At 31.9% G+C, this 70,765-nt stretch overlaps 9 protein-coding genes and 1 pseudogene across 16 annotated transcripts in view; 4 read left to right on the top strand and 6 right to left on the bottom strand.

Annotated features, from left to right (window-relative positions):
- The first annotated feature begins 2,307 nt into the window (after positions 1–2,307).
- Positions 2,308–3,907, top strand: LOC25489820 (two-component response regulator ARR17). The gene is made up of 5 exons (XM_013606042.3): positions 2,308–2,740; positions 2,946–3,031; positions 3,169–3,246; positions 3,363–3,430; positions 3,532–3,907. The coding sequence occupies exons 1-5, from the start codon at positions 2,611–2,613 to the stop codon at positions 3,638–3,640; spliced, it is 471 nt and encodes a 156-aa protein (XP_013461496.1). The 5' UTR covers positions 2,308–2,610; the 3' UTR covers positions 3,641–3,907.
- Positions 3,908–15,447: 11,540 nt separating this feature from the next.
- LOC25489818 (probable WRKY transcription factor 70) lies at positions 15,448–17,665 on the bottom strand. The gene is made up of 3 exons (XM_013606040.3): positions 17,151–17,665; positions 16,941–17,042; positions 15,448–16,156 (listed from the first exon to the last, which is right to left on the bottom strand). The coding sequence occupies exons 1-3, from the start codon at positions 17,486–17,488 to the stop codon at positions 15,664–15,666; spliced, it is 933 nt and encodes a 310-aa protein (XP_013461494.1). The 5' UTR covers positions 17,489–17,665; the 3' UTR covers positions 15,448–15,663.
- Positions 17,666–20,987: 3,322 nt separating this feature from the next.
- LOC112420257 (uncharacterized) lies at positions 20,988–24,278 on the bottom strand (annotated as a pseudogene).
- Positions 24,279–25,960: 1,682 nt separating this feature from the next.
- On the top strand, positions 25,961–28,557 carry LOC25489816 (transcription elongation factor TFIIS). Its single transcript, XM_013606038.3, has 3 exons — positions 25,961–26,143; positions 26,262–26,448; positions 27,352–28,557. The coding sequence occupies exons 2-3, from the start codon at positions 26,278–26,280 to the stop codon at positions 28,288–28,290; spliced, it is 1,110 nt and encodes a 369-aa protein (XP_013461492.1). The 5' UTR covers positions 25,961–26,143; positions 26,262–26,277; the 3' UTR covers positions 28,291–28,557.
- A 4,069-nt stretch (positions 28,558–32,626) lies between these two features.
- Positions 32,627–34,916, top strand: LOC25489815 (probable RNA-binding protein EIF1AD). Of its 4 annotated transcripts, none has more exons than XM_039831700.1 (7): positions 32,627–32,864; positions 32,943–32,948; positions 33,306–33,321; positions 33,604–33,814; positions 33,975–34,101; positions 34,257–34,385; positions 34,533–34,916. In XM_039831700.1, exons 4-7 carry the CDS (start codon positions 33,625–33,627, stop codon positions 34,738–34,740), a joined length of 654 nt encoding a protein of 217 aa, XP_039687634.1. In that variant the 5' UTR covers positions 32,627–32,864; positions 32,943–32,948; positions 33,306–33,321; positions 33,604–33,624; the 3' UTR covers positions 34,741–34,916. The 4 variants fall into 4 exon arrangements, with proteins under 4 accessions (XP_039687634.1, XP_024635110.1, XP_024635109.1 ...); XM_024779342.2 differs by having other exon boundaries at positions 32,943–33,000; positions 33,117–33,321; XM_024779341.2 differs by lacking the exon at positions 33,306–33,321 and having other exon boundaries at positions 32,943–33,000.
- Positions 34,917–35,111: 195 nt separating this feature from the next.
- On the bottom strand, positions 35,112–39,660 carry LOC25489814 (protein ENHANCED DISEASE RESISTANCE 4). Its single transcript, XM_013606036.3, has 3 exons — positions 39,354–39,660; positions 38,663–38,922; positions 35,112–37,849 (listed from the first exon to the last, which is right to left on the bottom strand). The coding sequence occupies exons 2-3, from the start codon at positions 38,781–38,783 to the stop codon at positions 35,355–35,357; spliced, it is 2,616 nt and encodes an 871-aa protein (XP_013461490.1). The 5' UTR covers positions 38,784–38,922; positions 39,354–39,660; the 3' UTR covers positions 35,112–35,354.
- Positions 39,661–42,382: 2,722 nt separating this feature from the next.
- Positions 42,383–43,990, bottom strand: LOC25489813 (protein NETWORKED 4B). The gene has a single exon (XM_013606035.3). It carries the CDS (start codon positions 43,988–43,990, stop codon positions 42,383–42,385), a length of 1,608 nt encoding a protein of 535 aa, XP_013461489.3.
- A 6,654-nt stretch (positions 43,991–50,644) lies between these two features.
- LOC25489811 (filament-like plant protein 1) lies at positions 50,645–54,347 on the bottom strand. Its single transcript, XM_039831699.1, has 3 exons — positions 54,239–54,347; positions 51,443–52,714; positions 50,645–51,108 (listed from the first exon to the last, which is right to left on the bottom strand). Exons 2-3 carry the CDS (start codon positions 52,712–52,714, stop codon positions 50,788–50,790), a joined length of 1,593 nt encoding a protein of 530 aa, XP_039687633.1. The 5' UTR covers positions 54,239–54,347; the 3' UTR covers positions 50,645–50,787.
- A 6,876-nt stretch (positions 54,348–61,223) lies between these two features.
- LOC25489809 (methylesterase 17) lies at positions 61,224–65,281 on the top strand. 3 transcript variants are annotated; one of them, XM_039831698.1, is made up of 5 exons: positions 61,232–61,603; positions 61,733–61,873; positions 63,689–63,823; positions 64,696–65,017; positions 65,051–65,281. In XM_039831698.1, exons 1-4 carry the CDS (start codon positions 61,292–61,294, stop codon positions 64,975–64,977), a joined length of 870 nt encoding a protein of 289 aa, XP_039687632.1. In that variant the 5' UTR covers positions 61,232–61,291; the 3' UTR covers positions 64,978–65,017; positions 65,051–65,281. The 3 variants fall into 3 exon arrangements, with proteins under 3 accessions (XP_013461485.1, XP_039687632.1, XP_013461484.1); XM_013606030.3 differs by having other exon boundaries at positions 64,696–65,281; XM_013606031.3 differs by lacking the exon at positions 63,689–63,823 and having other exon boundaries at positions 61,224–61,603; positions 64,696–65,281.
- Positions 65,282–68,464: 3,183 nt separating this feature from the next.
- LOC25489807 (probable inactive receptor kinase At5g58300) overlaps positions 68,465–70,765 on the bottom strand; it is a 4,294-nt gene continuing 1,993 nt past the window's right edge. For all 3 annotated transcript variants that reach the window (XM_024779248.2, XM_013606028.3, XM_024779247.2), the window contains exons 2-3: positions 69,720–70,765; positions 68,465–69,328 (exon numbers count right to left, since the gene is read on the bottom strand). The exon at positions 69,720–70,765 is cut by the window's right edge and continues 312 nt beyond it. In XM_024779248.2, the coding sequence (XP_024635016.1) occupies positions 68,709–69,328; positions 69,720–70,765 (1,666 nt within the window). In that variant the 3' untranslated portion in view covers positions 68,465–68,708. The remainder of the gene's footprint in view (positions 69,329–69,719) is intronic.

The following is a 70,765-nucleotide window of genomic DNA, read 5'->3' as shown; positions in this document are numbered from 1 at the left end:
TCGAATGATATTTTTGTCCTCGTGAGCTTAGCTCAGTTTGTTGAGACAATAAAATATGCAAGGTATATATATATATATATATATATATATATATATATATATATATATATATATATATATATTCTCTTATTAAAACTCGTGATAAAAAAAGGAGTTTTAGGAAAATGAACTTTTAAATTAATCGAATGATATTTTTGTCCTCGTGAGCTATTTGTTGAGACAATGCATAAAATATGCAAGGTTCGGGGTTCAAACCTCGGCCACTATAAAAAAACGAATGATATTTTTGGAATAATATCATTAAACATAATAGAACTTGTTTGAATTTTCCTATATTTAAAATTTGAAACTTGTTTAAAAATTTAAGTATAAAACTTTTTAAACTTTTACAATATTTATCTAGTTTTAAATTACAATATTTTGTTTGTAAGACTTAACTCAACTACAAATGTCATATTGTTATGTTTAACATCTTCACTGAGTTCAAACTCAAGACCTCACAATTGTATGTTAGAGTTTAAGATGATGTTTGCTACTTTGTTTACGGAAAAATATTATAATATTTTGGAAATTATAGATAAAAAACAATAATGGTCTATTTAGGCAAATATTGTATTTTTCTTAAAAGAATTTATCTTTTGTTTCTTAATTTTTTTCATTAATTTATTGCGATTTTCAATTAAAACACAATTTATATTAAGAAATTTACCACAGTACGTTTTAGCCTCAAAGTAGTTTCTAAACCAGAAAAAATTAAAACCACCAAACAACCCAACTCTCATTGTTGTTTTATTTGGTACAAAAAGCTCTTAGTTTTAATTTTAACTTTAATGCAGCTCATGAGCTAAAAATAGCTGGCCAAACAACCATTTTAATAAGAAAAAAAATCTTCTTTTTTCTTGGTTATAGAAAAAAAATTCATTAGATGTACACTATCATTAAATAAATTTACAATGACATTCAATAAAAAAAAAATGGAATGGGGCAAAATGCTAAATTTGCATGTAAAATTGATATACGGTGCAAACCATTTAAATTTATACTATATATAAAGATAATGCACGTTTTCGTGAACTTAACTCCGTTGGTAAGAACAACGGGGTTCCCACAAAAAAATAAAAAATAAAGATAATGCATGAGTTTGGACGGTCGGTTTTTGGTCATAGTCAAATTCCAAAAAAAAAAAAAGAGTTTGGACGGTCTTTTTTCTTATCTATTTTACCATTCATTTAAGCTATTTTACATTTAACGATATTATTTTAAATTTTAATTAAAAAATTGGATCTTTTTAAAATAGGACCATCCGACGACAACAAGAACAATATTATAACAATATTATATAAACTATATATAAAGGGATATGGATTTTGTGCTAACTATTTTATTATTTCAGTTATACCCTTAATTAAAAGATAAATATGGTTTGTTAGATTTGTTACAATTTAAAAGTCACAAATATTTGAACTTGTAATTTTAATTAAAATCAAAATTTCATATAAAATACCATTTTGTAACACAAAAAAAATGTAAAATATTGTTCATAATTTACACGCGTTAACGTAATAAAAAAAAATGAAAAAACAGATACTTGTCTTTCCACTAGTTATAATAATAATAATAAGTTTCCAGTCAATCCTTTTAAAAAAAACTTTCTTGTCAAAAAAATAATAATAACTTTTTTTCTCGATTATTAGTAAAATAATTTCAATCGTCAAATTATTTATTATTTTTCTTAATTCTTGTAAAAGAAATCCGAAAGAATTCTTAATATATAAAAGACGAATCGTTTTCAATTAATAATTTTAATTTTATAGTTTTCTTTATATGTCTTAACTTATCGGTATTCAAAACAACGAGCGCCTCAAGTTTTGATGAGTGGTTTGTTTGACTAAATAATTATGATATTATGATTCCTTATAAGCGTAAAAGTGTGTGTTTACTATATCCATCAAAGTTCAATTATATAGTTTTATTTCCGTTCAATGATTCTCTTTAAACGTAAAAGTGTAGTGTTTACTATATCCGTCAATGTTTGAACATATAGTTCTTTTCGTTCGAATTCAAACCTAGCTAGGACCTCAAACTTCTTTAGGTTTAGGTCAAACAACTAAACCATATGCAAATGAAATGAGACAAATAGAGGTTTGATGAGGAGAGTGTAGTAGGATTTGGTTATTGAATACATTACAAAGAGTACAGGGGTGGGGACTGAATCAAATCCTTAGATACCCGAAAAGGATCACGAAATATCTGTGACCAGCTGATAAAAACTTTCTCTCTCTCTCTCTCTCTCTCTCTCTCTTTCTCTTTTACCAATCTTTCTATAATTTATTTTTTTCTTTCTATAATTCTTCTTCACTCACCAACCACATCACCTTTGAATTCATTTCCATTTCCTTTTGCTCTTTTTGAGAGTATATATATTGGATAGGACAGGACATCCTTCATGTATCTCTTGTGACTTTCAAGTCTTTGTGTTCATTTATAAGTGTCTGCGTTTTGTTTTTCTTTTTGTCCTCTTCAATTCTCTACATTTAATATTATAGTACCGTCCTCTATTTATTGCAACTACGTTACCACCTTCTTATAACTTGTTCATTGTCATTACTCATGGCTTCTGATTCTTCTTCTTCAAAGTGGGTGATGGAAAATGGTGACATTCCTCATGTTCTGGCTGTTGATGACAATATCATTGATCGCACACTTGTTGAGAAACTTCTGAAGAATTCCTCTTGCAAAGGTACGTACACCTACCTCTCACTCAACCATTTTCTGTTATGTTCTTTTTCACTTTTTCAAACTAACTAGTTTTACACTACACGTATCTCTTCTCTTTATATGCTCATTTACACACATGCTTTTGATGTTTGATGTTTTTTTTTTTTTTGGTCAATATTTTGGTGATTCTGTTTGATTGAATGGGCTTTTTGTTGGATACACTACAGTGACAACTGCTGAAAATGGGCTGAAGGCATTGGAGTATTTGGGCTTGGCAAGTGGTGCTGAACAGAAGAACACTTTGGAGAATGGAGTATGCTTTCTTTTGTGTGCATACATTTTACCAAAATGTTACTAACAAAACATACAATGACACTGAATTTGACATCAAATTTTGATGTTTAAAAATCTTTTCTCACTTGCTAACAAGTGTATTTGTGGTTTTTATAGGGACCCAAAGTGAACTTAATCATCACTGACTACTGCATGCCAGGGATGACTGGCTATGAGTTGCTTAAGAAAATTAAGGTACTTGCTGCAAAATCTTGTATATTAGTATTATTTTTTTTCACGATATACAGTATTGTTGCATTATATATAGGATATAGTAACATTAACCACCCAAAATTGGATATTATTTTCAGCAATCATCAATGAAGGAAGTTCCTGTTGTGATCATGTCATCTGACAATATACCAACAAGGATCAACAAGTAATTATTTGTCTCAAGCACTAGCAATGCCATTTATTTTTGTATCTTGTATATTTGTCTTTTGTTTAACCTACTCAATCATTGTTGTGCTGAAAAAACAGGTGTATGGAAGAAGGGGCTCAGATGTTCTTATCGAAGCCTGTCAAACAATCTGATGTAAAACAACTGATAGGCCAGCTGATGAATTTGGGAAGGCTCCAAAAGAATTGAAGCAAGAAGAAAGCAATGCAAGATATCACCCTTAGGCCTTAATAAGATATGTTTAGGACTAGAAATACATATCATTGTTTTGGGGATGTTATACTCTAGTTTAGGTCAAGTTCTTTTTCCTAGAGTATAATTTAAGTCTTTTTTTTTTTTTTTTTTTTTTTTTAAGTTGTCCTGCTTGACCATGGTGGAAGTTAGTTTTATATGTTACAATCAAGAATACAAAATAAAAGGGTGTTACAATTAAGAAGTTGGTATTTTTTATAGTTAATGCAAATATTTTCCATTTCATTTTATTCTCGAATCTAAATTTCATCACGAATGTTCTGTCTATGCCTCCATAATATATGAATAGTACAATTTTCCAATACCAAAAGAGTAAGAGTTCTATAATGCGCAAGTGAAAGCGAAAGAAGTGTTGTGTCTTGCACAATTTTGTGTTACACCATTGGATCAATAAATCTTATCATTGGATTAAGTAAGATGTGATAGCCCTTATTGATCTAGTGATGTAAAACAAACTATTGCATGATAAACACTATCTTATATGTGCACCATAGACTTATAGGCTGCTTGGTTTGGCGGTCAAAGAAAGATTTTATGTGTTCCAACACCAATTTTCCGAGGTTTTAACAAGCTACCAATAGTAGCTTCTACTCAAACGCAATATTCCCTCGCGAAACAAACATAGCATTAGTCCAAAAAGAGGCGACGATCAACGCAAACACTTTTTAGTTTCACATTTAGGATGACAATTGGACCCAAGCCTGATGAGTATCCGCAAAAAATACCCGCAATGGGCAGGGTAAAACCCCATTTTCAAAGGACCGGGTAATTATCCGCAAATTTAAATGAGTATGGACGTGGGTAAGGGTATTATACTACCCAACCCTGCAACCCACGTATATATATAATATGATAAATAATTTATTTATTTTTTGTGTATAATTAATTAATTTATTTAGCTATTTAAACCTATGCCTAAACCATGTTAAAAAAAGCCTAAACCTAAACCTAAAAACTACTTAATACTGTAACCGCTCCCTCCTATTGCTGTATAATTTTTTAGGGATATCTTGGTTTTTATTTATTTTGCTAAATACATTTTTTTTTAAATCGGCAAAATATTATTACCAACAAGCTCGTACAAGATGCACTAAAAAGCTCGGGAGGAAAAAAAACACAAATACAAGGGGAAATCGATTGCCACAATACACCGGCTCAAACAAAAACGCCTTAAAAAACCACCCGAAAACAAAATAACGCACCATTGGTACTAAAGAAGGCAACCACAGCAATAGCAGTAACGCTGCTAACCCAAAAAAAATCCCCACCAGTAGCAGCTGAACAGAACAGCAACTCTGCTATCATGACAGCAGCCACTACCCAAAGCGCCTAGCAGCAAACAGACCTGCAAGACACAACAGCAGCAACAGCAAAAACCCAGAAAAGGCTCACACGCTGACAAAACACCACAGCACCAATGCAGCAGCTGCAAAAACACCCCTAAAGCACACTGTTCAGCCGCAAATCACACCAAGGCACCACTTCGGATTCCACCTCCACTCGTAGAACAAACAAGGTAGAATTTTCAGCCTAGCTAAACTCCAACTCCACGACAACCTTTTGCTAAATACTACGATGTGTACTATTTTATGAGTTGATTTGAATTTTTTTGACCATAGTTTTATTTCAATTGTGATGTTTTTATTGTCCTTTTACAGTTAAAGTACGGGTAATGGATTCAGGTATGACCACTTAGGTGCCCATAAAATATGGGAAAGGACACTAAAGTTTGTTGCCCACGAGGATACAATTATTTTTTACAAATACGGGTGTGGGATAGGGCGGTGTATACCCTGCCCATAGAGTTACCATTGCCATCCCCATCGATCACATTTCCTTTTATTTTATTTTTTTGACAAGGGAAAAAAAATTCCATTTTAAGGAAAAAAAATCCCATCGATCACATTTCTTGATTCTGAAAACCAGACATGAAATTTCCTTGCATTTGCCTAAGTTGTCCATGGATAGAAGAAAAGTTCCAATACCAAAAGATCTACATTAACAAATGTAGCCATGCTTTTGCATAATACAACACTATCTTGTTTGTGCATCATAGACTGATAAACGCCTTGGTTTGACGGTGAAAGAAGGATTCATGCGTTCCAACACTAATTTGTTGTGGTTTTAACAAGCTACAAACAATAATTTCTTCTCAAAAGTAATATTTCATTACGAAACAAACATACCATTAGTCCCAAAAAGAGATGATGATCGATGCAAATATTTTTCATTTCACATTTCCCAAATCTGAAAACTAGGCATGAAACTTCCTTGCCTTTGCCTCCGTTGTCCATGGATAGAAAAAAATTCCAATACCAAAAGAGATGACTACATTAACAAAACACAATATAGTGGTTCTAAGTAGGTAACTCGGTTAATAAGTTAAACAATATCAAAAAGAGTTATAAAGAGATTCCGAGTTCAATCACCATCTTACTAACATTTACATGTAAGTAGTTTTAATTTTGTAGATGATTTAGAATTTAAACCCTTACAAACATTTGTCTTTTCAAAAATAAATATCATAAAATACTCTTGCAAAGTTGCAAAATTGCAAATTGTTTACACTTTACACAATCATGTGAAGAATATGATCAAAAGAAATGAATAAGAATGCAATGATTATACTATAGTCTATTGATTTCCCTTGTGGAAATCACCAATCGAAGTGTTTTCCGTGGTGGTGATGTCTATGACCATCCAAACCAAACCATTGTACAATAGGGTAACAAGTGACAAACACGAATCTTCCAATACCTTTAAACATGCATGATGCTGCACAAGAACATGGTGAGATTTAGAATACCCTCTCTGTTTAAGGGGTATTTACAAAGATATCAATCAATCAATGTCAAATAAATGAGTCAATTTTTCTATAAAAAAAAATCAAGTTTAATAAGGTAACTTTTAATTTTGGGTTAAATATGTTTTTGGTCCTTATAAATATACCAACTTTTCGTTTTAGTCCCTCTAAAATTTTCCTTCAACTTTTACTCTGTATAAAATTTTCTAATCACTACTTTTGGTCCTTATTTTAAAGTAAACTCATATGTAAAATTCATATTTTTGAATAAAATTTTTCCGAAAAAATTCATAATATTATAAGAATCTCTCCCTAAAAAAATTAGAATTTTTTAACAAAACATGAATTTAATATGAATTTTTTACGGTTAAAAATTCATATTAAATTTGTGTTATGTTAAAAAATTCTAATTTTTTTTGTGAATTTTTTTAAAATATTCTACACATTTTTACACAATTTCATTAAAAAAATACAAAAAAATAATTTAAAAATAGGGACTAAAAGTAGTGACTGAAAATTTTATAGGGACTAAAAATTGAAGGAAAAAATTAGAGGGACTAAAACGAAAAGTTGGTATATTTATAGGGACCAAAAACATATTTAACCCTTTAATTTTTATTTAATTATATTTAGATATACAGTCTTAGTTAATTTACACTATAGGGCTTGTAACAATTAAAATTTCACATCAAATTCAACTCATCATATACGTTCATAAATTTTGTTCCATTCCAAAACCTAAAACACACATAACGTGCAATTTCTTCTTCATTCTTCTTCTTATCTTGATTGTTCAATTCTCTCGTTTCAGAACTGCCGCCGTTTCCAATTATCGTGAGAATCGTTGTCGTCCGTTTGATTTCAGACATCGTGAGATCGCCATTGTTTCCAAAAGCTATATCCACGAATTAATGTTCACCTTATGAAATTCATGTTTGTATTAGCATTATTTATTATTTATTTATTTCATTTTGTCTTCTCTTCCATAGCTTTAATCGACCTCACACCGTGTTCACAATCTCAACTAATGTTAATTTCAGCAACACAAAATACACCAGGAACAAAAACAACATAACAACACAATATAATGATTTGAATAAAACAAATTCCAAAAGTAAATTTAATAATCAATATTGTACCAAAAATAAAATTAATAATCAATGCATTGAAGATCCATTTATCTTAATCAAACGCAAAATATGTGTGATAAAATACAATTTTATATAATCTCAAACAACTCAATCAAACTCAAAACCCAAATAAAAATGGAAGCATCATTGGAATACATACCAAAGTTGAAAGTCATCACTGTCGCATTATAAGTGTGAAACGGTTGCAATCAAGTCATAATAGTAGTGAGAAAGAAACGAAAATGAAAAATCAAATCAAGAAGAAAAATCAAGTCACGTTACATGATGTGATTATGGAAACAACACCGATTCTCACAATGTCTGGAATCAAAAGGACGACAACGATTGTCACGATAATTGGAAACGACGACAATTCTAGAACGAGATAATTGAACAATCAAGATGGGAAGAAGAATCAAGAAGAAATTGCACTTTATGTGTGTTCTAGGTTTTGGAATGGAACAAAATTTATGAACGTATGTGGGGTTTGTTTGGTAAAAATAAGCTATAAGCTAGCTGAAATCTGAAAAACTAGCTTATAACTGATGTCTTATAACTCATAGCTTACAGCTGAAAAGATGGTTTATTAAAATTGAAGTGTTAGGTAAAATTAGCTGTTGAAGTGGCTGATAAGTATAAAATGACATAAAAGGACATGTTTATAGTTTATATATATATATATATATATATATATAGAGGACATATCAAGTGAGAGGACATCTTATAATGAGAGTGAGAGTGCTAAATTATAACCGTTAGATTAAATCTAACGGATTAGATCTTATTCCTTATACTGCACCTTGTCCACAAAATTTATTTATCCTCGCATGTGTGTTTGGCTTCTCACTACCGCTCTCTCTTCTCCCAACATCGCCTTTCTCTTCTTCCCCAACTATTTTGTTTTCTTCTTTATGTCCTAATCAACTGGAAAATTGGCTAAATTATACACAAATATTTATAGATCTAGGGCAAATACCCCACACATCAATATTTTTTTTCCAATTTGAAAGATTCACCCTCTTTTCATACAGCTAATCTCCATCAATTGTTTTCTCGTGGAACGAAATTTAAGAATTGAGATGTAGATTGAAAAAGGGGTTTTAATTTAGAAAACAAGAATCTAGTTCCTAAGTTGAAAAAGGGTTTTAATTGAGAGATATAGATTGAACAGAGATAACAAAAACTATAACAAGAATTTTAAAATATATTATATATTTGCTGGAACAAGATATTTGAATTGATATAGCTTGTTGTGGGAAAGTTCAAAGAAGAATCATAGATAGTCAAACTATGTTAATTATTGTTAACTATGTTTTGGATCCCTATAAATAGTCAAACTTTTGGTTTTAGTCTCCAATAAAATTTCACCGATAATTTTAATCTTTGCTTATTTTTTTTGTACAAAAGAGGGCAAAAGTTCATTGATCTCGACTTTTATGAATCCCAAAAATAAGAGGAAAGTGAAAAAAAATGTAAGCAAGAATATATAAAATTTTACAACGTACCGTAGGCTAATTATAATTAAATATAAAGCATTTCTTTTAAGAAATATATATAAAGCGTTCATTAAAAAATAAAATAAAGCATGAGAGTTTTTTCAAAGGAGAAAACGTGGCATTTGTTTTATTAAAAAATAAGCTATGAACTTGACCGTTATTTTTTAAGCCATGAACATGTTTTATTAAAAAATAATTAAATTAAATTAAATTAAATTTATAGGATCAAAATTGAAATGAAATATAAAAAAACTATACCAGGTATAAGCTCAAAAGTTACTTGAAATAGCTTCTCAAAAAACGTTTTTTACCTAACACATCTTATTATATCAAAACATGCTTATAAGCTAGTCCAAGAAGCTATAAGCTAGCTTATTCGTGTTACCAAACACAGCCATGATGGGTTGAATTTGATGTGAAATTTTAATTGTTACAAGCCCTATAGTGTAAATTAATTAAGATTGTATACCTAAATATAATTAAATAAAAATTAGAAGTTACCTTATTAAACTTGATTTTTTTTATAGAAAAAATTTACTCATTTATTTGACATTTAATGTTACATTTGTATATTACATTTTGATTGATTGATATCTTGAAGAGGTAAATACTCCCTAAACAAGATAGGGGAATGTATAAAAAACCCAAAACTCAAGAACATGAACAACATCTCATTAACTTGTTCTTTCTCTTCACCTTATTGCTACTCCTACGGTTCTGTTGCTCCATTTTATCAACAATATCAAATCAACTGAATTAACAAAAAAAATCCATAAATTCAATATAAGTACTAGAATTAATTAGAATTGAGAATAAAAAACCACTATATCATTGAAACAAGTGGCTTTTTGAAAAAAGAAAGAGTTAGGGATTATATTAAGAATTGAATGTTTAGCAAAGAATATTCGATTTTAGAGGCTTCTACTAAGGATATAGCAAAGCATATTTGGAACGTTTTTTGTGTTGATGAACTAGACTGCCTAACTAATATCTTTCTACATAATTGCGTCTTCGTTTTGTTAATGATTGATTTTGCATTTGAAGTTGCAATCAAACTAGTTGATTCTTGTTGACTATGCCATTTAATTTGACTATGAGTATCAAAATTAGTACCAACTTATTTTTTATTAGTTTGAATTCAAATCTTTTTATTCAGTTCCATCAAGCTAACAAGTAACCAAAATGATTTAAAATTTTGATTACTCTTATTCTAAATCGGGGTGTTACTTATCCAACACCAAATTATTCTATAACAGGGAAGAGGATAATTTTTTTTTGGTTACAGAAAATTTAGGGTGAGAGGATGGTGCCCTAGTCCAAGATAGGGAAGACATTCAAGTTCAAAGAGCACTTACAAAGGTAATTACATTTACCTCCATCTAAAGACACTAGTCGGGCTCGAACTCGAGATCCCTCGAATACAAGATCTATCTTTTTACCACTAAATCAAACCTATAGAGAGGATAATAATATGAATATTTTTTAATTTCATAATAAGAAGGAAGTCAACTTTATTAGCAAAAAAAATAATAAAAAATAACCAAGGTAAAAAACCAATCAAAGAAAACAATATATTCCACAGCCCAGAGTCAAACCCGGTAGTTCTAATAAGATTTTTTTTGTGTCAAGAGTTCAAATAAGAATTTAACTAGCTGTTGATGTGAATTTAGGGATGTCAATGGGTACCTATGGGTACAGATAGTATGATACCCGTCTCCACCCCGTTGAATAAATATGATATTTGTATCCATGAGTATTTATGGATACCCGTGAATTTTTGAATTTATTTATTTTTTTGTACAAAGAATAAAAAAATTTAATTATCAAAAACATCAACTTTTAAACATCTATTCAAAATTTCATCAATCATACATTATCAATAGAAAATTCATGATTCTTACATAATCCATACAAATTCTTGAAGTAAAATAAAAACATCCAAATCAATATCTAAATTTCATATGCATTCCAAATTTCAATAACTTCATTTGACTTCCCAATTCCTAAAATAAAAGGATATATATATATATAAAGATATTTAAGTAATTTACTTAATTTATTATCGGATATGGGTACCTGTGTTCGTATCCATATAATAATGGATAGTCAAATACAAGTTTATTATACTCGTAGATACTCATTTAGCTACCCGCTCTGTGTCCATGACGGATTTTACCCCGGACATCCGTGAACATGAGTATTTTCGCCATCCCTAGATTGATGTTTGATGTTGACAATTTGGGCGTAAATTTATATAAGTGCAAACCAATTTCTATCATGACCTTATTATTACCGATATTGTTAGAATTTTTATTTTCAATAATGGAACTACATTATCCTACATAAACCGGTGGAATTTACTCAAGGGGAATTATTACAGATGGGAATATATCTTATAAAGGAAACCAAATTTCATTGTAGTTAAAGTGAAAGAGATGTAGTGAGCTCGATGTGCAAGTTTGTGCATTTATTCGCATCGTGGTTAATATGATGCAACTCAAGATACATATTTGAAGTGTGGTGAATAGAAGGATGTCTACAAGTACAACAACATGTTGCAGATAAAAAATATTGATATAACTAAATTGAATCATATTCACTGCTACTTTAGATTCATATTCAATTAAAAATATTGATATAACTAGATTGAATCATATGCACTGCCTTTGGATTCATATTCAATTAAAATATGTTGCACATGTTAGGATTGAACAAGTTGAAGGTTTGGAAGAATCATCCACGTTCCAGTTAAAAGAGTATTTGAAGAGATAATTTTACGTATAACGATCGACACAAATTTACCAAATTGATCACGAATCAAACTACCATAAGCCGAGCTTTCATTGCTTGTAAAATATGATCCATCTAAATTGAGTTCGAATCATCTAGGAGGAGGCTGGACCCAGTTATGCTACTGACTTGTATTATGAACGTTATTGTTAACTGAATTCCATAGTTTATCTTCCATATTTGACCAATAAGAAAATATGAGCATGTAAAGTTCCATTCAATCTAAACAAAAATACTGGGATAAGGTGCATACAGCTTCTATTTTATCTTCCTCCCATCATTATTTTATATGCATTTCCTTTTTTTTCAGTATGCCAAACAACTATATTGGTTATTGACATTCAGGATAAGGTGCATACAGCTTGCTTGTAATTTCCAAAGGGTATATAACTTACATGAGTGGAAAGGGTTAGAGGAGTCAAAGTTTAAGTATGTACTTATGTTGGTCAATGATGTCTAAGTGATTTAGCCGGTCAACACTTTTTAATAAAAATATATATATAATTGATGTAAAAACAAAGGTAGTTTCCGAAGCCGGGAGTCGAACCCGGAAATTCAACTTCAGAATTTTCCATGAGAGCTACTTCGGAATTGGTGTCAATCAATTGGCATAAACTAATATTAATGCAAAACAACTAGTATATTTTCAATTATTTTTCCTCTAAATAACAAAATGATAATAATGGTTGAAAATTCACACACAAGTAAACATAGAATAACCTACAAATTTTTAATTTTTTTTCAGTTGAGCTACAATATTGTTTTCACGTTATTGGTCATCATTACTTTATTTATGTGTATTTTTGTGATATGTATATAAATTTTTAAAATGCAACACTTTTCCTCTCCAAAAAAAAATAAATACAACTCTATTAAACTATTATGCATTTTAATAAAAATATTAACTTGTGACAATAATGCAAATACAATATGACCATATCAACAAAGATAGCCTCTCAGAATAAATATATCAACAAATATATCCTCTACGTAAAAATACAGAGATTAATCTAATCTTTAAAGCCGGGTAGAACCATAATTGATGGTAAAATACTCCCACAATATATTTAAGTTTAACATTTTTATTGGGTTATTAAGTTTTAAATTGGTCATTTATGTCACACAACACTTGCAACATTACCTTTTTCCGTCCAACCCTTTGAGAGCCAAACTTAAAAGGATATGACGAAAAATGATAACGTTGCATGCGTTGTGTGACTTAAACGACCAATTTAAAACTTAAAAAACTTAAAGATTAAACCGTTAAAAACATTAAACTTATGACCATCGAAATTCCGAAAATATTTGGCCTATTAGAAAAAGTAGTAAGTGAGAGATAAAAAAAGTAGTTTTTTTTTTTTTTTTTGACAAAAGACAAAAAATAGTTTTTTTTTAGAGGAGGAAAAAAAATAGAGTTATACCGTATCATATCTGTTTGTATAAATTTTGGTTTGAAAATAACACAACTCCATACATTGTACCAAAAAAAAAAAACATAACTATACATAACCATGATTACTTTTCATATTATATATCAACAATGATTTAAAAATCTCTATTTTTAAATGTGCTAGCAGTCAAAATTATTTTGCACAGTACAATTTTGCGAGCCCGTTGATACAATTATATAGTATATATTTGTCTTGGATTCTTAGACATGCCTCATGATTATGCATATCCTGACTAGTTAACAAAAGGAATATTGAACTAGAGAAAATTAAAGAAAATTAATAGTTCCCGCACCACTGTTTGGTAACTCAGAGATGCCACCACATGATGGCTTCAGAAAGAGATCCTTGGCTCCATTGGTTTATTAATCAATCAAACCAAATTGCTTTAAACGCAAAATCTGGATATACTTATAATAATGCATATGAAACCACAAATTGACCCCATCCATATACATGCACCCCCTTGAATATATGGGAGAAGAATGCAATAGTTATTAATCAATAATGTAGATATATAAAACAAAACCACAAACACTGCTTTTGCACATAGATTTTGACAGATTCAAATAATAATTAATGCAAAGCAAAGCTAACGACCATATGCCTAGTGTCTACCATGTATTGTACATTTCTCATTTTTTGTATGCCATACCCTACCTTGATTATGATATTTCTTGGTCGTAAGTTTGTAACTTGTAATTGTAAGGCATCCCCCAGAAATTTAAGTGACTCCAACTACTCATAAGTCATTGAGACTTTTCTCCAGCACATCATTTAATTCATCGGTTGCTCTCTGACCACTTGATTAACAAATTGATAGAACAAGACAAATGTTACCTTTTTTTTATAATTGCTCAAGTATCTGTATCTACTTCAAAAAATAAGTAAATATTAATCACTCTTATAATAAATTATTACTACTTTATAAATTTATTAAGTGGTTTTTTTTTTTTTTTGAGAATTGATTCTTTTTGTTTAGTGTTGTTGATTTGAAATGATTATTTCCTTTACAGGAGTTACTATATGTGCACATATCAGAATTTGTATGATTGCAAAGCTTATCTTTCACCTATTATGTTAATAAGTTATGTTATTTAAATATCAAAATATATTCACTGATCATGTCTATTTATCTATATCTCACTTTTTATTTTATTTTATACAATTTATGCACTTTTTAAAAATTAACCCAATAATAAAATGATAGTTTGTTGTACCTGATATGTTGATAATATTGATTTGAACGCAAACAACAATTGCAACTGCAGAGAACAACAAACCAGATTCTACGAGATAAATTAGAAAGTAAACCTGTAAAATTGAATACGTTAGTATTAACCTGAGGCGTCACGAAGACTGCCATTGGAATTTATCTGCCTCAGAGTGTGCAAATTCCTCAGAATTCAACATGTTCTTCTCGTAGTTATGGAGGTAACAGAACAACAAGAATCACAAATTTATCAGACATATGTTTATCTCAAGAAGTAAAATGGAGGAGAAGGAAACAATTTTTTTTTTTCTTTTTGAGAAAAACCTTCTACAACTAAACGAACTTTGTATCTATCGACCGACCCATCAGAGTTATATTTTCTTTTAAAAATATACTTGCAACCAATAGTTTTTTTTTATTTTTTATCATGAAGGTAAATCGACTAAAATCCAAGTTTTATTTTTAGTAATACAATCAATTTCGGTTTTAATAACTTCTTTCCAAAATTTAGAATCAGAAGAAGAAATATTCCAAAGTTAGGTTGATGATAGTTAACATCAAATTTTGATGTTTGAAGGATATCATTTCGCTTAATCAATTACCCTCTTGCGAGGCATGTCCTTGGACTACACCCCCATAGGCCATAAGGCATATTTCTATCTATCCCACTTGCTCAAATGATCACTCTGTCTCTTAGCTAAACGTTACAATTTGTGTGGACCAAATGATCAAGTTATTGTCTCTGAAATATCACTCTCATCATGCTTTATCACAGTTCCATGTATTCACCCCACCCCCCACGCTCAAAGTTTGGATGATTGGATACATGTCCCACAACCTTTTAGTTTCATTGCATTTTGTGGAGGCCATTAATTTGATCATCATATACAATATCTTGCAAAGATAACAGAAAAGCAAATTGTGCAACATACCTTTATATATGCACACGCCTATTATATGGCAGATAAAACTTACAAATGGTAACTGGTTACTCTAAGTTCATTGTAGAAAAGCTCTTCTCTACATCAAATTGACAGACGTGGAAGATCAAAATACGTACACACTCAATAAGCTAACTAATTAAAGCAAATGACTTTCATCAAAATATATCAAATCATTGCTGAAATCAGAAGAAAACACCCCAAAATCAATTTCAAGATTTTGAGATTCAGTGCAGGAATACACAATATCCTTGGAGAGTTCAAAATCCTTAAAATCAGACCACAAATTAGGATCCAATAAGTTGTCAGTAACATCACTCCTCGGAGTAGTACTGTCGTCGTTGTTGGGATATTCTTGTTTCACAATTGACCTTTCTGAGCTAATAACATGTGAATCTTGTTGATCATAATTTGTTAGAACCTCCTTTGAGTGAGGATTAGAATTCACAAGAATTGAATCCCAATTAGTATCTTCAGAGAATGAGACCATTTGTGGAGTGTGTAGAGTGGATTTGCATGTGTGAAAGCCAATGTATGTAATTTGGTACATTTCTGGATTCTCTTCTATCAATTGTACCTGTTTGGTTGCTTTGCAACCTTGATCATGCTTCCGGGTGCACCTGAAGTAACTCCTGCAAATTATCATTGAAAAGGTTTCTTAGAAGACAAGTTTCTTATACACAAGAAAATACAACACAAGTTAAACACTATATACCAGTTAGCGCGGATTAATTTGTATACTGGTAAAATTTGAGTGTCAAATGAATTGATTAACTAATTAGTAATTAGTGGGTCTCACTATAAAAGAAAACAACTAATTAGTGGGTCTCAATTACCACTTGATAGTATATAATCTCATTTTAAAATCGGTTTCTTAATCGATTTAGTGCATATTTCAAATCACAATGTGTGTGACCCTGTAATTTTGTTGAAACTACAAAGTGTATTTTTACAAAATTGCTTTTACTCACCATGATATGGAAATATGCACTTGGCGGATGTTTGCTTATGCGGGAATACCATTGATTTTGTAAGAGTTGATTTTATAAAACTGATTTAAATTATAAACATCTACCTAAAAGTGAACCTAATCATAAATTTAAGTGTAAAATTCACTTTGGTGAATCAAAAGCTACAAATCATAATCTCAAGTTAGAATTAATTCCAGAGACCAAATCAATTATACACATCTAAAATTGCCTCTAAAATGCTTCTATTTTCTAAATCTGATCATACATCGATTTAGAACCGTTAAAAAAATATTTTTGACTAGCTCAATTATTTTTATGAACTTTTTTTTTATTATGAATTTTAACTTGCTCATATTGTATAAATAGAACGAGTAACTAATAATGTCTTCAATTAAAAAATTAACAAAATCATTAGAAAAAGCAGAGGAAAATAATGATTGATTACCTTGGGAAATTAGAATTGAGGATTTCCTTCTGTCCGTACTTTCTCCAGGAATGAGTGTCACCAATTGTTTTAGAGACTATGGTCCTTGTCTCATCTGTCTTCCTGCATAATAATTAACAATAAAGATTAGTAATTTCTTCTTATCATGTGTGAGAATAGTGCAAAAAAAAAACATGTTTTTTCCTTGTGTCCGTACAAAACAAACAGTACCTTCTTTTGTAGGAACCTCTTCTATCCTTTGTAGTTGGCGACAATCTCTTCTTACTCTCACTTGTATCTTCAGACTTCAAATCATCAGCTTCCACCAATGAACCTGAATCATTCACATCTAAACTACAATCTTCAGTAGAATTCATCACAGAAATAGTCTCAGAGAAAGATCTCAACACATTAGTCACCAATTCCTTAACAGAAGGAGACCCATCAGAACAAACAGGATTCTTAAGCAAAAGTTTTAACTGAGTAGCATATTCTTTACCCTGAAGAAGCTCTTTTATGAGTAGCTTCTTTTTCTTGGCAGAGACAGTTTCAGGTAAAATAACATTCATTTGCTATAATTTAGTGTAGTGGATCAGGATCTGTTTGTGTTGTTGTTGTTGTGGGATTGGGTTAGGATTTGGCAAATATAGTGGTGTGGAAGAAAAGAGTATGTTTTTGCTAGGAAAGTGGGTTGTAAATGGATGGAAAATATTAGGAAGGGAGATATGATGTTGAAATGTGAATAGATGATTCAATTTTTCCACAGATAAATGATAAATATAACGTTGGCTTGGCTTGTAAAGGGAATAGATGACGTTGGGCTATTGATGTAATGCTTACGTTCATTCATATTTTTTTATTTTTTTTTTGTAATAATAAGCAAGCAACTTGTATCTAGATGACAATTAAGTGCTTTTTCTATTATTATTATTATTAGTACATCTAATCTAGATTAAGTTAGTACTAATCCATAAGTGCCGCTGAATTTCGTTGTCATTTCTGACGACAACTTTTTAATTTATTTATATACCTCTAATCAATGCCTAAACGTGGCCACTACCAAACAAGGGTAATTTTACTTACCCAACAACTTAATTATGCAATTACATGTATTCAATTCAACTTTCAACTGAAGTATTCGTGTATTCTGCTAATTACTAATGGCCCACCACCGTGGTGGGAGGCGCAAGTAGTTCACATCATCCACATGGATTGAGAAATTTCATTGCATTTCATATATGTACTTATTATTATTGCAAGTTAAGCATTTCATTCATTCGATCAAGAAATTTCATTGCATTTCATAGTATAAATGTACTTCTTTTATTACCTAATTAATTATTTGCGACTGATTTCAACATCTTTTTCATACATTCTCAATTATGCAACAACTGTGTCCACAATATTATCCAACTTTACCAAGATCCTTCATGCCAATTTGTTATTAATCTTGACAACTCAGGGATCTCTACTAGCCGAAGTGTCCTTAATGCTAGAAAAATTGATTTTTAAAGATGGAAACAACAATTGCTTAAGTTTGTGGAGACACAATCAAAAAATTGTGGACTTCCCTCTTGTGTTGGTAGATCAAAACAACAAGTGTTTGATATTGTTCAAGACTTCACATGGAAGATCCTAAAAATGTTGGAAGAAGAAATTTCTTTCTTCGTGAGGTGAGCATCAAATAACTTGTGGCGTAATCCACCTCTAAAATTATTATGGGTTGTTTCCTTTTACCCGAGGGATTATGTGATCATGCTGAAGTAATGACAGAATTTTGGTGCGGGTTATAACATAGATGAGAAGAAAAAAAAAATACTAGCTCGAATAAACGTTGCAAACCAACAATTATAGGTGATTAGGAGTTTATAAGAATCAAAACTCTAATGGCGTTCTTGCGAAACACGGGTACTAAATTTTATCACACTAATTCTTTACTCTCTAAAGGTTCTTTTGATGTGCATGATAGAATAAAGACAAAATAAAATAATGAATTAGGTAAGATTTTTTTTAGACAAAAGAAAATACCAAATACAAAGAAAACGACAGAGAGACTAGGGTCTAGGTGCATTGACTTGGTCCAGGTATTACCCAAACAAGAATACATCGTGATGCGTATGGGCGCAAAATAAGGTTACGAAAAGATGAAGAGTGAACATCAGTTAGGATTCAAAACTAGTGAATGGATCGACTACCAGTATGGGATCAAACTCCACTTTCCAGCAACTCCTTGAACAAAATAGCGAGCATAAAATCTCTTTTGAGCATTACCAGTCTGAGAACAGTCACAAGGAGTGCAATGTACTAGAGTCTCTACAGATTCATAAGATCAGAGAATCGAAGAGGTAATCCATCAAACACAACAAGTTTTAACTAGACGCGTAAGAACGCAGATCGAGAGATGAGTCAAATACGTTAATCGCCAAATAGACTGTTTTGGGTTAACATAACAAAAAGACCTTTTCAGATTTTTGTAACCGAACCATGGCAAAAAGAGGCCACGAATCTTCAACCATCCAATCCTTAATCTAGAACATAAGCATAAAAACACATACTATAAACCTACAAAAACAAACAACTTGCCAACAACGATGATCCGACAACACACGGACATCACCAGTGACCCAAAAACCCATAACTAAATTTACTGTACAATGAAACCAATACATAACAAAAATCAATCGTAAAATTTGGTGATCCAAACTTTGAATTAAATATGAAGTGAGTTTGAAAGAGAACCACCATAACTACCGTTGTAGGAGCAAAACACGAACAACCCATAACATGGATCTAAAGGTGAGCGTACAACTACTTTAGTAGTCCTGGTTGAGGTATGTGGGTGGTACAATCTTTAGGGAAAACATAAACATTTTTCATATTACATGTTTGAGGTGCAGATGATAAGAAATAAGATAACATTATTTATTAAGTTTTTAGGTTTAAATATATAATATTTTTGTTTTCAAATATGACGGGATAATATATACATACACCTACACATATAAATAAAAAAACTAAAATTAAATAAATTATTAAATTATTTTTTCTTAAAAAAAAAAGTAATTTAATAATCTTATTTTTTTTTAAAAAAAAGATCCATTCACAATATCATTATAATGGAGGGACGAATTTTTCTCCAATTTAATGCTAAAGATTAATTTAATAATTTTTTTTGCTGAAAGTAAATTGATATGTGAGAAAATTATAAATTGATGAATTGTGTCAATTGACCAACTACAATATCACATTGTATAAAAAAGCAAAAAATCCTTGTAAATGAGAGAAGAAAACCATATTTTTTGTCTTTTTGTACATTTGTGATATTGTAATTGACCAATGTCATATCACATTAACACTCCAATTTCATCAAAGTGCTACCTTTTACTTAATATATAGTCAATAAAAATTGATTCAGTAGGTAATAAATAAACTTATATGCAATGTTGTTGATTCAACTTGTGTGAAGATTTTGACAAGTGATTTATAAACGCCTCTATAAATACTCTTTAAACCTTAAGATTTGATTTCTTATCGGATGAAATAAATAGTTTACCTTAACTTTTTATTTGGAAAAAAATTAAAAATAAGGTGTAATTTAACCGTATATAATGGCTAAATTATACTTGGGGTTCTTTAAATTTGAAGTTTGTAATATATTGGTCATTTAAGAAATTTTGGTCATAAGTTTGAAGTTTGTAATATATTGGTCATTTAAGAAATTTTGGTCACACATAAGTCCTTCAAGTTTGTAAAAGTTTTTAATTTAGTACTTTTATTAACCAAAAGGATGATGTTGTAGAAAGACTAAAATTGAAATTTTTTAATGTGTGACCAAAATAACATAAATGATTAATCTGTTACAAATATCAAATATAAAAAACTTATATGTGACCAAAATAATTTAAAACCAATTTATTACAAACTTGAAGACCTCATGTATAATTTAACAGTCTATTACGTATATAATTGGTAAATTTAGATTAAGGTTAAGACCACCGTATGTAAGTCGAGGAATATTCGGAACAGGCGACCGAAATTGAAATAATTATAATAAAATATTTCTAGTACCAAATATTGGAATTAATTAAAGTTGTGTTCCTAGGGTTCTCTTTTGGCATTCGAGATTTGACATTTGGGGAAAATGGCCGGTTTACCTGCGAAGCTTCGTTCTCGATTTTCTGACATCAAAGCCGCCGCCTTCTGGGGCGTCACTGCCGGTACCGGCGCTCTTTACCTCGTACAGGTAACCATCTCTATCTTCCCTCGATAATTCAGATTCTCAATACTCTCTTTACTTTTCAAGTTTCCTTCGTAAGATTATATATGATGTTAAGGATTTGTACCCTCTACCTTCTTTGAATCCTCACATTCGATGGTGTTCTATACTGATCTAAAATTTTGATCTCGATCGTCAATTTTTGTATTTTCGAATCGATATGTTTTATCTGCCTCACTCTTGAAATCCATATTCTGATATAATTTTTTATTTATTTTAAATTTAATGTCTTTTTGACTTTAATTTATTGGAATGATTTCCACCAATATTCAATGAAATTGACCAGTGATGTTTGTTGAATCCACAATCACGTGTTGGAGATTGCCTTTATGGCTTTTAAGTTCCTATCATATCATAAATTTCACCAACGCATAGATCTGTAGGCGCAGCATTGCACATCACATTAGTTTACTATTGACTTTGAGTTATTTTGTTACACTGAATTTTTTTGGGGTGATTGTTTCATATGTGAATTTTACATCATTTAAGATTAGAGATTTCTACAACCATTTTGTGAGAACTTTTGACAACTGTTCTTATCCTCTCTCTTCCTTTTTCTCTTTCTATTGTTTTTGACCAATAAGAAGAGAGAAACACATGGCTGTCACCCTGTGAAGCCCCGATACCTGACACACGATACCGATACGATACCGGTACGAAAATTTTCAAAATTCCTGATACGATACGACCTCGATACGTTATTAAAAAATTAAATTTAAAATTAATAGTATGTGCACAATGTATAAACATAACTAAAAATGAAGATAAACAAACATTCACATTAATGAAAATGATCAAAACAAGTGACAATTACATATTTTTTCCGCACAAATTAGATAGAATATAGCTAAACATCATTAGTACCATCCAAAGAGAACATCTAAGTACTATAAAAAAAAGAACATCTTTGTCTAATGGTGACTACTTAACATCAGTAATTTATATCGAAAACAAACAGCAGAAGAAACATAACATTAGAGAGAAGAGAAACAGAGTAGAATTCAATTAGTGGTAATGGTTAGAAGAGAGAATAGCTATTGCTATGTGGTGACGAGAAACCCTATTTTTTTAGGTTAGAAGAGACAATATGATTTTGATAGCGCTGCCAGACTTGATAGGTGTCGGAGTATAAGTAAGCTGTGTCGGAGTACAAGTTAGTCGTATCCGACATGTATCGGTCATTTTTTTTCCTTCAAAAAATAAATATTAACTGTCCGATACTTCTCCGATACAAGTGTCGGGACGTATTGGGGCGTATCGGTATCGGATACGTGTCGGATACGATACTTCACCATTTTTGGAGTTTCGGGGCTTCAGAGCTGTCACCAAAGTTGTCATTAGATAGATGTACAAATATCATTGCTCTTAAGATTAATGGTGTTTGTTTGATATATTTAATCAATGGCTTGTATAGTGTTGTTTATAAAATTTTGAACTTTCTGGTCTGCTTTATGGTGTACCAAACATGGCTGGCATGAATGTTTAATTTAAGTTTTTTTTGTTTGTGATGCTGATGGAATTCTTTGTTAAAAGTTAGTATACTTCAAGTTTCAACAAAATTTGATTTATATGATCTTTTGATAGATGTTTCGTTGATTAGTTGAATTTGATATTGTCTCTTCCTCGGTGAAAAAATAGGAATACTGTCGAACATATAGACATTACGAGATTCACGTGTTCTCAATCTCATTATTAGTCATTACATGTTTTTGTGCATCCTGGCTTCAAGCACGAGGCTGGAGAGTTAGACCACTAGATAGGGTTTATAAATTAAACGACCCCCAACTATTTGATTCGGATTTTGGTTTTAATGGAGTTATTGTTGTATGTCACAAACGATGACACATATTGTTTTTTAACAACAAAAACAACAAAGACCAGCTCCTTACTTGTAGTCTAGAACTGAAAATTGCAAATCTGAAAAGATAAATTTAGTTATACAGATGCATCGGACCACCATCCTAAACCCTCACTTTTCCTCTCAATTCATGCCTATGTTTCTACCTGGTCCGTCATTGACTATTTCCTATTTCTTGGGTTAACCAAAAAGGCCAAACCCCTGACCATTGCCGGATTGGATCATATGAACTTGGCATTCGGCCCACGTCTGAATGCGCAGCCCATCCTCTTTTTACTCAACATGTACTATTCCTATGTAACGGGAAAACAATCCGAGTTATTGAAAAACATGTACTCGGGGAAAGGAACACACAACCAGGGATAACAGCCAAAGAAACCACCAAGGGCAGTTACCATTCTTATAGCATAAAAGAGGAAGAAAATGGTAGAGAAGAGGTTAAATTACTCATTGCTCAGAAAGAACAACCACTAGTCTCATTGTCGTCGGGGTCTACTAATATTCCACTCTGGAACATTAATTATCCTAAATTCTATTCTCATTTCTCCCCATCTGAACTCGAACTTGCCACTAGTCTTTTTGAGCTCAGCATTCAGGTACTGTTTGGCCCGGACTTGACAACATGAAGACGCCTTTCTATTCCGTCCTCCTTACCCTTATGTGTGTACCCTCTTTTTCCCTTCACTTTCCTTGTAGCATATACCCTCAGTAATAAGGGTCTAGAACTTAACTTTTGTATCAGTATAACCTTACTCAAGGATAAAGCCACACATTGGTAGCTGTAAGGAAAGGACTACAGTAATAGCTCCAAATGTAATATACTCTAAGTTGGATATAAGTCTTCAAATAGATTGCTTTAATGAGAGGTGGAGCTCTTTCAATAGTCTCTGTTTTACTGGTTCTTTTAAGCTTCTTCAATGATCTTGAGGACACTGTCACAAGTTGTGGCTTAATCATCCTTGCTATCTGGGCACATGGCTTTTAATGAATTTCTCTACTTTTGTAATTTGAGTTAGTATGTGTGACATTTTGCTTTTATTAAGTATTCATATATGGTTTCTTGTTATATCTTTAGTGCAGTTCTAAACTTCTAATGCATTGTTTTTTTGTTGCTTAAATCACCAACAGCCATGGGACTTTTTGAGGAAGACCTTCTTCGAGAAGCCAGAGCCTGAGGAAAAATGAATTGAGACTTGAGAAGAATGATTTGAATTTTTGGATCATGTTAATGACGAGTAGCTGAATAACGGTAGAATTATGTTGTTTTCTGCTGAAACATACCTGTTTCTGATATTATGTGGTGGTTTCGGATATTAATTTTAATGCTGTCTACTGGTTGTTTTTACCAGATATTTTGTCATAAATTATTTTACTTGGTCTTCCCATATATCTTGAACGAGGCATAAATTTGTGTCAACTGTAATCCTTCACGGATGATGATAACGCACTGGTATATTTGAGCGATAAAGGACCATAATACTTTTAAATTGTCATCAGATTATAATCAAGCATATGTATGATAATGCAAAGATTAAAATAAATTTACAGCGATAGAGCGAGCATACGAACTAAATCATTATCTGAAATTCTTTTTAAATCGCTAGGAGCTCAAGTAATTTTATTTTTTTTTTGCAGTTGAAATATAAAATATTTTCCCTTTCAAGCACTATTTTGTACAAATTTCACAGATCATCCACTTTGGAAGTACTAGGCTACTTTTGAACTGTAGAGTAGAGGCACATGGCAGACGCCAAGTATCTTTCTAAATTAAAGTTAACACAAAAAATGCGACCAACATAACTGAAAAACCTGATTCTAGATAGAAACCTACTTATGTCCTTCTGGTTATTAGAAGCAACTTTTGTTAAAAATAATTCTTTACTTGATGTGGACGACATTGACTAATTCACCATTACTTCTTTTCTTCTACCAAATCAACAATACTTTCTAATATGAGATAATAAAATTAAAATTTTAATTGTCCGCCTCACTTAACAAGACCTTTATATCCCTAAAAAAAAAAAAAACAAGACCTTTATGAGCAGTTCAATTCCAAGTCTCCGCTAGAAAAAATGTTACAAAGTTTATATATTTTTTACAGACTTTTATACAATATATTATAAATAAAAGGAATAATAAGAAAATAATAATTATAAAGGAGAAATATCAAATTTTGGTCCCAAATCTTCCGTTCATTTATCATAAAAATAAATAAATTTCTCTTTTATTTACGATTTTAATCCTCTTTACCTAATCAAATAAAAATTAAATTTAATCTTAATTTTAAATTTGTATCAAATCAATTTTTTTTGGTAGAGGGTATCAAATCAAATTTGATATAATCTTAATTTAAATTTTACATCAAATGTATTTGTTAAATAAATCTGAAGAAATCAAATCTAAACTATCTCAGTTCAATTTTGAATTAAGAATATTATAATTAATTAAAGATAACAATACTAAATGAAAGAATTGTTAAATATGCAATTTTTTCTTTCCAAAACTTCAAGTTTAATTTTATTTTTTTATAATAGACGGATAGACACATTATTTGATAAAAAAATTCATATAGTTTTTCTCTTTAAAAAAAAAAAAGAAGATGCGTGACATCCAATAAAAGTTTATTATATTTGGTTACAACACCTGACTTTTATAACTACTATATTTTTATTTTATTTACCCTTTAGTATCATGTAAAGACAATATAAACCTAAAATATATTTCCATTAACCTCACAAGTTATTTTACCTCAATACCTTACAGATACTCTATAAAACCAAAAAACTAGTATATAACAATAAAAAATACCCTTGAAAAAAAAAAAAATAGGAAACCCTTTGACGAGTAAAAAGACGTGTGTGAAAAATAAAAAATGGATTTTATTATGATCTGAATTACCGGATCTAGAAAGTTCGATATACCTAGTTTCACACACAACACAACAAACATCTCCAACCGTCTGATCCAGTTAACACACAATGATCCTCCGTTGTTTATATGTATCATCTCTTTCTACCTTCTCTCCTTTTCTTTTGTTTCTCGTCACTACCAACGACACCGCAGCCGCAGAACACAACAAGCACCATTCTCGTGAGTTTCCCACTCTGAATATCAAATCTCTGTTTTTCTTCTTTGTATATATATATATATATTTTTTTTTGTTGCTTTTTCTGTTTTTAACGTTTTTCGTATGATTTTCGTGTAACAGAAAGTGGTTGGGTTCGATGGAGAAGGAGAAAGAGAAAGAGTTGGTCGAATTGTACGAAGCCGCGAAGAAAGCGGCGGATGCTTCCACCTCCACCGATAATAGTCCCAGCGAAGAAACCCGATGCCTCGATGCGCTTGAACAGCTCAAGAATTTTCCGGTCAATTACAAAATTCTCGTCAATACCCAGGTTATTATTTTTCTATTCACATTGCAAAATTAGGTTTCTTTGATTTTCAATAATTTCTTATGTAAATTTTTGTTGTATTATTTTTATTTTCACGTTGCATATTTGATATGTTTTGCATGTTATAGTTGTTAGGGTTCAATTCAAAGGAAGGAAAATATAGATCAGACATGTTAAATTTAGGACAGTGTTTGAGTGATAATTTTATTTGATTTAGATTTTGGAAAATCAACTCTTTATGTTTGGAACTTATTGAAACTGGAACGGTTTTGATTTGATCTAATTTGATTATTGCACATATTTACAAACAAATCCTAATGTATCCTCTCCGTATTTGATAGCAATATTTTTTCAATGCTAGACAATATTTGACCCGTGATAAACTAGTTCATAGTTTATTGGTATGATTGTGGTCTAATTGTGCGCCACACTATACTGTTTTTTTGTTTATTTTGGCTGATGCTCCATTTATGAACCTTGCTTATGGCTTCCTTTTCTTACAAGCATACTCACATTGCCACAATTTCTTGCTGGTGAATCTGTGTATCCTTGCTTAATAGTAGTTTGTTTGCTTTTAATAATCATAGTAGAAGAACATTATCAACATTGAAAAGTATTTTGGCGCTTTGCTTTTATTTTTGTACTTTTTAATCTAAGTTATTAATCTATCTGAGATTGCCAGTTTCAGAGATAAATTGGTAAATGAAAACAAAGTTCAATGAAAAATTGAAGAGATGTCCAAACTAGATAGAAAAAACTGTAGTATTTGGAATTCAGGGAAAAGAAATAAAGATAGTTAAGGGTAGACCAAATTGATCTCAAATCTTTACTTTTTTCATGGCTTTTCCTGTACTTGTTAAGATTTTCATTTTTTTTTTTTTTTAATTTTCCGATGTAATCTTCCAGGTGGGAAAACATCTTAAAACTCTCACCAAGCATCCCAGGGAGAACATTCGGGCTTTTGCTGTTGACTTAATTGCGATATGGAAAGACGTAATTATCAAGGAAACAAGTAAAAATAAGAATGGGGCCTCTGATTCTAAGGTTGAGTCAACGAATGGGGAGAGAGCTAAAGCTGGCAAATTGCAAAAGAGTCCTTCAGTGAAGGTTGAGAAAGGTGAAAGTGCCAAGGTGGAGAAAGTTAATGGGAATGGTTCATCAAAGCTGAGCTCTGGAAATGTAAAGGCACAAAATGTGGATGTTAAAATTGAGAAAACTGATCGTACCTCCAACATCAAAGCGAAGGAGGAAAAACCAGTATCTGCGGCAAAGAAAATTTCATCCAGCGCTGCTGCTCCACCAAAGCTGAAGACTATGATCAAATCTAACGATTCAGCGCGAGACAAAATAAGGGAACTTCTCCGAGATGCTTTAGCGAAGGTCTTTGAAGAGGCAGATGAAGATATGATGGATGAAGTGAATGCATGTGACCCTATTCGTGTGGCAGTGACAGTGGAGTCCGTATTATTTGAAAACTGGGGTCCTTCAAATGGAGCCCAAAAGGTCAAGTATAGGTCCTTAATGTTTAATCTTAAGGATCAGAAGAACCCAGATTTCCGGAGAAAAGTTCTGCTTGGTACTGTTGAGCCACAGCGGCTGGCCGTCATGAGCTCAGCAGAAATGGCTAGTGAGCAAAGGAAGCAAGAGAATGAGAAAATCGAGCAGAAAGCTTTGTTCGACTGTGAGCGCGGACTTCAACCAAAAGCTACTACTGATCAATTTAAGTGTGGTCGGTGTGGACAAAGGAAAACCACCTATTACCAAATGCAAACTCGCAGTGCTGACGAACCTATGACAACCTATGTCACTTGTGTTAACTGCAACAACCGTTGGAAGTTTTGTTAGTGCTGTGGTGATTGGTGACTCTCACAAGAGCTGTTATCAGTCGTTACTGATATATAGTGTATGAACGTGTGATGTCATTGCGGTTCCACACCGCTCTACTGTAGCACCAGAATTTTTCTGTTCAGACTGTTACATTTAGAAACTGTTTAGGACTAAATGTACTTTTTATTCTTTTAGCTTAGAGTTTTAGCGTTTCTGTAGTTTGTTGTTATGTTACAATTTATTTATCTTTTTATAAAATTGCACCAATGTTTTTTTCTCAGGTTTTACCGGTGATTCAGAATGGCATCCAAGTCCAACTTATCTGATGACATAACTAAATTGTTAGGTAGACCACTTACAGTAGCACTGGCCAAAGGCAAGAGCATTAGTTGAGTACCATCAGATCTTGGAACACTCTAGAGCTAGAATCAAATATGTGAGCCCTTGGGTTGTATTATTTAGTAGAGAAAGACACCCACAATTGCGCTTCCCCTTCCTAAACCTGACCATTCATGTGCCGGCTATCCTTTGTATGTTCATCTCAGCTTTCAGTTCTCTCTCCAACTCCAACTCCCACATCCCAAATCTATAATCCCTTCTCCTTCTTTGCTTGTTGTACTGAAGCACATACATAGTTTTGCGGCCAGGAAAACCACTTCATTTTTTTTTTCTTCTGTTGCTTATTTTATTTAACTTCATTTTGAATCTGAATGTCTAAAAATGAATTCAATCTCTGGAGGTGTGTTTTGTTGAAGCATTCTTCAATGTCAGATTTTATCAGTTTTGACACCTTTTGAACATAAACTAACAAAGCTGAGCAAATGGTTAAGAAATTAACATCCAAACCTGTGTCATAACCTAGCTTCTAGATAGATTTCATTTTGAGAACGGAAATTGAAGGCATTTTCATCATTTCAATTGTACCCTTAATCAACTTGTTGGTATCATTAAAAAAAGAATTTAGATTTTTTTTTTTGGGTCATATTATTGATAGTTTAGTTTATTATATAACTTGAAAGCAACAAACATTCAAAATTTCATAAAAAACACGTTTATAATTTTCAAACTTTAACATAATAAAAAGAGCGAAAAGATGGGCACGTGAGTACCCGTCTTTTCACTAATTATATAATAAAAAAATTCATATAGTTTTTCTCTTTAAAAAAAAAAAGACACGTGACATCCAATAAAAGTTTATTATTTGATCAGAACACGTCACTTTAATAACTACCACTCTATCCATTTTAAAATGAATGTCACTTTAGCAAAAAAAAAAAATGTTTTAAAAGGAATGTCACTTTACATTTCCCATACAACATTAATTTTTTTCTTCTAACTTTACCTTCGATAAATACTCCAACTTTTTTCGCACACAATATAAAACAAGTGCAGTTTAGTAAAAATGTTATGTCTAATGATTATTTCATTTGATTCCTTAATCTGTGTGTAATTGCCTAAAACGACACTCATTTTAAAACGGAGGACCTTAAGGTGTATTTATTAACTTTTTAGTTATAACTTGCTAAAACACTCCCACATAAAAACTAATGTGTGTTCTAACAAATCCCTATATATATATATATATATATATATATATATATATATAGGCAATTATCCCCCTGAAATTGTAAGTTTCATCAATTACCTCCCTGAAATTAATAAAACTTCAATTACCCCATGAAATTTCACAACGTTAATCAATTTACCCCCTCCGTCAAATTTTTCTGTTAGTGAAAACATGACGTTTTGCAAATACCCCCCCTGAAGTTTTGCACTTATGTGCAAAATGTCCCCAAAACTTAAAAATTTATATATATTTTTCTTAAAGACAAACAATTAACGATTAAATATTAAAGTTAACTATTAATTTTGTGGTTTGGAAAAACTACATGCATATATACATCAAAATAGGGAAAATGTGTATTTTTAAAGTGAAAATAATGGTTATTTCTAATAGACAAATTATTATTTTTAGGGGTTTATAGACAAGTTAATAATCAGTTTTAAATTTATATTTTCTCCTTCACCATCTTAGTCTTTTAACTCCTCCAACTTCTTCAACAATTTGCTCAAACCATTTAAACTACACAACCCTCAATATTTTCATATGATTTGTTCTTGTTTACACACTTTATAGAAAACTTCATTCTAACTTCTTGTTTGTGCTGCAGGCAAGGACAATCATTCATCGTATACAATCTAGCTCACACCACAATACTATCAGACCGACATATCATATATAACATATTAAGTAATATTCATGTAAAAAAGACACAAATCATCAGCAAATGAAATATGTGATCGGTATGTATAGAGGAACACTTATTGAGAAATGTCAAACACTTAGACATATATTTCTTTACCTTTGAAAATAATCCACAAATCATCCAATTATTGTCACTTTAAAAAATACACATTTTCTCCCATTTTGAAGCCTATTTTGATGTATATATGCATGTAGTTTTCCCAAATTTTAAAATTAATAGTTAGTTTTAATATTTAACTATTAATTGTTTGTTTTTAAGAAAAAAATAAGATAAATTTTTAAGTTTGGGGGGCATTTTGCACATAAATGCAAAACTTCAGGGGGGTATTTGCAAAACGTCATGTTCACTAACAGAAAAATTTGACGAAGGGGGTAAATTGATTAACGTTGTGAAATTTCAGGGGGATAATTGAAGTTTTGTTAATTTCAGAGGGTAATTGACGAAACTTACTATTTCAGGGGTAATTGCCTATTTACTATTTTTTTTTTGGCTTAATGATGTGTTTAGCCCTTGCAATTAGGCGTCATTTAAAAATTAGTCCATGTATTCGCTAATCCTTGCAAACTAGCCTTGCATTCTTTAATCATTTAAAATTTCATCCTTTGACTCGGTTAATCACTGTCAGATCATCAAATTAGCAAAATGGCTTGGGAAAGGATAAAAATACCCCTAATTTCATCTTCTCAAAATATTCCTCTTCTTCAATACATTGACCCAGTTCTTCATTTTCTTCAACTATATGCAAACTAAATACATGGTTGATCGGTAGTGCTTACCATTTCAAAATCTACCACTAGAGATTAATCAATCATAAAGTTCTCCTCCTTGGAGGAATTATAAGATAGTCACGTGACAAACAAAATTGCATTTGGTGACGGTTCCCACCGTGGTAGAAGACGGCGATGGTTGGCGGTGAAGGCAGCGACGATGATGACGACGACGGAGATGGTGGTGACGACGACGGTGAGATCCATGGGCCATGATCTTGTTGTTCATCTTCCATAAAAATGAAAATCTCTTTCTTTCTCTCTTCCCCTTTTTCTCAACTTGATCCCGCCAGCCATTAACGCCCTTGTTATTCTCCTGATCTTGATCCTTACCCTTTAATAACCATATATCTGTTTTACTTTAACCCATCAAAATTTTCATTTTTTTTTGTTGATTCTGAGAAAAAATTGAATCCTTTAGTTAATTCAATTTCAAACATCCCTTTGAATTTTAATGGTGTGAGTATCGGTTTATCATGTGTTGGGAGCTCTGACTTTGGGAAAAACCAAAATTTGTTGAGTTTCGTGAGACAAGGATGGTTGAATATGCAATACGAGGAATTGTGGAATCACCATCGTGATCATTGTTGCCATGTTGTTGTTTCTTCCGACGAGGCCATAGGTCTGGATTTTTAGTTCTTTGTTCTATGAGCTGTTACAGAGGAATTGTTGTAATCAGCTAGAATTCTCATGAAAAATAGGTCTTTTATAAGTTTGCATTGCCAAGGTAGTGATTGTTGGATAAAATAGAAATGGGTAGTAATTTCTGGGTTGAAAGAAAAGGGTGTTGGAAGGGATGAAGATGAGGAGAAGAAGCCAAGGGTATTTTTGTCCGTTCATACAAACTTTTGCTAATTGAGACTGCCACGTCATCAAATTACTGAGGTGGCAGTGATTAAGTGGAGAGAGACGAAATTTTAAATGATTAAATTTTGCAAAGGTAATTTGCCAACATTAAAGATTATAGAGTTTTTTTTTTTTTTCATTTACCCTTTCTACCTTAGGTCCTTTTCTTTTGTTTCTCTTCACTAGAGCTGTCAAAATGGGCCGGCTCGTATGGGCCAGCCCGAAAGCCCGCATAAAACGTAGGGCTTGGGCCTAATAATTGGAGCCCGAATTTTTTCAAGGCTTTTTAGCCCGGCCTAAAAAAGCCCGGAGTCCGTTAGGACTAGCCCGTTCGGGCCACGGGGGCAGCCCGCAAAAAATTAAGAGTGGGTCATTTTTGGTGTGGTGTCTGCTGGGCCTAGACTGGACAACCCAATATTAGGGATCCGGCCCAAATTGAAATAACCCTAACTCACGTATGTGACATCAGCCTCACTCAGTCACTCTCACTCACACTGCACACACACGGTCGGTCACACTCTTTTCTTCTCCACGCCGATTCCGATTCCGATTCCGATTCCGCGATTCCGCCGATTCCGATTCCGCGATTCCTCCGGTTCCGCGATTCACACACGGTTGTATCATCAAATCAAGCAAGCTCACGCGATTCCGATTCCGCGATTCCGATCATCAAGCTCAGGCGATTCCGATTCTGGCAGCTGAAATCACACAGGTTCGTTTTCATCCTTTCTTCGTTTTCTTCGTTTCCTCTTTTCTTCATTACTCATCGTTTTCTTTGTTTCTAATTCAGGCTCAGCAACTCTGCTCAACACCTCTATTTCTTCTTCTTCTTCTTCATCGTTTTGGAGGTTCGTTTCTTCTTCTTCGTTTATCTGTTAAAATGTGAAATTAGGGTTTGAATAGGTTAAATTTGGGATTTTTTAATGAATTGTTCTATTCATCTGCGTTCCCTATGCATTTTTAGAGTGAGAAGAGAGGAATACCTGTTGAAGCAAGTCGGCCGTATTACTCGTCAGTCGCGGGCGGCGTTAGGGGCGATGCTACAAGAGATCGCTAAAAGAAAATGAGTATCAGGGGCTTTTATATGTTTAAGATTCAGAGTGGAGTGTTTGCCGCTGCGGCGTTGTTGGTTGGTAGTGACGAGTAATACGGCCGACTTGCTTCAACAGGTATTCCTCTCTTCTCGCTCTTAAAATGCATAGTGAACCAAATCCAATTACAAAATTAATAATCTGCTTAATTACATTTTTGGTCCTCTAACTATTTAGTCATTTCTGTTAGAGGACCCACATAAATCAATTTTTAGTTAGAGAACCAATCCGATACCAACTAAATAGATAGAGACCAAAAAGGTAATTTAGCCTAATAATAATCTTTTTATGATTTAATTCAATTTCCTTTAGTTTGTTTGTGGTAGCGATACTGACTGAATTGCCATTTGTGATATGTAGGGTTTTGTGATTGTGATAACCATGGGAGGAGGAAGGAAGAATTTGAAAAGGGCAACAGAGGAAAAACATGTTACGCTTCAACATGGACAATGCATCATGCGTGTCGTCTCTCTTCGTGGTTCCAATCTCATTGAGATTATGGATGCACGCGGTGATAAATCACTTGCTATATTTCCTGCTAAGTTTCAGAAAAGCATGTGGATTAAAAGAGGTTTTCTTCTATTTATCTAAATCATTTTCATTTTCTGTTTTCATCCATTATTTTACTCAATCATATTCACAGTCTCCCTAACTGTTTTATTCTTTTTATGACTTTACTTCATTGATGATCCAACACAAGCTGTTTTTTCTTTTTCTTTCTCAATCTGCAGGGAACTTTGTTGTAGTTGATGAAAGTGGGAAGAAAGAGGCTCTTGAATCAGGAAGCAAGGTTGGATGTATTGTTGTTCAAGTTCTTGTCTATGAACAAGTCCGAGCATTACAGAAATCTCCAGAATGGTGTGTTCTTGTTAACAACTTTGATTCACATAGTTTTTCTTCCCATACTTTGTTCATATTCCCTATCATTCAAACTTGGATGTTGTATGGTGGCATATAATGGTATCCACAACATATCAAATTCTCATATTTTTTTAATCATGTTTTATGTATAGGCCTGAAATATTTAAACAGGATTTAAAAGTAATAGCCACCGAGCAACAAGAGACTGAGACGGACATAAGGGATGATGATGAACTACCTGCAATGGAAGACAATACAAACAAGATACAACCTTTTGAGCCGTATGTTGATGCATATTTAGATGGTTTTACTTCACATGCTTTGTTTATATTCTCTATATCAATCAAACTTGGATGTTATATGGTAGCATATAGTGGCATCCACAAGTTATCAAATTCTCATATTTTTAATCATTTTTTTATGTATAGGCCTGAAATATTTAAACATGATTCAAATGAAAGAGCCACCGTGCAACAAGAGAATGAGACAGACACAAGTGATGATGATGATGGACTACCTCCACTGGAAGCCAATACAAACAGGATACAACCTTTTGAGCTGTATGAAGATTTAGAATCCAATTCAGATAATGATGATTATTTTGTTGGCTCCCATAGTTCAACCAACACTATGTAAAGAATGCTCTTGCTTTGAATCCATGTGATGATTCTCTTGAGTATTTAAATGTTTGAACTCTACTTAGAATCGAATTTGAATTAACTTGTCAAATTATAGAACACAATCATTTATTTGAGTAATTCTGTAAGTTTGTTTTTTGTTTGGATAAATCAATGAGAACCACTGACAAGAAACTTAATTTTTACAGACAAAAGTTATTGTTGCCAATGGGTATTATAAAAAAAATGCATTTAGAATGGATGAAAGGACATTTCATTTAACCTAAATGAATACAATAAGACGTGTCTAAATATTTCCCTGAAAAAAATACCTGCGTTATATATTATAAAAAAATTTCAAATGAAATCATCTATACAACAAAAGAATAATTTAACAACAATAATCTTAATTTCTGTACATTACATGTGCACAGGACCTATTCCAGAATCTGGTATATATATACATAAAATGAAAAAAATGTTGCGACTGCTTATGAATACACCTATTCCCCGTTTCAAGATGGAAAATACTACATCAAAATTGATTAAGAACTCCCTCGTTCTCTATCTTTTCAGATTTATTTTGGATTCACCAAACATTTCAGTTCTAAAGTGAATAATGATTCTTTGCCTTCAACAAGATGCCCCTCTTATCACTTTACTTGGTGTAGAATAACCCATGAGTTTATGAAGAGTACCTTTTTGTGGAGGCTTTACCTCCTTTTCTGCTGACAATTTCCTGTTTTCAGACATACTGGAGGAAAATCCAGCTGATTCATCTGTATCCGTTGGAGCCGCGATTGCATTAAAATATCTTGAAGCAACAATATTTGCCTTGAATGTTGAGCTAGGAGAGACGTTTGGGTTAACATATTTACCACCATTCAAGGGATGGATTTGTTGTGTAAGAGAAACAAGGTCTACTTCTGAAGAGAAGCTTCGAGAGACAGAAAGCCCATAATCATCATAATATGAAATGGGTTTTGCAGGTGAATACTGGTAATAGTTGACATGAGATACTGATGGTATATTGCTGCCACTAATCACCTCGCTTCTACGGTGAAGCTCACGAGATGGAAGACCTATAGTATTCGACGAGAAAGGTACTACATGACTTCCATTCTTCAATGAAAACTTGAGTACCTCTGAACATTTACCACATTTCAGCTTGTGACATACTCTTTTATAAAGGAGAAAATCTGCAGGTAGCTGAAGCAGGTTTGAACATTTATGACAAGTGACAAAAGGAGCTCCACCTGCCACTGGCTTGTGATGTCGCTTAGCCAAGTTATGTTTGTCCCTTAAGTATTTCCTCACCACACTAGCCCTATGCCTCTGAAATTCAGAATTTGTTTCACTGAAGCATTGTGGACTTGAAGGGCAACAATTTTGCGCTGGATAGGACCTGTATAAATCTTCATGTTGGAAATGAACACGTGGAGAAGAATCTGCTAAGACACGGGAACAACAATGGTAACAAGAATGATCAACATGGTGTGCACAACTTGTTGCTTCAGCTGAATAAGGTATCCGCAAGTACTTATGCCTTTGGCGGGACGCAATTCCATGATTACATCTTCCGATACATCTAGAGTGATCAAGAGCATTAGAAGACCTTCCCTCATGAAGGTCATGGCTATGGTATTGGTATGCAGAACTACGGATCCCCTTGTAAGATGCACCAGCAGAAACTCTTCCATTTGTTTCCTCACTCATATAGCGAGTCTTGTTGAGTTGATCCTGCAACTTTAGAACCATTCTCATCAGTTTCATTTTTTCCTGGTCAGTGTCCTCACGCGAGTCGTGTGAAAGGAATCTTGAGCCCTCATCATGCACTCCATTTGATGGCCTGCCACTTTCATAGCCTGATCTGTAAGGCATTCTGGATGGAAACTTGTGATCTCTCTTTGTTTCTATCCAACGTGAATAACCATGTTCTGTATTGTCCAACACTTTGTTTTTATTCCTTGTGCTGTCTTTCATGACATGGTTTTTTTCATGTGGCACATGTGACTGATGTTGTGTTCCAAGATCCCCATACGAGGAGCTATTAGCAAGGCCTTTACCTTTTCTGGTCATTCCTTCAGCAACGGTGTAAGCATTCATCAAAGAACCTGCGGTATACAAGCTTCTTGTGGTTGAGGATTTAGACAGTTTTTCTTTTCCAAGAACACCACTAAACTCTGAACTATGATCTCTTAATTCTGTGGTATCTAATGTATCTACAATCTCATTGCTTGCATTTTTTGTTGTAGTACCTTCTGTTGTGTCCACTTCAGATTTGGTATCCTCTATAGCTGATTGGTCATTGTTAGGATCTTCTATATTTAAATCCTCTCCTTCTCCCTCTTGTGGCCACTTTCCATTATTTAATTTTTCTCCTGCTATATTGTTTCCAGTAATTTCCCCTTCAAGTTTTTTACCAACTAGAGCTGATTTATCACTATTGGCATCTTCTCCATCAATTCCAGAATTAAAATCCTCCAGTGGCAAGTTTCCATTATTCAAGTCTTCTACTCCTTGTAAATCACTTCCAATAATTTCCACTTCAGGGTTTGCACCTTCTGTAACCGACTTCTCTTTATTGGCATCTTCTTCATCTGATCCAGAAATTAACACCGCATCTGCTCCCTCCAGCGACAAGTTTCCAAAATTAGTTTCAGTAATTTCCATTTCAGGTTTGTCCCCTATCAGAGCTGATTTGTCATAATTGCCATCTTCATCAGATGAACAAATTAAGCCCTCTTTTGGTCTTTCTAATGAAAAGTCTCCATTATTACTTATCTCCTCAATCTCACAGTGAGTGATGTTATTTGGACCACCTTTGTTGGACACTCTATGCCTTCTGAGTGACAATTTAGGTATATCCAACTCACTTTCCAGTTCTTCTTCGTCTGTGAACTTAAACGGTACTAACTGACCGCCATCGAACTCACCATTTCCATCCAAATAACATTCTCTTGAAGAAGCAGTTGCTTTAGCCTTCAAACTATCTTTCCGGAGAGGAACCTGACGCTTTCTATCGCTATGCTGTTTACCTGCAAAAACAAGATCCGATGCTTTCCCAGGAGCTGCATTGATTTCTGGAACACTAGAATCTGAGTTCGCAACCGAACTTTGTTTCTTAGCTGTATGAAAAGAAAAGGAAATGACATCAGTGTTTCAAAACTCGAAAGAGGTAGATATACAGAATGCAATCAATATTCTTATTTAAAAACTTGGATATTCAAATAAATTCTCATGTAAATGTGGTTGGACAAATGTTCTATTTGGTGTATGGAGTTGACAGAAGACATATACATCATCAAATAGGGAGAAAGACTGAACTATAACAGAAAACATGAATTTGGTTTGGAATATTTCACAATTGAACTATTGCAAGAGTTCATTAAGTGTGACAAACTTATGCTTCACATCATATTTTTGGCAAGTTCTATGGTACACCCAACAATTTGAGTGTATTGGTGCACACCAAATCCTTAAATTAATAGTTAAATGAGTTATTTTTTGTAGGAAAAAATTATTTTCTATCACCTATAATTATAATAACTAAATCTTATTTACCAAAAACGTCAACGCAATAAAATTTGATTTTTCTGAATTCTTATTACTCATAATAGAGAATTTTGAGTATTTTTCACAATAAAATGTAAAAAAATTAGTATGATTTTTATAAAAAATGAAATGATGTTTTTTTTTTTTTTTTTTTTTTTCATATAAAATGATATTTTCTAAAATATATATGTCAACAAACACCTATTTTCTTCATAAAAAATGATAGTTAATTTATAAAAATTGTAAGCGGGAGTACCGGTACACCGTCATTTACGGGTGTATCATAGAAGTCCCCCAGATTTTTTATTTTATTTTTTCTGCATAATTTTGAAACAGGGTAATATTGAAGAGTACAATGGTATACAAAAACAGAAAAGATTTTTCACCTTGAAGGTCAGTACCACATCCACCACACTTGTACACAGAATATCCTTGAGGCTCTGGAAGAAGTTGCCGGCATTTAGGACATTTAACTATCCGAATTTTGGTAACCACTTTACCAGACATATTGCTTCAAATATATATTTAATCAACTATATATATATGGTCCAAATGTTGAGTCTTGGCCCCAAATTTTGCAAGTTATAGATGTCAAAGTCAAATATCAAATTCAGAAAACAAAGCTCTCCCAATATACTTTCACTATCTGCATATAATAAGATCAATAAGAATTAGTATAAGACAACTACTTAGTTAATTATGCAAAGAGGAGAAACAGCATGATGTTCAAAACAAGTGAAAATTGTACAAATAAAACAATTTATAAAAGATATCATATCATAATAATATTTATATTCTAATCTTATTCAAATAAAAGGTAAACTAGCTATATAATGGAAAAAGACAAACAGTAAAAGGACAAACAAAAGTGGAATATCATGCAAACACACAGCACAGACAATCATAGCAGCAGGCGCATATTAACTCGAATATTTTAAATAGTTGTATATGCTAAATTTAATTATGCTCAAATATATAAATAAATGTTATGTAGTATTCTAAAATTTCGGGAACTCAAATATATATATATATATATAAATAAAGAGAGCTAAATAACTTATACAAGACATCATGTACCTTGGTTGGATCGGATTGGTAGTTGAAGGTGTGCAAAATCTCATGAAATGGTTGAATTTAATTGAAGATCATAAAAGTGGAGAGGAAAGAGTAAAGAATGAACAGGGTCTTAGAGCATAGAAGGATGTTATGTTATAATGAAGAGAGGGAGAGGAAATAGAGGAAGTAGGAACATGTTGGGAAAATGAAGAGGAAAGAAACTTTTCTTTGGCGCAAAGAAAAAGACCAAATGACATAGAAATAGCAATAGGTCTTGTATGAAAATGTTGTAGCTGTTCCTGCGTGGAAGTGAAACAGTAACAACAACAAAAGAGTCTTCTATTTCGTGTGTACATATAGTCAACTCGTTTCTCTTCTAACACGCGTGACTGTGTTTGTGTTTTGTGAAAAAGAAAGTCAGCGCCAAGAATTATGGGTCCTACCTCGTCTTCTTTGAATTGGTCAATATTCAGGAGCTGTTATATTTTTATTCTAGAACTAGAACTTACAAATATACGAAGATGTCAAACTTGTTTTTTCTATATTTGTTTAAAACTTAAAAAAACAAAGAAAGTAAGTTAGAAATATTTTATTAAACTTTGTTAAAAGAAATATTTATTAAACCCCAAATCATCCGGTTGCATATACCAAATAGAAGAAAACACGATTATGCATTTGAATTGTTCAACTTGAACCATCCGCAAAGGAGCATAAAAGTAAAAAAATACAATATCGATGGCCTAGTCTTTCAAAACAAAGGCCAAGTGATCTAGAGAAGCCACAAAATCAACACACTTGTTGGAATCTTTGTTGATAAGTTGAAACCAAAGGATTTTAGTAAGAGAATCTGAAAAGTTGCCAAGTTTCCTAAAAAATGTGCAAAGAGGGGGAGCAAGTGTTCCCCGTTAGAATAAAAGTGGCAAAGACGAAGAGTCAACCTCAAAGATAACATGATCGAGGGAAAAAATCTCTTGCAAACTGAGCTAAACTCACGAGGACAGTATTGCTAGATTTTTTTTTTTTTTTTGTGGTTGAAGTTTGAACCCAAAACCTTACATAATTTATACACTGTCCATATCGCTAGAGTTTATATCAACATTAAAGTACTCTATCATTTTATTAAAAAAATATATTTTTGCGTGTTTTATCAAGTATGATTGATAAATGTTTCTACCATTAAGACCAAAAATAAAATAAAAAAATGTTTCTACCATTTTTTTCCTTATAAGTGAAATGTATTTATTAATATTTTTTATTAGAATATATTTTTACGAATAATTTTTGGGTCTTGTTAGCGAGTGCCTCCGGATGCACTCTTTAAGCATCCTAAATTTAGTAATTATTCTTTGAAAAAGTCAACTATTTCAATTTTCAATTGCATTCAATACACAACTTTTCATTAAAAACTTATCATTTACTTAAAGAGTGTCATGGGAGCACTCCTTAACATTTCCCATTATCTTTTTATACCAAATATTAAAATAATTGTCATTTTTCATTGAATTGTCTAAAAAGAAAAACTCATAGTAATGTAGTTTTATTGCATCAAATAGATTCAATGTGAGATAAAAACACATGCACACCACAAAACTTATTTTCAGTATATGTTAATTAAATATATGCTTGTTTGTTACGTATTAAAAAAATGTGGTTATAACATTCAATATTTTAAAAATTGTTTTTTAGAGATTTTCTAAAAATAGGAATTTATTTTGTGTTTGTTTATCAAAATAAAAATTGTGAATTTTTTTTTTTTGAAAAACTATAACAAACGAATACAAAACTTTTTAAAGTGATATATATTTTTTCTTAAAAAAAGTTATAACAAAGGGACTCATAGGGCTTGTTTATTTTGGATTAAAAAATTGATTTTGTCATTCAATAATTTATAGTTTTTTTTTTTTAGAGATTTATAAAAAATCAGAATCTATTTGGTGTTTGTTATCGTAGTAAAAATCATTTTGTTTGTTTGGGTACAACTATATAAAAGAGATTTCATCCCTAAAAAAAGATTCTTTTGTTACAAAGTTATCTCAGTGTTTTAAAATCATTCAATGAATGATGTATTTGGTCAATAACTTTCATAATTAGAATAGAGCATATTGTAGACCAAAAAAAAAAAAAAAAGAATAGAGCATATTGTGTTTTTGTTGGTAATTAACTTTCATAATTAGAAAAAGATTAATAGTATGTTGACCTACTTGAGTTCGATTCCCATAACAATTCTTGACTACTTGTCTCCTCTTCGAACTCCGGATTACTAGGATTCTTTTTCCTTGAAAACATAAGATTAACACGGAAAAAAGATTGTGTTGATCACATAATCTCCGACATACTATTCTTAACAAATTATATAAACATTGTTAAAATTTAAATGAGTATATTTAGTTTAAAATTGATCCTATAGAAACTGATTACCAAATCATATAGTTCTCGTTTGATGTTAGAGAGTGTGTTATTAACGTTTCTCATTAGTATCGATAAAAAACATTTCTCATTAGTAAAATTTGGGATGAGAAACAAATAACTCAACCAAAAACAGGTTAGAAACATAGAGTATAAATATATTTGCATTACAGGTGATTAAATAAGCAATTAATTTCATTTTCTTGGAAAAGAACAGTGTTGTAAATAATTGAGTAGCACATGTAAGCTACCACCATTATGTAAAAAACGAAATGAATAATTTTGATAATTATAACTATTAAGAATATTGAAACAAAATGTATATTGCCATGGATGGCGTTCTCCATACTCTGTAAGGGGGAATATAGACATATAAATAACGATCACATTATTAAAACTAACTACTTTAAGATTATGATGATGTAGTGTGAATATGGTGTTTGTCATTTTTCAGAAATCATGACTATACGAAAATGAACATAAAAACTTCAACAACTTCAATTGGCAATATTTGACCTATTTCAATCAATAAGAAAGACATCTATTTAGGTGCATAGCAGAAATGAATAAGAAACCAATATGAAAAACTAAAAAGAAACCTAAGACCTATAAAAAAAAAAAAAGAGACACGACTCAATGCAACCTTAGAAGACCGCCGCTAACGCCTGTAAATCATTAAATGCTTGAAGAAGTTCATAATATCGACTCTTATAGTGCTCAAGTGAATAACTTAGTTGTCTAATTGCCTCCTTCTTCTCCTCGGCCACATCTGAAATCACACCATTCTGTCTAGTCACCTCTTTTTCAAGTTCTTCCACTCTCAGTTTCAATTTATCAACTTCATTCAGTGCAGATTCATATTCGACCACCAGCGTCCTCAATGATGCATTTGTCTCGTGAATATATTCCCTCTTCTTTAATATTTTAGCATCGCGGGAGCATATCTTTGCCTTAAGGTTATCAATCTTGGCATCCAAATCATCTCTTTCAATCGTTACCGTTCCCAATTTCCTATTCACAGCTTCTATAGTATGCATTTTTTGATCAACTTCTTCCCTCAAAGAATTAACTTCATCTTGCAAAGTCATTTGCTGAGTAGCATGCAATTCTTCTTGTTTCAATTTTTCAGCTTCATACTGTCTTAATTTGTTTTCCAATTCCTTGTTTCTAGACTCACAATCCTCCAATTTAGAGGTCAATTGTATTTTCATGTTTGACAAACTTGTAATATTAGAATTCAGCTTACCTTTCTCAGAAGAGAACTTAGTCTGCCAATTATGCATTTTAGACATCAATTTTTGCACCTCTTTCTTATGCATTCTAACCAACTCTCCTAATGAGTGCATCCCTTTTTTCCTTGAATCTAACTCCAATTCTAATTTAGCAATATTGTTTTGTGCTGCTTCAAGCTGACTTTGCAATTGACGAGTATCATGTGACTTACTCTTAAGTTCCTTCGTTAAAAATTCAATTTCATCTTCTGATATCTTGAGCTTTTCATTAGCTACCTCACACTGTTTCACCAAATCAGTAATTTTGCAGACATTAACAGTTTGTTTTTGCAACTCCTTCTCTTTCAAATTCAATGCTTCCTGCACATTAACAAGCTGACACTCACTTCTCTTAAATTGAATCTTCAAATTGAAAATCTCTTCTTTTAAAAGCTCCTTTTGTTTATTCAACTCCTTCTCTTTCAGGTTCAATTCTTTGCTCACATTATCATGCTGATTCTCACTCTTCTCAATTTGAATCTTCAACTTGAAAATCTCCTCTTCCGAAAGCACTTTTTGTTTATGCAACTCCTTCTCTTTCAGCTTCAATTCCTCACATAAATCATCAAACAGACCCTCACTACTCTCAACTTGAACCTTCAACTTTATATTCTCTTCTTCCGAAAGCTGAAGCTTTAAATTGGTAACCCTTAGCTCTTCCTCCTTTTCCATGAACTTTTTGAGCAAATTATCATAACTTCTATTGTCTATCTCCCACGATAAATCATCTGTGTTTTCCACCCCAACAAACTGATTTTGTTCTTCCATATTAACATAGTTCTCTTCTAGGTTGATATCTTCAAAGGATCCGTCAGACTTGATTACAGATGGTGTATCATTTTCAGGTTCAGAATCCCATGATGATAAAGGTGATTCAGAACCCTGCTTCATAGAAGCCACTGAGGTATTATCACCATCAAAGCTAACATTGAGAGGTTGGAGCTTAGACTTCAGCATCATCAGATTTTGATACAGAGTCATCGATACACTCTCTCCGCCACAACTTACATCAAAATTGCCAGAGTCCTCCATCAGAGATTCTGAGAATAAACTCAATGATTAGAACTCTACAATGAATAAAAGTATGCACAAGTATACAAATAATGTTTAAAACATGCCTAAAAAATTTACAACGTTTGATGTTTTATCTAGGTTGCTAAGAGTTTATTTTTCTGTTATTAATACTGGCTTAAAATTTAGGAATTTATGTTGCTGTGATTTTAATGTCACTTTCTAAAAGTGTACAGCCTTTTTCTTTTACTTCTATTCTTCAATTAACAAAGTACAATCCATTTGGGTTGTTGCCTAATGTTGTTACTTTGAAACACCGGAGTGTGTTTCTCTCAAGGAGTAAAATTTGATTCTCTCCAATGTTAATTTTGTTGGGTTAAGTTCATACAGAGTTAGACTCTCACGAATGGACGTTGAGATTGAATCTCTTAAATTAGTCGGTCATTAGGCTAAATACCAAAGTTTCAAAAATTTAAATAAATGAGAAGGTACAAGTTTTCAATTTTGTTTTCTTCTCTTAAATCAAAAAATAAAGACTTTATTTATAAATTCTAGAGTTAAATGTTTTAATTGTTTTGTTAAAATTTCTATTTTATATGGGAGTGATTCTTGTAATATGATAAACATTCATACAAAAATTTATTCAAAAATCAAAAGGGTAGACTAGTCACAACCTAATTTATATGCAAAAACCAAAAGTGTGGGCAGAAAACAGACTAAAAGTCAAAGAAATTTTTTGTATGAATGTTACTCCTAATTTTGACCATTGATCCTAATATTAAGTAATGCATATGATTAATTATTAATAAAGCCTATTGTAATCCTTCCTCCGGCCCTATTTACAAGAGACAATTTACTTTTTAAATACATTAAATAATGGAAGATGTTAACTAGTGCCTCGGGGCACCGGATAAGGAAGCAAATATACTAGCTTTTACATCGAAAACTGTGTAATCAATTTCTCAAAAGTCAAAAAAGTGTCTTTTTTAATTTAATTTTTCCTTTTTTAGATACCTTGGGGCACTGGTTAACACCACCCTTAAATAATTTATGTATTTAGTTTAGATTCTTAACTAGATATATACATTATTCAATGTATCTAAAAGTCAAATGGTAAATAAAACGTGAAGAAGTATTTTTATACTCCTCCAACACTCATGATTGGCAAAATCAACTTTGGTAGAAAAAAATCCCATACCGGAAACCTTCAAATCGTCACTCCGGAAATCGATAGAGTGAACCAACAATTTTTTTCTAAAAGTAATTTATATATTATAAACTTCCATCATAAAGTTAAAAATTGAAGTGTCTAAATAGGTTGATATAAACTAAACTATAAATTGCGATTGCAATTTGAAAGCAACTTAGGTAACCATCATCACTTTTGTTTTTTCTTATTATTATTCTCATCCTATGATATGATTTAAGTCTAAAATAGAATCATATAATTAACTATCTAAACTAGTTATCATCGTGACACAAACAAATTGAATACTCACATTCAAAATCCTATAGTTTCAAACGTAAAATAAAAATTACCTGGTTGAATAAACATCACTAGTATTAACGACTATAAGAGTTCAAGCAATAGTAATACTAAATTAAACATCCGCAAAACAAAACAAATTAAAAAAGAGAAGGTGAAGAAACCGTATGATAGTAGTGTTCACTGACCTCAATGAATGATTAAAGAAGTGAAGATCACAGAGACTAGGTTGCACCGTTTCCTGAAGGCGTGTGACAAAGAGTTTTTTATAATGAAAATAAATAGGAGAAAAAACTATTTCTATTGTTATCTATTGTTTCAGAAAAACAAAGATTGTTGATACTTTTCGGTTTTATCTCCTTTTTTTCTCAACAAACATTAAACAAATATTGTTGTTACCTTTTGGGTTTATCTCTTTTTTTTTTTTTTTTTTTTTCCTCAACAAACATTATTAATTTTCCTCAAAAAATTAATTTTCCTAAATTTTCTACTTTATTGATTTTGTGCAGTTAAAAACCTTTGATATGGAAATAGATCAGGTTGAAATAGGTTTTATTTTTGGTTGGGATTGGCTAGTATTTGCAAGACTTAACTATTTTTTTCTTTTATAGATGCAAAATTTAATTCTTGTCTATAAAAAAAAAATGTAAATCCTAAATCTGATATGTAATATGTTATTTTTGAGGGAATATATGTTTATTATTTTGTTGGAAGATTGTTGCCATAGTTTGTTTAAAACTCATTTCATATGAATATATTTAAATTTTATCTGTCCATTCTTTTACCGTGGTAAAGCGTATACATTATAAACAATTTTTTTTTATTTATGAAATTTTGATTAAAACTATATGTATATTTTTGACAAACTATATGTATAGATACAAACTATTGTTAACTTGTACCAATAATATAACAACATTAATTTTATCCTTTTCAATTTTTATTAAAGAATTCCAATATTTTTCTATAACATCAACAATATAACATTCTTAAAAGCAATTTTGTTCAAAGATATAAATAAATGGAATAATGAAAAATCCAGTCGAAAAAAGTCACACATTCCATTTATATATACTTGCGTTCAGGCAGGCAATGTGCCCGTCTTTCTATTATGCTAACGTGTGTAAATTGTAAGCAATGTTTTTTTTTTTATTTTTTTTATTTTTTTTTATAGAATTTTGTTTTTAATTAAAATTATATGTTTAAATGTTTGTGACTTTTAAATAGTAACAAACTATGCTTATATTTTACCAACAATATAAAAATATAATTAAAATTCTTATATTAATTTAAGGGTATACTTGAAATAATAAAAAATCCAACAAAAAAAATCATGTATTCCCTTTAGTGCTGACTAGGCGGGGTCTGACTCTCTTGGTTGTGATCAAGAGAGTCGGGACTAACTTGACGATGAATGAACCAACACGATCCAAGATAGTGCTGAAGGAGAACAAACACAGCTTGAATCCCAATAAATACAGCCAAACAAACACACCAGCTCTTGTCTGGTTTGATGTGTATGAAGTTGTTATGGCAACCAAATATATATAATGGGATTGCTAGCCGAGTACATATATTCCTAATATATAACGAGGATGCAAGAACAAGAAGAAGAAGAACAAATAATGTTTCAAATAATGTTTGGTACATTTATCCAAATATTGAAAAATTCATGTTAATTTCATTCCTTAAGTTTATTGCAAGATAACTAATGTTTGACGAACCAACAGAAAAACTTGCAAAAAAGAGACCTGATATATTTATATCAAGGAGCTTACGCTGTAAGGAAATTAACAGTCATAAAGCCCTAAGGTTATTCATGAATGAAGGATACAAAAGTAACCATCAAGGTATAGTCCACTGCTTTGTTATGGAAGACCTCAATTTTATAAGAAGTTGCATTTAATAGTAATGGTGACAAGCAGTTCCCGCCATCATCCACCGAGGGACTCACCGTTGACCCTTGTAGAGTAAAGTGATCATGCTCACCTTCATTAAGAAACAATGCAAAAATGTGATAAATCATAAGGACAAATATATAATAATTTTCATCTGTGACAAGAGTGCACTTCAATGTATATAATATGGTGAAAATGCATAGAGTAATATATATATATATATATATATTTCTTCTTAAGTTCATATGGATTTAATACCAGAATTTGGTAATACTAAATGTAAAAAGAGATTATGGTAACATGAAAAGGAACACGGTATATCATTTCAATTACCATTGTTTGATGATAGCAGGTCTGAAATTATTGCATTAATGTCAGCATTACAGTGTTTTTCTATGCAATTAATACTTCAGAGCTGCAGTGAGGGGAAAAAGAAAATTGTAAATAACAACTTAAAGCAAGATCTCCCTTCAAAGCATACAGATTACTTAGATAAATTACAATGTTTTCTTCTCATCATCTCATTTCACAATGAATCTTGCAGAACTTCCTGAGATGAGAACTGTAAACAGCAAGACATATAAGTAAAAAATAAGTATTCTTAATGATCACTATTTTTTCCAAAAAAATTACTCTCAGCCATTAGTAATCAGAGGAAATAGAAGAGAATCTATTCTCTTCCTATGTTGTTTATTTAAATTATCTTGGCCCTTATTATACTATATTATCAGAGTACGATACTCTGACCTGCTAGTTCTTTTCATGGAGCACAAACAAGAGAAACTATATGACGCATGAAAGAAGAATCTCTCCGAAATTAGCTATAGAGATCAAGATCTCACATGGACATAATGTACTCTGATTATCGTCATAGGTGTAGTGCTTAATTTCAATAAGGCATTTCCATTTGTTTTTCTGATGTCTGGAAATCTTGAAGAGCCGTTTGCAGCATATACAACTTTCTAACAGACAAATTTCCTCAGACTCTGATAAACTTGGAGAACAAATTAATAAAAAAAATGTAAGTTCATTCAAACATAACATAAACCATCTCTAGAAATTAAATGAAGCGTATTTCAGTAAATTGCACAAAATTGGCCTTGAGTTTGTTGAGTTAGCATTTTTTATTCAACCATAAATAAATCCTCTAAAGATATGACAACCCATGCATGAAGCAAATTTTAAGGAAGACTTTAACTGTGCAACTGCTTACACCAAACAATTAAACAACAGATCTCAGCTAGAACTCAAAGATATATAACAACAAACCACACATACAGAATACAAACCTTCGTATGTTCCTGTAATGTTCCATTGTGAAAATGGACCTACGCCACTCTCGACCTTTCTTGCAAATAGCCTCTGAGAGAACTAATGAGTTCTGCTTCAGACAGATTTTGCCTCAAACATAACAATTAAAATGACTCAATTATTCAAATAACTGTTAATCATAAACCAATGTTTAGAAAAAGATAATGCCTTACAGTCAAATGATAGTCCTTAGAGGTACTAACGACAAAACAATAGCAAATTAAAGCCATGGATTACATGTATCATGTATACATTAAGCGAAATGCTAATTACAGCGAAAAACATGCTCACGATATTATCACAAGTGTTCAATTGATATTGTAGCAAATTATCTTATTTATATCCATTGACCCCTGTATTCCACCAAAGCAAGATCTAATGGTTGCCATGTATTCGCTATACATTCGTGATATTGTGTCTTGCTACAAATAGCAACCCTCATACATTAAAATAGCCAAAGTTGGACACACGATTTATGGAATTTGATAGAATTTACCATCTCCAAAATACTTGAAGGGTTAATCATGGAAGATAAAATAGCATATAAATCATTCCAAATATAAATAAAGTATTTCAACAAACAGTTCAGTAAATAATACATTTATGCTGCTTTATGCACTTTCTTTCTGGATATACAACAACACAATGCACACGTACTATAAATTTGTTGAAGGGTTGTCTATTTCTCAAACATTTAGAAAACTATTTATTAATGTTTCACAGAAGAAAAAATCGATAAGAAAATGAATTTTTACGTTTTGACGCTTAAGAATTCATACTAAATTCATGTTTTGCTAAACAATTCTAATTCTTTTGGAGAAATTTTTATAATATTCTAAGCATTTCCGCAAAAACTCATTCAAAAATCTTAAGGGACCAAAAGTGTGGATGGAAAACTTTTAAGGGACTAAAAGTTGAAGAAATTTTTTAAGAGGATTAAAACGAAATAAAAATCATATTTTATTTTACCATATATTTTTATTAGGTACATCAAGCATTAGAGTCTCTAGTTTCTGTTTTAACAACTTCACGAAGCAATAACATACTATGAATGTTAACAAATTAACGTGGGATCTACAATTTTGGAAAAGATCTCACATAAATGGTGAGTCGCACATGATTTCATATTTTCACCCACATGATCCGACACAACTTAATTTAACTGATAAAAATCAAAACCTAAACACAAAATTATCGATACTACATTTAATAACTATGAAGTGTCAACACAAGCACAAACATTGACACATCAACATCGTGTTCGGCATATCTTCAATATGATGTGTTGATGTGACACTGTTAATAGTTAATACACACATCCACATGTTCATACTTACTGTTTACAACTTATATATGCATCCTAAGATGGAATTAAAAGTAATAAAGAAAAGTTGTTAAGCAAACCTGAGGCAAATCCGAAATTGTGTCTTCCCTTAAGGGTCTAGACAGTGGACACACAAGTAATAAGGAAAACCTCATGAGGCAAAGACGTTATTAACAGGTAATTTTGGGATTTTTATTTGAGTTGTTTGATAATTTTCGGAAAAGTGTCATATCAGTGACCAACATCATCTAAGAAACGTTAAAACTAATAATTTTTTTGAACACTTACATGAATTTTTCGACATGTGTCAAACAAGTGTCATACGGGTGTTAGACACCAACACATGTCGAATACCATGTCACGTTTAATTCTATAGGTGGTTGTGTCTCGTAATGCAACAAGAAATTAATCATATTATCCGAATAAATTTCTGTTTGCATAATAATTGTAGAGATCGTGCACTGCCATCAAACTTAGCGTCCTCCCATTTTACAAAGGTTCAGGGATATGAGCCTTTAAATGTACCAGGTAAGGATATTGTAGACCAACCCGTAAACCAAAAAATAATGTTAGAGTAAAACAGAGCCAAAATAAATCAGTAGAGCTAAAGTAAAAACAGTATAAGAATATGAACATTGATCATATTGTTGTAACCAAAAAAATATAAGGTAATCCAAATCATATGATTTGGCTACACAACATCAAGGATGACACTAGTTCCAAAATGATAAAAAAAAATAAAAAAAAATCATAAATCAAAATTAATTAGTTCCAGCATGGCATCAACAATGTCCCCATTGTAAGTCTTGAGAGCCTTGACAGCCTTGCTTCTTGACACTCCTGCCTGTATCATTACCATCTCAATATTTTGGGCCTGCATGCCAGTTTCATCAACCTCTTCTTCCTCTTCAGGCTGTGCTCCATCAGCTCCAGCACCTTGTTCTTGAGCAGCTTGCGTTTGCAACTGATGAGAGTTCATCAAGTCCTCTTTTTTTGCTTCCTCAAACATAATGTAGGTATCAGAATTTGAACTCTTGATGACATCAAGTTTTGAGATGAAAAACATAATCTAATAATGTATAAAATAATTTGGTTAGAAGCCTCCCATCCACCATAAATCACAGGAAGAAAACATACATATACATATACATATATAAATAGTAGTAACTTGTTAATCTTGTCAATTGCAAATCGCAGAAAATATAGGTTTGTTCAAATTCAAATATTCTACAACAAGATTATAGCGCCACAATAACCGCTATTTAATAACACTTTATATTAAATGGCATATTGCGAAACATCAGTGATTAGTTCAAATTCTACTACACTAAATGATCTACTATTTTTTTTTTTTGTTGAAGAAATATAGTTCTATTATTTGACAACGCTAATAAACAACTCACATTTTTTGTTCTCTTGATCACCTGCTCTTTCAATGATGCTTTAAGCTCACGAATGTATGTCTTTGTATTTGTAATTTGATCGTCGCAAGAGCATATCTCAATCTTAAGCTTATCAATCTTGACATCGGCTTCATCTCTTTCAATCATTACCATGTCCAATTCCCTGTTCGTATCTTCTATATCATGTATTCTTTGACCAAGTTCCCTCAAAGAACTGATTTCATCTTGCAGAACCATTTGTTGAGTAGCATGCATCTCTTGTTTCAAGTTTTCAGCTTCATATTTACGTAATTTGTTTTCTAATTCCTTGTTTATAGACTCACAATACTCTAGTTTAGAGGTCAATTGTATTTTCATTTTTGACAAACTTGCAATATCAAAATTCAGTTCATCTTTCTCCAAAGAGAACTTAGCTTGCAAATCAAGCATTTCCGAGTTCAATTTTTGCACATCTTGCTTATGTTTAGTTTCATTATCCTCATACACTGTAACCAAATCTCCTAGCATTTGACTCTTCTTTCTCTCTGAAACCAGCTCCAATTCTGATTTAGCCATATTTTCCAGTGCCACTTTAAGCTGACCTTGCAATTGATGAGTTTCATGTGACTTACTCCGCAGTTCATTTCTTAAAGATTCAATTTCCACTTTTGATATCTTGAGCTTTTTGCTGGCTACCTCAAGTTGTTTTACCAAATTTGTAATGTTGGAGACATACTCTGGAATATACTCTGGAATATGAGTACTCAATTTAGCAGTTTGTTTTTGCAACTCCTCGTCTTTCAAATTAAATTCTTCTAAAAGCTCTTTTTGTTTCCTCAACTCTTTCTTTTTTAGATTCAATTCTTCGCTCACATTATCTAGTTGACCCTCACCATTCCCAACTTGGACCTTCAACTTTATATTCTCTTCTTCTGAAAGTCGAAGCTTTGAATTGGTAACCCTTAGCTCTTCCTCCGTTCCAATAATTTTTTTGATCAAATCATCATAACTTCTATTGTCCATATCGTTTTGTTCTTCTACATCAACATAGTTCTCTTCTAAGTTGATATCAATTTCAGGTTCGAAATCCCAAGACGATAAAGGTGTTTCACAGCCCACGTTTGTAGAAACCACCGAGCTACAAGTATCATCATCAGAGCTAAGAGACAAATCAATATTGAGAGGTCGAAGACCTGATTTAAGTAACATCTTCTTCCAATATGGAGTATAATATTGAGTTACCGATACACTCTCTCCTCCAACACCTACATCAGAATTGCTAGGGCTTTCCATCTGAGAATACGTTCAATGGTTAGAATTTTTCAATGATAAGAACAATGCGTTAGAAAAAAACCATAAAAAGGTACAATTTTTCTATTCCATAATAAAAGGTCATGAACATATAGATATAATGACATGAAATGTAAATTTGGATTGCAATTTTGAAATTTAAATTTGTTTTCCTAGGTTATAAAACAAATCTAAATTCTACCATAAACAAAAATAGCAAAGTATCACCATGAAAGAAAATCAATTTAAAAACTGAGATACATAATAAAATTTTAAAATTCCACTAGTTGAATAAGTAACATTAACTAACACGTAAAATTGACTACTTGACTTTCTTAATAACAGTTCAAGTTCAAGCAAAACGAGTTATCTATAAGCACAGGGACACCAAGTGTAACTGCATAAGTTTCGGTGTCATGTCGGTGTTTGACAAGTACATGTTTGGAACACTGGACACACCTTAATTCAAAAAGTGTCATTAACTCAAATATTTATCAAAATTTTAAAATCCTACTGGTTGAATAAGTAACATTAACTAACACGTAAAATTGACAATGAGACTTTCTTCATAACAGTTCAAGTTCAGGCAAAAAGAGAGTTATCTATAGCGCACAAGGACACCGAGTGTAACTACAATGTTTGGGTGTCGTGTCGGTACTTGACAAGTATATGTATAAAACATCGGACACACCTTCAATCAAAAGTGTTCAGCTTAAGCAAGGAATTACGAAGAAACAGATAAACAAAATAACAACTAAAAACAAAATAAAGAAAACAACAACAGTGAAAAGAGATCCTATGTCCTATGAATAGATAAATAACACATTTTTTTGAAGGGAAGAATTTTTAATTGTTAAGTCTGTGAGATTTCGCTGCTAACAAAAATCGATGAGAATGAGCGAGGAAAGAGAAAGGTGAGCATGTTTCTAAAAAAAAAAAAAATCTCACTATGGGGTTAAGGAAATAAATTGTTTGTTTTAGCAAATGTATCTTTCATATAGAACAAAGTTAATAGCTAGTAAATGAATGAGAACAGACCACCGTTAAAAGATTTTGACATTATGAAGTCATGATATGTGATGCAATAAAGGATACGTAATATTTGAAACTCAAGATTTGACCTAGATATATTAACACAAACTTTAAAAAAAAAATAAAAAAATCAGGACATCAATCAACATAACAATCTTTAATTCACACTATGCACTACCACTTTCACTATTTTATCTGGTATAAAAAAATAAAATAAAAAATATGCAGCGACTTGTATCATGTTTTTGAAATCTACCCTAAAAGAAACAAAGAATATTGAGAAAAGAGATGAAGGCTCAGAAGGATCCATTGGTAGTTTTATAATCATGAACAAAAATTTTCCATTCCTTCCTAAAATAGGTAGTTGAGAACATCATCGCTTTATGAAAAGCAAAATAAAAAACAATAGAACAAATTGAAAATAAGCAAGTGAAAGAGATTATGAATAAACAGGTAAAGAACACGAATAGGAAAAAGAAGGAACATGATAATGACCTGAAGAAAAAACAAAGGGTTTATTCCAAGTGACAGCCGAAGCGCATAGAGAGAAAGAGTGAAGAAAGAAAAAGAAGGGTTTATTCTGTTTTTAGAAGAGTTTGTTACTTTTTTTTTGGTTACAGAGTTTGTTACTTTTATTTCTGTTTATTTCTTTCTACTAAAACTTTTTTTTTTATTTTTTTTTTTAAGAAAATTCCAATAAAACTTATATTCAAACTTTTTTAAGGGATAAATCATTTTTTTTTTAATAAAGACTTATTTTGGTTTACATAATTTTTTTAGGTCAAATTCAGTACAACTAAAAATAATGCTAAATCAATCCCATATATTTTTATACATCGAATAAATTCGTCTTTATATGTCCCGTGATCATAGCCCAGTTGGTAGGATAATGCATTATTATATGCCGGGGTTCGAACCCCGGACACTCCATTTATTCACCTTATAAGGTGAATTCTAGCCACTAGGCTACCTGACGAAAAAAAATAATTCTTCTCTATATATAATAAATGAAGATTGGTCCCCTTAAGTTTAGCTCACTTGGTAGGGATAATGCATATTATATGTAGAGGTCGGAGTTCGAACCCCGAACATCTCACTTATTTATTTTAATGTGAATTTTTCTAACCGCTAAGCTACTTCACAAAAAAAATAAGATTGAATTGATCCTTTTATAAAAATGTCAATCATTGATTTATATATATTTTTTAAACTGGACTATAAAAAAATTGTGACCAACTAAATTGAATCTTTTTATTTACAAACCAAACTTAAAGTCGATTAACACTTTTTTTTAACAAAATTCAGTTAACACTTTAAAGCAATAAATAAATAAAAACTTTACATGAGTAGGTTTTTTATTATCCTCATATTTAAGTATAATAATATCATATTTGATAAATAAAAACTTTGCATGTCCTACCAAATTTCGTCCCACTATTAGTGGTGGATATATTTGCCGGTAATGTTTTCCGTCAATAATGTATTTCACACTCTTTTTTTTGGCTAATCCCTTCCCACTTTTTTAGTTTAATAAAAGAAATAAAATTAATTAAACAAAAATAAATTTTTTTTGAACAAATCAAAATGAGATATCAATAGAACCACAATAGTTCAACATGCACAAGGTGTGCAAAAGAAGAACCATTGGAAAGTATTTGCACAGTCAAAGTGCTACTAAAGTAACAACGGCAACAAAAACACAATAAATTACAGCAAATTAACCCGAACACCCATACACAGTTCGGATGTTTCCACCAATCAGTAAAAGTATAGCAAAAGAAAGTTTGCTTAGATTTTAGCCATAAGAACGTATACAACTTAACCTTTTCAATAAGAACAACGGAAGTAGAGGCAGTGTGTTGGAATACACGGTAATTCATATCCTTCCATAAAACCCAAATTGTGGCAAACCAAATAGTCGTAAAAAACAAATGAGAAGATCTTGACCATCCCGCCATCTTAGTAAATTGCAAGAAATGATGTCGCAACTGTAATGGCATCACCAAAGAGATACCTAGCCAAGTAAAAACATTATTCCATAGCTCGGTAGATGTGACACGTTGAAGAAATAAATGTGAAGCTTATTCCGTTTTGTAACACCCAACATTCGCACACAAAGTATTATCTGAATTAAGAATACCCCTTCTCGCCAAATTATCTTTCGTCGATAGTCTATTACATAAAAGACGCCAAGCAAGCAATGACACTTTAAGGGAATCTGCCGATGCTAGACATCATCCACAAGAGACCTATCAACATTTGTGCTTGAGTGACTAAAAAATTTGTAGGATTCCCGCACTGAATAACCATGAGAAGGGTCCATCAACCATCTCCAAGTATCAGTAACATTCTCTTGCAAAACAACGTTATGTAATAATAAAGAACACTCCCGAACACTATCCTCCTCCCAAGCTAACAATCGGCGTCTCCACACCCACACCCTACCTCCTTCAATCCACCCCAACCTCCACATCTCTTCCACCGAACACTCTTTCCAAACCGTCAGATCAAAAAGGCGGGGATATTTTAATCTCAAAGGCATGTCCCCCACCCAACAATCAAACCAACACAACATATTGCGACCATTGCCTACTACCCAACGAAGATTTTCCTCGAACCAACTCCCTACACCCTCACCCACCCCATCCCGGACACGACAGACCATCCTCCACCAATGAGAACCACGCATATCCCCTTCCTTTATGTGCCCTCCCCACTCACCATAACGAGCTTTCATCACACTATACCACAACCCCTCCCTCTCATTCACCAACCTCCAACACCACTTCCCCAACAAAGATAAGTTAAAAGCTCCCACCTTTCTAACCCCAAACCGTCCATCCTCCTTTGGTAAACAAATCGAATCCCATTTTATCCAAGAGATTTTTCTAGAATCCTCACAACCCCCCCAAAAAAATTTAAAAATAGATTCGATAGAAGAAATTATACCTGCAGGGGCTCTGAAAAAGGAAAGAAAGTAAACCGGAAGAGAGGACAAGACAGACTTCAGCAATACCAAACGGCCACCATATGATAAAAAATTGTTACTCCAAGATGATAAATGTGCAACTATGCGGTCAAGAACAGGTTTCCAAAAACTTATCTTCCTCGAATCCCCACCAATGGGCAGGCCCAAGTAAACAAATGGAATCACCCCCTTTTGACAATTCATCACCAAAGCGGCCTCAGACAATCTAGATTCAGAAACATTTACGTCTGTCAGTATACTTTTGTGAAAATTTACCTTTAGACCCGACACTTCCTCAAAATCTCTTCGTTGCTCAGTCCAATAATCTCTTTCGTTGACAAAAAAATATTTTTGAACTAACATATCAAGTTTTTTTTTTTTTTTTAATAAAGAACAGCATATAAGGTGTATTCATTACAACTTTTTTGGTTGTTCAAAAAAATTTAACTCAACCTTTAGACCCTATGGACAACGAGTCACAAACCAAATCCAACATAAAAAGCAATTAAATAAAAACAAAGTTCCTGCCGTCCTCTTGAAGAAACGCGGATTTCCAAACTTAGTATTCTTTGCACCAGTGTCAGGTTTTTAATATTTTTGGTGGTGGTCGGGATTCGAACTCAAATCTTGCATATATTATACGTCGTTTTTACCAATTGAGCTAAGCTTATGGAGACCGATTTTTAATCATTTCTTAATTCTTATAGTAGGATGTGTCCGGTTTTCAATCATTTTTTATAGTAGGATTTTTGTCTTTTATTATTTTTTATATAATTTTTTTTAGAAGATAATCTTATTTTGATGAGGGGAAAACAATCTTATTTTGTTAACATCACTCTAACTTGTTTGGTAAATATAACTTAACTGCTAACTATAAGAAATATGAAGTCGGGTTTACATTTTAAATTCTGCACTTCGTCACCCTTATATTGTTTAAATTCAGTCGTTAAATTACATGACAAAATAATCACTTTAATTCTACGATGCAATAGTATAGTTTTCTTTTTTTAATGAGAGAAAGAGAGAGCAGTAGTACAATTTTGATATTATCTATACGGATACGGCATTCAAGTTATTTTCTACTAGAATAGTGCTAGCAACACTCACTTCAATAGTCACTCTCTACTATAACTTTATTTGATAAATCTCTTCAAAAGAAAATCTTTCTTTGATAAAAAACAGGGCATAAGCTAAAAAAAAATATTTTGGCAAGAATCGGATAAACTAATTGATAAAAATAAATATAATGAATAAAATACATGATAAGTTGGTTGATTAAATTTAAGGGTTAAATATTTGAGGATGGGTAGCTCACTTTTTTAAGAATGAAGAGTAGTTTATTTGGTTGGACTAAATGATTAAAGGAGTTAAAAGGTTTAATGTTTGATTGAATACGAGTAAAAAATAAAATACTAACATAATATTTAACATACTCTCTTAAAAAAACAATTATCATATTAATATTTATCATTAAAAAATATCATATTTTGTTTTTAGTCCTTCTCACAATTTTCGTCAAATAATGACCCTTCAAATGCTTTCTATAAGCCCTTCAAAAAATGATTTTTCAATCATCAATTTTGTCTCTGTTTATAAGTTAACTCAATTGTCCCCTTTAAATTTTTTGAATGATTTTTTGGAGACATAATTAAAAAAAAAAAAGTGAAGACTCATTTTAGTCCTTCACAATTTTTGTGTGGACTAATTTAGTCCTTGACATAAATAAAAGTCTAATTAATCTATGATATTTTCATATTGGAGACAAATCATGACTAATTTGTCATCGTTACAAAAATGTTAGGGTCTACTTCGAGTTTTACAACAGCTATAAATTGTTACATTTTTTTTTTTGGTAGAAATTTTTTGATATTAATAATTTTGATCATTACAATAATTGTCATTAATGTAAAATACATATCTTTTACATGTAATAAATTATTTTAAATTCATGTACGTACTCAATACTTTAATTAAGAGAGTATGTATTGAAATCCGGTTTTTTCTAGATTACCATCTTTTGTTTAGAGGGTATTTACCCTCTCATGATATCAATCAATCAAACTATAATATACATTGACAACATTAAATGTCATAAATGAGTCAATTTTTTTTGTAAAAAAAAACAATTTTAATCATAATGTAACTTTTAATACTTTTAATTTTTTATTTAATTATAGACAGGATTACATTAGAGATCTATCTTATTTATTTTTAACACTTTGGTCATTTATCTTCTTTTTTTCCGTTTAGGTCTTTTATCTCTCATAAAAGCACATATACATCCTTTTTCTCATTTTTTTATTAAAAAAAAATACATAATTTTATTTTTTAAAATATTTTTTTATTAAAATTGAAAAAAAAGTCTAGAAATATGATGAAGATGTTCATCATCTTCATCTTCTTCCTTTGAATCTTCATCGTCTTCATTGAATAAAATAATTTCTACAAGATATATCTTCAAATATCATGAATTGATGTTATGTTCACCTCCAATCTTCTTTTAAACACAAAAATCAAAACCCTACAGAGAAAGAGATTTAGTTTCATAAAAAAAAAAATAGTTATATAAATTGTCACACCGTATATTATTATTATTATTATTATTTTCTAACTCAATATTCAAATCCGGCATAAAAATAATCCCAAAATTGAGAGCAGCTTTGCACATCAATTTTATTGTTTCCAGAACAATCTTAACTTTTGTAAAGCCTAACTCTTCCGCCAGTGACTAAGCCTCTACCATTCGCCTTACAACATTTGTGAAATTAAGATTTTGATTTTTATGTTTAAAAGAATATTTGAGGAGAATATAACATTAATTCACGATATTTGGAGATATATTTTAGTAGATTTTTTTATTTATTTAAAGAAGATGATGAAGATTCAAAGGAAGAAGATGAAGATGAAGATGATGAACATCTTCATCGTATTTCTGGATTTTTTTCATTCTTAATAAAAATATATTTTTAAAAATAAAAATGTATTTTTTTAATAAAAAATGAGAAAAAAGATGTGTATGTGCTTTTAAGAGAGATAAAGGACCTAAATGGAAAAAAATAAAGATAAAAGACCAAAGTGTTACAAATAAATAAGATAAAGGATCCCTAATGTAATATTGCCTTAATTATATTTAGGTGTTCAATCTTAATTAATTTACACTACAGGACTGACTTAGAACAATTAAAATTTCACATTAAATTTCCTTCATATGAATGTCCTTAAATTTATCAGTTACATTCATAAAATTTCTTCTTCCCATTTTGATTGTTCAATTTTGTCGTTCCAAACTGCCGCATTTTTCAATTTTCGTGAGAATCGTCGTCGTTCGTTTGATTTCAAATATTGTGAGAATTGCTGTTATTTCCAGTACCATGTCAGGTATGGTGACTTGATTTTTTTTTATTTGATTTTTCTTGGTTGTGAGGTAGTTAATTATAACAATTGAGTAAGTCATCCGTTGTACTTCGAGGACTGCTTGCAGGTGTTGCCGCTGTGATGTTGTGGGAGTTTGCTAGCATTTTTTTCGGTTGTTGCTGAAATGTTATGTAATGAGGCTTTTGTTCTTTTGTTTGGACTTAAAGACTTTTGCTGATAGTGAGGCAGGTATGTGCGTGTTAGCAAATTTTATTAGGTTGGCTGCTGAAATAAAAAAAAATAAGTCACGATACCTGACACGGTTCTAGAAACAAGACAATTCTCACTATAATTGGAAACTGCGGCAGTTTGGAACGGCAAAATTGAACAATCAAAATGGAAAGAAGAATGAAAAAGAATCAATAAGGAAGAATAAAGAAGAAGAAATTTGAATGAAGGAAATGTTTTTGTTATGACAGAGTTCTGGAATGGAAGATATTTTATGAATGTAAGTGATGAATTTAAAGACATTCAGATGAAAGAAATTTAATATAAAATTTTATTTATTATGAGTCTTGTAGTGTAAATTAATTAAGATTGAACACCTTAATATAATTAAATAAAAATTAAAAGTATTAAAAGTTATTTTATAATTAAGATTAACTCTCCTTTAAAAAAAAAATTAAGATTAACTCTTTTATTTTTAGAAAAAATCTACTCATTTAACTCTTTTATTTGATGTTTAATGTTACCTATGTATATTACATTTTGACTGGTTGATATCATGAGAGGGTAAATTACCCTCTAAACAAGAGATAGTAACATAGACCTCACCGTTGAATCCTGAAAAGCAGAACAGTGAAGTAATTTGGAATTTTGGAACCATATTGGCGTTGGCCTTCTCTGAATGCATCCTACGCCGGTGTTATGCAACACTGATTATAAAAATTACTATCAAACTGTTCATGTTGACATATTCAAAGTTCTGATGATACATACATACAAATGACCCGAGTAAAACATTTATATGATTTATCTATATCCATATGAACCCCTCAATAATAAAAATATACATTTATTACTATAATATGACACTAGGACAAATAAAAAGGGTAACGTCAACTACCCCTTAAATTAAACTATTCCTATTCTTATCTTAATTATTACATATATATGTGTTCCATTCCACCAACAACATTGAAACCAAAAGAAGCTAACAAAGCATAATGTTGGTCAAAGCTTCAGAGGAAGCCATGGCTGTGAGAGAGATAGAAGATGGTGTTGATTCTAATAATTCAAGAGAAATTAATAGTATTCATTTGAAACAACAACACTTTGTGCTAGTACATGGCATAGGTGGTGGAGGTTGGTGCTGGTACAAAATTAAGTGCCTTATGGAGAATTCTGGGTACAAAGTCTCATGCATAGACCTTAAAAGTAGTGGAATTGATCAATCTGATGCTGATTCTATTCTAACTTTTGATGATTATAATAAACCTGTTATTGATTTCATGTCTGCTTTACCAGATAATGAACAGGTATGTATATTTTCATTTTCATTCCCTTTCTCCCCACCTTATACTATACTATATGGGAATTAATAATATATGATATGATATAATTAAAATAATATTTTTTTGAACATATGATATGTTTGGTTTGTATAGGTTATATTGGTTGGACACAGTGCAGGAGGGTTGAGTATTACTCAGGCCTGTCACAAATTTGCAAATAAGGTTAGTTTAGCTGTGTATGTGGCAGCAACAATGCTGAAATTTGGATACTCAACCGATGAAGATCTTAAAGATGTGAGTCCTTTTCAATATAAATTATGTTCTGTTTTCCTTTGTTTGAATTATTTTTAGTACGTTAGAATTAATATGAATTCATAATGCCAAGTAGTAGGATAAACTTTTGGGGGGTGGGAATAGAATATGATATTGACTTCAATTTAATGAAAAATCTTCAAGGTTTCCAGCAAGGATATGATGTTGTTGCTGCTGTAATATTTATTTGGTTGCCAACTGTCTTCACAAACAAACATACTACTAATTTTTAGGAAACTCCGAGACTCGCTAGAGTGTCATGCATCTTTATGTTACCTAATCTCACATTTTTCCTAAGTTTTGTGTCATATACAAACAAATTAAATACGTAGCTCTTTTGCAATAAGGGAGTTTGTTAATTAATCAAAAACAATTTCAAAAAAATTGGGATTTTCTTTTTCCTTTTTTATCCTCTCTACTTTGCTTGTCTAGGAAATAGTTTTCTACCGTATTAGTTAGAGTTCTTAATTTAGTCAAAGGTCTTTAGTCACCTCTTTGAGTCTTGAGAGCCTAGAACTAGAATGTGCACGAGCAAAGCTAATTGCCTTTTTTCACAATCATTATAGTAACTTCAATCTAATAAAGTTTTATGTTTTCTATTCCAACCGTGTCTACTCTCATTCATCACCAAAGTAATGTTTGCCATACAACCCCCTATAAAATATCAATCATTGTACTAATCATTATTCATTGCATTGGTAACGTCGTGTTATGTTGCTTAGTGGCATGAAATTGTCATATAGTAACTTTATTCCAACTAGAATAATGGGTTCAATGTCCCCGTGAGCATAACTCAGTTGGCAGGCACAATACATTATTATATACAAGGGTTGGGGTTCGAATCTCGGACACCCTACTTATTCACTTTAAAAGTGAATTTCTAGCCACTAGACTACCTAATAAAAAAAAAAAAAGAATAATGGATTCAATTTGATTAATTCCGACAGCCCCGTCTTTTCCACCATTTGACTTTGTCCTACCACCATAGCCCTTCGGTTGAATTTCTAAAGTATCACTTGTTATTTCATTTGGTATCTAAACTATAAAAATATAATATAATAAAGGAAAATGATAACCAATATTCTTAGGATATTGTTTAAGAAAAGAAAAATCGTTGCATAGAAAGTGATGTAATTATCACTTTGACAAGTTTTTAACGGATATTTTTAAGAAAAAAAATAATTTTAAGGATTTCTTGAATGATGCTATTAGGACACTTTGTTAGCATGATCATGTGAATTATGAAGTCTTTAAACTATTCAAATCCTATCAAGTCCTTCGATTAACACACTTTCTTCTATTTTAAAAGCAATTGAATTGAGGGACTTGAGAATGATTAAGGACTATTTTATTTCTATACTTTATGGATCAAATAGGAGGAGATAAAGTGACAGTTTAAAGAACAAATTAAAGATTTATTGCAAATCAATGTGTCTCCAATCCAATGATTGTAAAGTAAAAATTTCCCATAAAATAATACCAGCTACGAGTATTTTTCTTTTTAGTATCATTAGATAAATGAATAATAATGGTACATTTTTTTTTTTTTTTTTACCGAAATATAATAAGGAAAATGTTACATAGACACCTTTTAATTGCATACACCCTTGTACACCTCATGTATTAGGAAGAGAGAAGAGAATAAGAAAGAGAAAGTATACTTATGCGGGGTCCATATGACCACATGTCAAATTTTTTTGTGGGTGTCAAGGGGTGTATTACCACATAATGGTGTTTATGTATCATAATTCCTATAATAATGGTACTTAGAAATTGTTTATCTTTTGTGCCAAATAGGGAGTACCTGACTTATCGGAATTTGGTGATGTCTATGAGCTGGGGTTTGGATTAGGACAAGATAAGCCTCCAACAAGTGCTTTGATCAAGAAAGAGCTTCAACGCAAAATCATATATCCTTTGAGCCCTCATGAGGTACAATTAACTATATCGATTTTTTTAGCTCCTAAAATACCAATCCCTCTCAAATTTAGTTTCTAAAGTATAGAAATAAGTAAACTTAATGGCTAAAATATATAAAATGAAAAATAAAAAATTGTATATAAGTGTGAAGAGAAGAAATTTAATCGTGAAGAGTTCGAACCTCGACCTTACACATAATCTCCCAATTATTGTTTTCAATACTTTATAGATTACTTGCTAATTTTATATATTTTATGACTAAATTGAAGAGAAGAAATTGACTATAGTTCATTTTTATTTATATCTCCAATAAAAAGAAAAGGACTTGTACCGAAAAAAAGGACATGATGTGCATGAAATCTCCATAAAACTGTTCAACCGTAGGGTACACCCCACATGGCTCATGACAAATGCTTTGGTTTATGCTTCATTTCATCCTCTGCTTTTGTCGCATGTAGGACCATTTCTTGGGAAAAAAACAATGAAAATCACCAATCTCTCATAGATAAAAACAACTTTAACTTAGCAAATATTCTAGACAAAATCTGGGCTTATATGCTTGCAAGCAGGACTAGATTAAGGGTAAGCCACTAAAATTGTAGCTATAAATTCAAAAAACAATATTCTTATAAATATTATAAAGCAAAGAAGCCACACATACCGATAAAAAAAAACCTCAACCTAAAGTACAAAATATGTCACACGTGCCAACAAAATATCCATTACCCCAATTTACTTTAAGCTTTTGCTCACATTTCAGATCAATGATGTGTATGGTGTTACGCCAAATTTTATTGTTTCGTATCTTACAAATGCACCATAAATTTATAATTATTACTTCATCACCAATGATACAATTAGAAATGTTGATGATAATGCATCAGGATTCAACCTTGGCTGCAATGTTGTTGAGGCCAGGACCATTATTAGCATTAACCAGGGCACAATTCATAGAGAATGTTGAAGTGGAGAAGGTGCCCCGTGTGTACATAAAGACAAGACAAGACAATGTAGTAAAACCAAAGCAACAGGAAGCCATGATAAATAGGTGGCCACCAGGTAGTGTGTATGAATTGGACAGTGACCATAGTCCCTTCTTCTCTACCCCATTTATACTCTTTGGTTTGCTTGTTAAAGCTGCAACTTTTCACGTTGGATGCAACTAGTTGAAGTCAACACAGTCACCATTTTTTTTTTTTTTTTTTTGGCATTCAGAAATGATTATAACAACAGAAATGATTGGCATTCAACTGAAAAGTATGAGTAGTAATTCACTGCTATTCTTCTTTTATCATGTGAAGTTGTTGTAGAATAAAATGGGTGTGTCTATTGGATAGATTTCTTATGAAAATCATCATCATGGATTTTTTTTTTTTTTTTTTTTTTTTTAATATTTAGAAGGAATCTCATTGTCCATCTTATATAACTTTTATTAAAGCCCCAAGAGAACATTTCTTTTTCTATTCGCCACATGTATGAGTATGACAATTTATGTGACTGAAATTGATGGATGAATTCATTATATCAAACAAAAAATTACACAAACCACAAAGGTGAGTTTTGTTTTTCAAGTATCATTTAAGTGTTACTTCTTTTCAAATGGCGAATTTCTATAGTGTGAGTGAGTGAGTATGATCGAACTTATAACTACATATTTAAGAAATTTGAGCTGCTTATCACTTGGACCACACTAATTTGATATGAAGATGACTTCCGCTGAGTTAAAAATGAACAAGTATAAATTTTTTTGGTACAGAAGAAAAAAGAAGTATCCACCATCATTTTATTAATGACTAATATTTATGAACATATTGAATACAGATAATTCTTCCTCTCAGTCGGATTCTCTCCATACATAAAAGTTTGCACTCAAACTTGTTACTACTTAATTGATTGGTATTAGTATCTTGCCACTCATATTTGAAAGTAAAAAGTGTCACCATATTGAGAATATGACTGCTTAATTATAATGTAAAAGCTGAATTATATGTTCTGTTTTTTTTATTTTACTATCATACAACTATCATTTTATTTGTACTTTATTTTAAAAAATTGTACATGAAGTAATCCTACAGGATAGAGCCTCTTTTATTTGACGATGCCAAGATTGTTAGACTCGATATTTTTCGAGGTTACTCGAGTTTAAACATTTTTCTCCGTTTTGTGTGTGTCAGTTTGTGGCGGATATTTTTCACTCAGTCTACAAACAAAAAGAAATAGGTCAAAACTCATACAGTTTCATTTTAGTTTTTCTGTTCCAAAATTTAATTTTGGTGCGGTACTATGTTCGTTCAGCTTTTTATTTTTGACAGAAAAAGTATGTTCCTTCATTTTAGTGCTCACTACTAATAGAAAAAGTGTGTTGGCCATTGAATAATCAAAAGAATGGGCCACACTATGCAGTCTTACTGTCAAAACCCCATTCCCTAACATGTGCATTGCGCATATTTGTTGATTTCTTGACAAAAAAATAAAATGAATACCTTTTTACTGGAAATTAATTTAATTAGACAACTAAATCAGTTGCAACAAAATCCGAAATATAAGAATTGTACATAAATTTACTTTTCTTGAAACACACAACTTGTCATGTGCAACAAGAGTTTACCCGTATTATCCAAGTAAATTTATGTTTGCATAATTGCATGGGTCAGTGCATTCCCATCAAACTTGGTGTCCTCCCATTTTACAAAGGTCCAGGGATATGAGCTTTTGAAACATCTTAAGCTGCAAACGAGAAACGAATTTCCAAACATCTCAGACAGTACATGAGCTCTGCCATGTTAAACTTCATCATCATATCTACGGCGACAAAGAATAGAGCTAAAATAAAACAACAAAAGAATATGACTATTCATCATAATGTCGTACCACAAGATTCAAGACAAAACAAAACAAAAATTATGTCGTACCATAATGTCCCCGTTGTGAGTCTTGAGAGCCTTGACAGCCTTGCTTTTTTGACACTCCTGCATGTGTCATTACCAGCTCAATATCGTTGGACTCTAAGCCAGCTTCATCGGTGAGTTCCATGATGGCACCAACAATGTCCCCATTGTGAGTCTTGAGAGCCTTGACAGCCTTGCTTCTTGACACCCCTGCCTGTGTCATTACCAGCTCAATATCGTCAGCCTCCACGCCAGTTTCATACTCTTCTTTCGAGTTTAACCATTTCCAAATCTTATTTAAATCTTGCACATAAAGCATTTTCCGAGTTCAATTTTTGCACATCTTGGTTATGGTTAGTTTCATTTGTCTCATACATTCCTGGCATTTGAATATGATTCGTACCTGAAACTAACTCCAATTTTGATATAGCCATATTTTCCTGTGCCACTTTAAGCTGACCTTCCAATTGATAAGTCTCAGATGACTTACTCCCAAGTTCCTCTCTTAAAATTGCATTTTCATCTGTTGATATCTTGAGCTTTGCATGAGCTGCATCAAGCTGTTCCACCAAATTTGTAATCATGTAGGCAAACTCTGAAATATGAGTATCCAATTCAGCAGTTTGTTTTTGCAACTCCTCCTTTTTCATTTTTAACTCTTCCTTCACATAATCAAATTGGTTCTCAATTTTCTCAATACAAGTCTTCTACTTGAAAATCTCTTTTTCTGAAACCTCCTTTTGTTTATGCATCTCGTCCTCTTTCAGCTTCAATTCTTCACACACATTATCAAACTGACCCTTGCTGTTCTCAACTTGAACCTTCAAGTTGATAACCTCTTTTTCCGAAAGTTGAAGCTTTAAATTGGTAACTCTTAGCTCTTCCTCGTTCTCAATGCACTTTTTGAGCAACTTATCATAACTTCTATTGTCAATCTCCCACAATAAACTATCATCATCAGATTCGGAATCCCAAGACGATAAAGGTGATATGCAACCCTCGTTAATATTAGCTACAAAGCTATTATCGTTATCAGAGGTAAGAGGCAGGTCAATATTGTTAGAGCTCTCCATCTAAGATTCTGAGAGTAAACTTTATAATTAGAGTTCTCAAATAATGCACCAATAGAAAGATGAAAACAATAAAAAGGTACAAGCTTTCTATTCCAATATCAAAAATCAGAAAGCAACAAGCTATCCAAACTATATAATAAAATAAGATAAATCATGAATTGCTAGAAATAAAGTATCATACCAAAATCAATTTGAAAATTCATATATATTCATTAAAATTGACCGCAGGACTTTCTTAATACGTTACAAAGCACGCGAACACAGAGTGTAACCACATATTTCAGTGTTGTGTCGGTGTTTGACAGATGCATATATTGGACAACGAACACGTCTTCAATCAAAAGTGTCGGTACTGCTAATCAGCGAAACAAAATAACAACTAAGAAACAATCAATGTAAAACAAAGAAAACAACAACAGTGAAAGAGATTCTATGAATATATAGATGAAGAACACAAATACGAAAAATAAAGGAATATATATGATGGCTTACCTGAAGAAAAAATAAGTGATTATTCTAAGCGACAGCCAGAGTGCAGGAGTGAAGAAGAAAAAAAGGGTTTATTATGTTTTTATAAGGGTTTGTTACTTCAACCCAGCCGCCTTTTTTCTTTCCACTCAAACTAAAATTCAATTTTTTAGGACTAACAAAAAATAATACTTACTAAATTAGATTTTCGATATATTAATTAGTTCCTCTGTTACTCAAACATTAAATTGAAGCTATTACAAAAATATGAACAACCAATGTATAGTGAAATATACAAAAGCTTCAGGGGGGATAAAACTTGAATTATTTCCATTGACTAAACAACAATTAGCCAAAAGCTTCAAAAGATAAAAAATAAGGTGATACACTAATAAAACTTTTACAACAAAGAAAAATGTGCTTATTGGTTGAACATATCTGTTGACATAGGCAAAAGAGTGAGTTAACTTATGGTGTCTGCACATTAGAATATTCAGATTCAGAGGATGTTCTGTTCTTAAACTCAGGATTTTTAATTTCCTCAATCATTCTAACAGCTTCATCCATTCTAGGCCTCATATCTGGTGTCTTAGCCACACATGCAAGTGCAATCTGAAGCATCTGCACCATTTCCTCTTCGACATATTGTCCTCTAAGAAGTTCTTCGTCAAATACTTCAGCTGTCCATTCCTCTCTCACAACAGATCTAACCCATCTTGGAAGATCAACAACATCCTCATAACCCGGATATCTCATTGGAACCTTTCCTGTTAGCAATTCGAGTAGCAGCACGCCAAAGCTGTATACGTCGGACTTCTGTGTGATCTTTTTGGAATCTGTTACTTCTGGAGCTCTATATCCATTGGTTCTTGACATGGTTGCTGGTGCATTCATCAGAGGTGGTAATCCAACATCAGAAATGCAGCTATCAAATTCTTCTGTTATTAGTACATTGGTTGATTTGATGTTTCCATGTGTAAATTTTTGGCCCCCTTCGGTATGAATGAAAGCAATTCCTTTAGCTGCTCCAAGTGCAACCTTCACTCTTGAATTCCAGTCAAATGGTGTTCTTCCTGCACCCTTGTTTCCTATTGTTTGGAGTGATATTACAGGAAAATTAAGCATAGATAATATTGGTCATGTTTGGATAAACAACTTTATAAAGCGCTTATAGTACAAACATAAGATCGTATTGTTTCCTATCATTTTTATATCGGATATGAGCTGTTTTCGTAAGCTATCTAAGAGAGTTTATGAGAATATAAGCTGAAAACAACTTATGGACATGTCATATGCTGTTTCCATAAGCTCTCTCAAACAGGCTTCACAAGTCTTACGCCAGTAGATAAGTTCAAATAAATCAATTCAAAAAGCCTTATTTTTGCATACATTATGAATGACATTGGTTAATGCATGCATGTTGATGTGTCAACACAGTTGAAAAGAGGGCCATCTAGCTTAAAAGTTAGAAAAACATACCATGCAACAAGAAAAACAAGCTGCCTTCTGGCATGTAACTGTAAACCAAAAGTTTCTCATCTTTGGAGTAGTAATAAGCTCGAAGTGGCATAACATTTGGATGGCGTCCGATTCTCCCAACAATATCCAACTGTTGTTCAAACTCCTTCTTTCCTACCATAACTTCCTTCAACCTTTTAACTACCATTGTCACTCCCTCCTCCAAAACAGCCTTGTATGCTGTACCATAGCTCCCTTTTCCAAGAACTTCAGCTGAGGCCTTTAGTAAATCCTCAAGGTCAAAGGTATAAGATGAACCTTCAAAGAAAAATAGCTTGTTCTTTTCAGCAGCTTGCACTCCACTCCCAAAACTCTTTGAAACTTCAGCTTTTCCAGCACAAGATGAAGATTTTCCTTTCAGAATGCCACTTCTTTTATTGTTTTTCTTCTTCAAAAAGCATAGAAAGAACACTAAAGCTAGTAGAGAGAGGAATGCAATTCCTCCAATGACTAAAGCAAGTATAGCAGCTACGCCAAAGCTTTTCTTATGAGCGACAGTAGCTTTCTGGATTTGTGTGGATGCAGGGGAAGGAGATGGAGAAGGGGAGATTGAAGAGCAATAATTAAGAAGAGGTGGACCACATAAGAGAGAGTTTCCGACAAAAGCAGAAGAAGGGAATGTTTTGATAGAATTTGGAATTGATCCATTCAATTTATTATTGCTCAAATTCAAGTATTTGAGACTTGGAAGGTTGAAGTCAGGGATAGGTCCAGATATAGAATTGTTTTGGAGATAAAACCAAGTGAGTCTTCTAAGGTTCTGAAATGCAGATGGTATGCTTCCAGAGAAGGAGTTAAAGGAAATATCCAATGCAACTAGTTTAGGAGAGACAGAAGAAGGAATTAGACCTGAGAAGTTGTTTTTCTGCAGGTGTGCAAATTGGAGTGAAGGAATTGAGAGGATGTTAGAAGGAAGGTTCCCTCCAAGACCATTGGAATGAAGACTGAGAACTCTTAGAGCATCTAGTTTTCCTATTGTGTTCTCCGGAATCGAACCGGTTAGTCCA

This window comes from Medicago truncatula, chromosome 3, assembly GCF_003473485.1.
Source record: "Medicago truncatula cultivar Jemalong A17 chromosome 3, MtrunA17r5.0-ANR, whole genome shotgun sequence".
Taxonomy (NCBI): Eukaryota; Viridiplantae; Streptophyta; class Magnoliopsida; order Fabales; family Fabaceae; genus Medicago; species Medicago truncatula.
The sequence above is the reverse complement of the archived record's forward strand: the minus strand, read 5'-3'. Positions and strand labels throughout refer to the sequence as shown.

What these genes read in the sequence shown, in the direction of transcription:
- LOC25489815 (XM_039831700.1), top strand. Translation starts at nt 33,625, where the DNA reads ATGGGAGGAGGAAGGAAGAATTTGAAAAGGGCAACAGAGGAAAAACAT. An exon ending in AAGCATGTGGATTAAAAGAG is followed by an intron (nt 33,815 to 33,974) that starts GTTTTCTTCTAT and finishes CTCAATCTGCAG; the next exon opens with GGAACTTTGTTGTAGTTGAT. An exon ending in TTACAGAAATCTCCAGAATG is followed by an intron (nt 34,102 to 34,256) that starts GTGTGTTCTTGT and finishes TTTTATGTATAG; the next exon opens with GCCTGAAATATTTAAACAGG.
- LOC25489811 (XM_039831699.1), bottom strand. Translation starts at nt 52,714, where the DNA reads ATGGAAAGCCCTAGCAATTCTGATGTAGGTGTTGGAGGAGAGAGTGTA. An exon ending in TGATCAAGAGAACAAAAAAT is followed by an intron (nt 51,109 to 51,442) that starts GTGAGTTGTTTA and finishes ATACATTATTAG; the next exon opens with ATTATGTTTTTCATCTCAAA.
- LOC25489814 (XM_013606036.3), bottom strand. Translation starts at nt 38,783, where the DNA reads ATGTCTGGTAAAGTGGTTACCAAAATTCGGATAGTTAAATGTCCTAAA. An exon ending in ATGTGGTACTGACCTTCAAG is followed by an intron (nt 37,850 to 38,662) that starts GTGAAAAATCTT and finishes CTTTTCATACAG; the next exon opens with CTAAGAAACAAAGTTCGGTT.
- LOC25489818 (XM_013606040.3), bottom strand. Translation starts at nt 17,488, where the DNA reads ATGAATGTTATTTTACCTGAAACTGTCTCTGCCAAGAAAAAGAAGCTA. An exon ending in AGAGGTTCCTACAAAAGAAG is followed by an intron (nt 17,043 to 17,150) that starts GTACTGTTTGTT and finishes ATTATTATGCAG; the next exon opens with GAAGACAGATGAGACAAGGA. An exon ending in CTCAATTCTAATTTCCCAAG is followed by an intron (nt 16,157 to 16,940) that starts GTAATCAATCAT and finishes GATAATTTGCAG; the next exon opens with GAGTTACTTCAGGTGCACCC.
- LOC25489809 (XM_039831698.1), top strand. Translation starts at nt 61,292, where the DNA reads ATGTTGGTCAAAGCTTCAGAGGAAGCCATGGCTGTGAGAGAGATAGAA. An exon ending in CCGATGAAGATCTTAAAGAT is followed by an intron (nt 61,874 to 63,688) that starts GTGAGTCCTTTT and finishes TGTGCCAAATAG; the next exon opens with GGAGTACCTGACTTATCGGA. An exon ending in ATCCTTTGAGCCCTCATGAG is followed by an intron (nt 63,824 to 64,695) that starts GTACAATTAACT and finishes ATAATGCATCAG; the next exon opens with GATTCAACCTTGGCTGCAAT.
- LOC25489816 (XM_013606038.3), top strand. Translation starts at nt 26,278, where the DNA reads ATGGAGAAGGAGAAAGAGAAAGAGTTGGTCGAATTGTACGAAGCCGCG. An exon ending in AAATTCTCGTCAATACCCAG is followed by an intron (nt 26,449 to 27,351) that starts GTTATTATTTTT and finishes GTAATCTTCCAG; the next exon opens with GTGGGAAAACATCTTAAAAC.
- LOC25489813 (XM_013606035.3), bottom strand. Translation starts at nt 43,990, where the DNA reads ATGACTCTGTATCAAAATCTGATGATGCTGAAGTCTAAGCTCCAACCT.
- LOC25489820 (XM_013606042.3), top strand. Translation starts at nt 2,611, where the DNA reads ATGGCTTCTGATTCTTCTTCTTCAAAGTGGGTGATGGAAAATGGTGAC. An exon ending in AGTTGCTTAAGAAAATTAAG is followed by an intron (nt 3,247 to 3,362) that starts GTACTTGCTGCA and finishes TATTATTTTCAG; the next exon opens with CAATCATCAATGAAGGAAGT. An exon ending in ATACCAACAAGGATCAACAA is followed by an intron (nt 3,431 to 3,531) that starts GTAATTATTTGT and finishes CTGAAAAAACAG; the next exon opens with GTGTATGGAAGAAGGGGCTC.